Genomic DNA, 60,921 nt, shown 5'->3' with positions numbered 1-60,921 from the left:
CTAACAGGTGCTGGGAATATAGTTTTAAGAGGCAGAGCACCTTACAGAGGTTGGTCTGCACAGTTCATCTGCTGCCTCTCACTTGTCTCAGTATCTAGCATGAAATTCCACACATGCCTTTTATTTAGGAAAGAACACAAAAGTATGTTATCTTATTCCTCTGGAATTTTCCACAGTTATTTAGCATGTTAGTTTAAGCATAATTGGTGAGTGGGCTCTTGAAATTTATATCTTAGCAGCGCTTATTTACATCAGGCTTAAAGTAGTCCGTTTCAGCCGAGGTAGATGTGAAGCATTAGATTGCAAACGTACCTAATCCATCTCTCCTCCCCCACGACCAGAAATCCTGTGGTTAAAATAACACAGCCTCTATTCAGAGCACAAACTTAGAGCTGCTAGTGGGAGCAGGCTCGGGATTTAGACAACTCTCCGCAGATGAAGCTGTTGAAGGGTCTCTCCCGGTTTTGTTTCCCATCCTACTTCTGATCCATGCGAGGAAGGCAGGGGCTCTCCTGCGTGCGAGCAAGGTAAAGATCTTCTGCGTTCTGTGTGCGTCTGCATGTGTACATAAAGGAGCCTGTAAATGTGACTGTAAAAACGCAAATGTGACTGTAAAAATGTTGCTGCTTCTACAGCGAGAAGCGTTTGGGAAATGGCTTCACAATCTTTAACTGTTAATCTGCTCTGGAGGCTGCTCCCGTACAGCAGAGCAACGATGAAATGATAGTCTGGCACGGCGAGGCTAGCAGCAGCAATTCCCCGCCGCACGGTAGAGAGGCTGAACGTGTGGGAAAGGCAGCAAATAGCAGAACCGGGCACCGCTGTGGTCCGGCCAGCCTGCAGCACGGCAGGCGTGTTGCTGACCCCCAGGTGCAGCCCCTCTCAGGGGGCTCCACGCAGGAGGCAGCGCGGTGCCGGAGGTGGCAGCGGGTCTGGGAGCAGGGGATGCGCTGAGGCTCTTGTGGCAACGGCAGCGCGGGGTGCTCAGAAGTGTTGGGATGCGGCGTGCTGGATAATTGACTGCCTTTATTTGCTCTTACTGCTTTCCGTGTCCCAGGGGATGTAGGAAAGCATCTCCTTGAGCGAGGCAGGATGCTTTCTCACAGCGCTTCAGGGCGCACCTCCTGCCTGCCACAGCTGCCCTCCCCTGGTCCCCGCTGTCCCAAAGCCCTGCCAGCCTGGCAGCACGCACCCAACTCCTCTGCTGCTCTGGAGGGAGGAGGAGGAGGAGGAGGATGCTCTGCGTGCCAGGTCCCTCGCAGCGCTGAGCGGCCGTGCTGTGGGGAAGCTCCTGCCTGGCAGAGGTAACCTCGTCCCTCCAGCCAACGCCGCTGCTTTGTCCTGGAGGAGGAAATGTGGTTTTATCATCTGGGTGCCTGGCGTAGGGAGGGGGAAGCGAGGCTGCAAGGAACACAAACGCAGAGTTTTTCACGATAGCACATTGTGTACAGCACGCCGTGGCGGAGAGGCAGCTCGGAGGAGAGAGAATATGCACAGAACAAAGAAATGTGGTCAGGCAGCAACTATAAAATTTCCATATAGAAAGTCAAGCTGATGTCATTGCAACTTCCCAGAGCGGTGCCAAGAATCCTAAGCTCCATATCAAGATTCAGTGAAAATCCCCCGCATACTCACAATTTGTTCATGTGGAAAAATGAACTTTCATGGAAAATATGCATGGGAATCTGCCAGAGGAGTGTGTTGCTTTATTTCTTTTATTAATTTTGAGCATGTTAGTTCAGAGAGCAGTCCCATTTTAGCATCAGCTGCCCCCATCCAAGAGTCAGAAGCTCTCATGCAAATGCTGGAGGTGAGGGAAGCGTGGTTTTTTTGTACGACCAGTTGTCAGATGGGAAGAGCTGTTCGAGTAGGAAGGGGAGTGGGAAGGCTCAGTGGGATGACTGCGTTAAAGCTTTTTTTCCTAGTGACAAATCTGAATCGTGATAAGACACACCTGAATGGAACAGCGTCACCAGCTTTTCTAAGGCTGGATGTGTCAGGGGTGGGATTGCGTGTAACTCCTGTGATTAAGATTTCTCGTACACGCCTCGCTATAAGACCGCATTCACGGTCCCTTATAACTTTGCCAGACTCGAAGCATTTAGACTGAATTTTTCCAACTTGTTTGTCTGCCTCAGGCTAAGTTCTTTTCTGGAAAATTTCAGCCAAAGCTGTCCAGCTATTTCCAAGAATGAGCATAGGGGGAAAAGGTGTTGTTGTGCAACTGGAAAAAGCGGAAAGGAAGAAACAGGAGGGGGGACCTGGTGATCCTTTCTTTGGATAGTTCTTATCCCTCTGCGCTTTGGAGCAGAGATCTGAAATTTGGCAGAAGCTGAGCTTTCTGTCAGGACTGTGGGTTGTTTTAATTTTTTTTTTTTTTTTACTTTGTAAATCTCTTCCAATTTGGCCTCGTGATAGACTTTGGAGGGAAAAAATAGCAACTTATTAAGGACATGCTAGTGCTCAGTAGTCAAAATCTGCTGAGATTTCTTCCCGCGTGAGCGAGCCCAGCCCACTGTCCCAGCAGCTCCCGGCGCTGACCCCGATGCTCCCGGGCACCCAGCGGTGCTGCCAAGCTCCTGCTGCTCCTGCTGCCTGCCCACAGCTCTGCAGGGACGAGGGGCTGAAGCATCACTCAACCCTGGCAGGTACCAGAGCTCAGAAATGCTTGTGAAGCACCCAGAGCCCGTGGGAGATGTGCCGCTGTTGGGAAAATCAGTCCTCTGTACACAGAGGAGGACTTGGGTGGCAGTTAAAGCCTAGGACCACACAGCACTAAGGAAAAAACAAAATACCATACAACGTCTCAATCTGTGAAGACTGTCCACCCCGCCCCATGGGATAAAGCTGGGACCTCTAGCAAAATGCTGTGTGATCATCTAGTGAACAAGTGCCATAACACATGGCAAAAGGGAGCCCTAGTTCTGCAGGCTCTTTCCTCGTGGGTTTTTCAGTCTTAAAGTTATTCTTGCGGCCTATTTCTGTGTGTAATGCGTGTGCAGCACTTTCAGACAGATGGTGAAATGTCAGGGTTTCCATTTTGCCACTTGACATGATTCCCACAGCGAAAGGTAGAGAGCGGCAGTCTGCTCGCTTCCCTTCCCGCTGGAGCTGCAGGAAGTGGTGGCTCCTTTCACTTCTTTTAGGGCTATGAGCCATGGAGCACCCCGTACAGCCTCTTCTTTCACAAAGGCAGGCAGTGGTGCTTCATCATCTCCATCAGCTCCTTGGAGCCCCGTGCTCACATAAGGACTCCGATGTGCAAGGCGGTGTGGGTTTGGTCAAAGACCGGAGGAGCAGCCACAGCTCCTCGGGAGCTGGCAGCATAAGCAGAGACCAGAGCTGCCTACAGACCACTGCTGAGAGATGAGGGAGCACCAAGAAGCCACGAGACTACACCGGCTGCCGTGGCAGGCAGTGCTCGCTTTGTCGCAGATGTCACAACAAAGAGTTTTAAGCAAGTTTTTTTGCAGAAGAACTGAAATGGAGTTCAGGTGTGAACCCAAAACCTTCATCGCTTGTGACCTGCTCCAAACCCAGACCCCGCTCCTACCCCAGCTCTACTCACGGCTGGCAGCTGGCTTTATCCCCTCGTGCTCTTCCTACAGGTTTGGTTGAATTAAAGCAGTCTGTGGGACGGGACCAGCTCAACAGCCACAGCCCCGTGCCTTGGGACACGCTCTTTGCTGGAAATTAAAGTTCATGAAATTCATTCTGCAGCTCCTCAATGGACAAAGCGAGGCTTTTGTGTAATTCCTATTTCTCATATGTTTCCCAGTAATCATGAGTTATGAACTGTTCTGTCTCAGGAATTAATGCTATTTTCCAAACGATCTGCTTTGATCCGCTCTGCAGACTCCCGGAGCCTGCAGGTTGCGCGGGCCGGGTCTTCTGTCTGGAGCCACACCAGGTCTTGGGTTTCTGAAGGTGGTCGTATCACACCTTTGAGGACCCCAGATCCCATGGCTGCAGAGAGTCAGGCTCATCCCGGCCCTGTGCAAATCATACCCGACTCTGTATGGGGGCTGTGCCACGTCTTCGGGTGCAAGGATAAGGAAAGGATTTACCTTTTTCAAAAGAAACTAGCATAAGGTGAGGAAGATGAGCATTTCAGCCTCTTGCACTGGCAAAGACTATTTGGGAAACCCCTACCCAGATGTAAATTCAGGTCTCCCAGCCTAAACTAAGTGCCATAGATTCCCCTAAGTCCTTTTCTATCATTCACAATACCCTTGTGAATCCCATAGCCTAACTGTCTGTATGAAACCATGACATACACAAGTTCCTAATAACTTCAAGCTCTCTGAGGACGTTTTTTTAACTGCTTACAGCCTTTTAGCATGTCTTCACTTTCATTTAGATGCCTTGTCCCTCAGCGGTGAATTTCTCTCGTTTTCTCTTCTTTCCTGCTACTGCCGGTTGTTTGTTTGTGCCCTCGGCGTTTTCCACCTGCAGGGCAGGAGGCGCCTCCTTGCATCAAACCTCTGACAGCAGCGCTGAGTCTTGGCTGTGCTCAGCTCACCGCACGAGGTGACTCCAGCTCTGTAGCCACAGATAAAAATCTCCTCCGTGTTTCCATCCCTGAGCCTAACCAAATCGAGCAGCATTTTAAGGCGAACCCGTGTTGCAATTTGCAGCCTCCACCACCAAGGCTGTGTTTGTGTCTCTGCTGAAGACCTGCCAACGCCTGCCCGATGGGTCACGCCTGGCCCTGGCCATCCACAACCACCTTTGTCCTGTTGTCCTCGGGGACGTGCTCCTGCAGTGCTAAGCTCTGCTCTTACCTGGACTTACCCAGCCATGTCATCAGGCAAAATGCCCGAAGGGCTCGCAGAAGGCAACGCGTCCACTGCTGTGACTGCAAGGACTTGTACCCCTGCTGCACCCAGCACCAGGCAGAAACGGGGTTGTTGATAACCTATTGTGGAGAAATAGAACCAAAAGCGATTGCTTTCCTCGCCGCTGCTGCCTTTGTTCACAATGTCTTGCATTTGGCCTCTTTCACGTATGTAATCAAACATCGCTGCTTTCCACATGCTACAGCTCGCTGTGTTTAAATTCAGAGGAATCTCCCTTAAATATTTACTTAAACTATAACATCCCTTGAGCTCTTTATAGATTGCTGTACAAGATTGCCTTTTGTAAAAGACCCCAGATTTTTTTTTTTAATTTTAAAATTTCCTTGATCTGCTTCCCCACCTCACAGCCGCACCGAGGGCAGCACCGCCTACTGCTCAGAAAGCTGGTGCCTACTCCTTGGGGCTCACAGACCCCAACCTCAAACCCTGCCAAGGGCTCCCAGAGCCGCAGGGCAGGGTTTCAGCACACATTGTTTCTGTCCCAGGAACACATCAACCCCATAACTTCCAGGAATAGGCAGGAAAACTGCTTTGAAAGCCTCTCTTCCTACCATTGCACACGCACGGCAGCTGAGGCTGAAAGTGCCAGCATCTACAGCCAGTTCATTGTTTTCATATAAAATGTGGATAAAAAATGCAGGCGGTCGTTAGCAGCTGTGGATTAAATGCCTGATGTGCCCAGGTGGGTGCAGGGACCTGGGCTTGTAGGTGGTGTCCCCAGAAGTGCAACCCCACCTGCACCTGGGGACCTTGGGGACACGAAGTTGGGATGCCTGGGGACATGAAGGTGGGCTGCCTGACCCAACACCAGGAGCCGAGGTGAGCAGGGCTTTTGGTCTGGGGTGGAGTTTTTCAGAAAAGTGTTCTGCATTTTCTTTTTTTTTTTTCTTTTTTTTTTCTTTCTTTAAATTTCAGATTTGCTAGCCATGGAAAATGAACCTTTCAATAGCATTTAAATTATAACTTCAGATCCTGTGGTTCTGGGCATTTTCTGAGCAATAGACCTTCAAGACACATAAAACAGTCTCGGCTATTCAGCTGGAGGCCTCATATCTGCGAAGGACCCACTACTCACCATACAAAGATTTTGATATTATACATAAAAATAGAGGATTCACTTTGCTTCTATTTAATTTTAGCTAATGGTGCACATTCAGCAAAGTATTAGGTTATTTTCACATTATCTGTTAAAAAGTTTGCCTGAAATAATCAGTATCTACGTGGTGGAGAACTACAGTCCTTCTTCTGTGTTTCTAATTCCACAGTACTCCAGCATCTCGATGATTCATATACTGGCAAAATCTGCACAGCCAGTGTACGTTTGGGTAGGAATTGGATTACTCACCCACATAAGCAAGTGCAAAGGAGGTAATTCGTTATGCTGTTCCTCGGCTATAATTGAGCCTCGGCTTCCCATTCTGGGCTCTCTGTGGGTTTAGTCGGGGGAGCTATGCAGAGGAGAAGTACCACAGCCTTTCTGAATCATTTTTATTCTCATCCCGGTTCTTTATCATTAATTACATCAAGGCGCATTTCCATGGAGACCGAGAGCAGTGCCGTTAGCCCGCAGTCCCTCCGGTCCCCCTGGCACCTCCACTTGCTTTTGTAAGTGCAGTGCTCCTCCAGCAGGTCCCTGGGGAGGAAGAGGCAGGCTGCGTTTTGATCGAGATCCTCCTCGTACTGAGCGTCAATTTCAACAGGCTAAATAAAAAGACACGTCCTGTTAGAGAGTGAGCGCTATTGGTGAAGCTGGGGGATCAATTAGTCTTTCCTGGTGGCTGAGGATGATTGCAGAAACAGATTTGAACATCAGGATGGCACTGAGTATTACTTTCCTCCCATGGTGGATGCAGTACGTGGAAAGTCTGCCTCAGACATCCTTTTCCTTTTTTTTCAGTCTGAACTGGAAAGACCTCCTTGTACTTTCCTCTCCACCGCACGAGGCCATCCTCAGCAACATGGACGTAGTATCGCGGCTTAATAAATTCAAATCAATACTTCATTACTTTGCTCTGTTAAGATGAAGCACGTTTTTCCCCAAGTGGGTACAAAGGGCTTTTATCCAGCCCTTGCTCACATCTACCCAGTCACCTCGTGTTGGCGTCAGGGTCAATTCCCTCCTTTAATTTCCTCCCGAATTTATTCACAGCATCTGGCATAGACCTTTGACTGCGAATGTGTCTGAAAGAGTATTTCCAGAATAAAGTCCTTACATCTTTTTTAAAAAATTTCTTGCCTGTACTAGTCAATCTGAGCAGCCGCATGATAGCACGAAAGGGCTTTTTCTTCCTCTCCTTCCAGTGGTAGCTCTCACATAGCTCCTGCATTGCACATTGCTGCCCTGCTTTCCATTTCATGGGACCTCCTGGCAGTCATACCCTTGCCTTTGTACACGACCAGGTCAGGAAGTCAAATTACAGGTAATCTGAGGCACCTACGTGGCCTTGAAAATATTGTTTCAGAAATGTACAGGGCGCTTAATTCTGGAGACAAGTCATGATGATGGTTCAGAGCTGAAATGACTCGTTTCCAGCTTGAACTGAACCAAAACCTCTGATTTCCTCTTGGTCTGACATTAGTCTGTGACCTCCTTTTTGTGCTCTGGCGTCTCGTGGGAGCTGTAGCTATCTGCAATAGCTCTGGCTCACCCGCTGGGCTGCGTGCACCCACGAGTGGCAGCAATTGCACTCCTGTGGAGCTGGGAACACCCCTTGCACCAAAGAACGGGGTGCTCTCAGTCCTGCTTCACCCTGCACACCTGTAATGGGAGGTACTCACCCAGCGCAAGGTCTTTGAGGAAGCAGATTGGAGTAGAAATCCCATCACCTCCGGGAAGCCCTGGAGATCTCAAGCAGGACACTGAAAAATGAAAGGAAGATTGGTCACGATGGTGCTGGAGGGTTACGGAGATCGCAGGCATGGGGGGCAGAGGCAAGAGCGGAGCTGGGCACTGTGACCACCCTGCTGGGCACCTCTGCGAGGTCCCCGACTCTTGCATGGCCAAGGGCTGCACAAATTAATGTTGTTCTAGTTCGGCCATGCTCGTGTGGCTTTATGAGTGCTGAAAGCAGCGTGAGCCCGAATGATTAACTGTTGTTATTTATGAGGTATAATACTGCCCAGTCCCAGGGCTGAACTTTCCAAACCAAAGCCCAGTGTATACAACCGGCCCTGCCGCTCTCCAAACAGTGCCCAGCATCAATCACAGCGCTGTAAACTGTTTACACAGAGCTGCAGGCGTCATAACTTACTGAATAACTCTCTCGTCAGTCAGATAAGTAAATATTTCAAGAGACTGTGAACATCGTCACCAGCCCCGACTGCCCAGACCAGCTCCAGATGGACCCAGGTTAACAGGGGACCAGAACTGCCTCGCTTTGACGTCCCTGCTCCAAATCGGGTTGAGAAGGGATCTGAAAACAACCCCCCGAGGGAGGCTGATGCAGTTTTAAAGATGCTCAACTTTCTGTGGAGCTAACAAGGGGAGGAAACCATGGCAAGTACTTACAAGGAAACTATCTTTCTGACTTTGTAAGTTGGCATTTTGGGGAGCCAGAGGGTTCCCCTTCTTCTCCATGCCCTCCTCGCTTAGCCAGACAGATGAGGGGAGGCCAGCAAACGCCTGCAGCAGAAGGGACGGGCAGTCCTCTCCTCAGGCCATGTCTAGGGACCACCGTATCTGGTCTGTCACACTGGTTGGTGACGACGGATGGTGGCAGGGCCTCCACAAAGCCACCTTGCGTAGTCCCATGGGTGTGAGGAAGGGAAAGGTGTGAGGACGAAGGGCAGGTGCTGTGAGGACTGCTGATGCTGTGTCGCAGGGGGGCTGAGGGGGACAGTCCTCCCCCAGAACCCACCGAAGGCCATGCACAAAGTTCAGGATGGGCTGAAAACTTCGTAACTCATTGACTCGAGGTTAACCTGATGCTGAGCCATCGGCCAAGCTGCATGTTTGGTGTTTGCTCCTTAGGTTTTTGACCGGGACCTACTTCCATCCAATTCCTTTAGAAAGATTTTGATTCTTTCTCTCTTGAGAGATCAAGATATCTCTTCCGTACCTCCTGATTATGCTGGTGCCGAGGGGAAGTTTTCCTAAAAGTGTGTTTCCGTGCACGGTGTGTATTACTTATTTAGTGTCAGAGGCATGTGTGAGGCTGCCTGTGTTTACAAGAAGGCAGGGTTTTCATCCCAGGACTAAACCAAATGCTGCCAAGACAGCGCAGCACGGGCATAAATAAAAGATAGCTTGTGGAGACTGTCGGCAGTTCTCATCCCCTCAAATGTCTGCTCCGGTTTGTGCACCACCACACTGACTGCCTCTCCAACCTCGATATCCTCAGTGGTGGCTGGTATAGGAAAACAGGTAAAGTAAGAGTAATTCCTCACAAGTGGGTAGATGCAGAGGGGAAAAGGATGCAGAAGCAACATCGCCCTGGTGGTGCACGCCCCTGTGTGAAATGCAGTCAGTCCAGGTGATACGTTCGTGTCCTGCAAGCATGGAGAGGTTTCACCTGCTGTAGTAAAAGTTTTCTAATTCCTAGATAACCTTGGTTGAAAAGGACAGCACAGAGTGAAACATGCAGGGGATCTGCCAGAAATAAAGGTGTTATTTTTTAAAAGAGAGCTGGAAATGCTCCAGCTTTGGATCCAGCTCCAGCTCTAGCTTCCAGCTGTGGATACAAACCCACATGTATTTGGAAACCACCTGAGTGCCACCAGCATAGAGGAACATGTGTGTGTGCTGTGTGGGGAAGGGCAAAGGGAAGGGAAGGGAAGGGAAGGGAAGGGAAGGGAAGGGAAGGGAAGGGAAGGGAAGGGAAGGGAAGGGAAGGGAAGGGAAGGGAAGGGAAGGGAAGGGAAGGGAAGGGAAGGGAAGGGAAGGGAAGGGAAGGAAGGGAAGGGAAGGAAGGGAAGGGAAGGGAAGGGAAGGGAAGGGAAGGGAAGGGAAGGGAAGGGAAGGAAGGGAAGGGAAGGGAAGGGAAGGGAAGGGAGGAAGGGAAGGGAAGGGAAGGAAGGGAAGGGAAGGGAAGGGAAGGAAGGGAAGGGAAGGGAAGGGAAGGGAAGGGAAGGGAAGGGAAGGGAAGGGAAGGGAGAAGGGAAGGGAAGGGAAGGGAAGGGAAGGGAAGGGAAGGGAAGGGAAGGGAAGGGAAGGGAAGGGAAGGGAAGGGAAGGGAAGGGAGGGAAGGGAAGGGAAGGGAAGGGAAGGAAGGGAAGGGAAGGGAAGGGAAGGGAAGGGAAGGGAAGGGAAGGGAAGGGAAGGAAGGGGAAGGGAAGGGAAGGGAAGGGAAGGGAAGGGAAGGGAAGGGAAGGGAAGGGAAGGAAGGGAAGGGAAGGGAAGGGAAGGGAAGGGAAGGGAAGGGAAGGGAAGGGAAGGGAAGGGAAGGGAAGGGAAGGGAAGGGAAGGGAAGGGAAGGGAAGGGAAGGGAAGGGAAGGGAAGGAAGGGAGAGGGAAGGGAAGGGAAGGGAAGGGAAGGAAGGGAAGGGAAGGGAAGGGAAGGGAAGGGAAGGGAAGGGAAGGGAAGGGAAGGGAAGGGAAGGGAAGGGAAGGGAAGGGAAGGGAAGGGAAGGGAAGGAAGGGAGAAGGGAAGGAAGGAGAAGGGAAGGGAAGGGAGGAAGGGAAGGGAAGGGAAGGAAGGGAAGGGAAGGGAAGGGAAGGGAAGGGAAGGGAAGGGAAGGAAGGGAAGGGAAGGAAGGGAAGGGAAGGGAAGGGAAGGGAAGGGAAGGGAAGGAAGGGAAGGGAAGGAAGGGAAGGGAAGGGAAGGGAAGGGAAGGGAAGGAAGGGAAGGGAAGGGAAGGAAGGGAAGGGAAGGGAAGGGAAGGGAAGGGAAGGGAAGGGAAGGGAAGGGAAGGGAAGGAGAAGGGCAAGGCAAGGCAAGGCAAGCAAGGCAAGGCAAGGCAAGGCAAGCAAGGCAAGGCAAGGCAAGGCAAGGCAAGCAAGGCAAGGCAAGGCAAGGCAAGGCAAGGCAAGGCAAGGCAAGGCAAGGCAAGGCAAGGCAAGGCAAGGCAAGGCAAGGCAAGCAAGGCAAGGCAAGGCAAGGCAAGGCAAGGCAAAGGCAAGGCAAGGCAAGGCAAGGCAAGGCAAGGCAAGGCAAGGCAAGGCAAGGCAAGGCAAGGCAAGGCAAGGCAAGGCAAGGCAAGGCAAGCAAGGCAAGGCAAGGCAAGGCAAGGCAAGGCAAGGCAAGGCAAGGCAAGGCAAGGCAAGGCAAGGCAAAGGCAAGGCAAGGCAAGGCAAGGCAAGGCAAGGCAAGGCAAGCAAGGCAAGGCAAGGCAAGGCAAGGCAAGGCAAGGCAAGGCAAGGCAAGGCAAGGCAAGGCAAGGCAAGGCAAGGCAAGGCAAGGCAAGGCAAGGCAAGGCAAGCAGGCAAGGCAAGGCAAGCAAGGCAAGGCAAGGCAAGGCAAGGCAAGGCAAGCAAGGCAAGGCAAGGCAAGGCAAGGCAAGGCAAGGCAAGGCAAGGCAAGGCAAGGCAAGGCAAGGCAAGGCAAGGCAAGGCAAGGCAAGGCAAGGCAAGGCAAGGCAAGGCAAGGCAAGGCAAGGCAAGGCAAGGCAAGGCAAGGCAAGGCAAGGCAAGGCAAGGCAAGGCAAGGCAAGGCAAGGCAAGGCAAGGCAAGGCAAGGCAAGGCAAGGCAAGGCAAGGCAAGGCAAGGCAAGGCAAGGCAAGGCAAGGCAAGCAAGGCAAGGCAGAAGGCAAGGCAAGGCAAGGCAAGCAAGGCAAGGCAAGGCAAGGCAAGGCAAGGCAAGGCAAGGCAAGGCAAGGCAAGGCAAGGCAAGGCAAGGCAAGGCAAGGCAAGGCAAAGGCAAGGCAAGGCAAGGCAAGGGCAAGGCAAGGCAGGCAAGGCAAGGCAAGGCAAGGCAAGGCAAGGCAAGGCAAGGCAAGGCAAGGCAAGGCAAGGCAAGGCAAGGCAAGGCAAGGCAAGGCAAGGCAAGGCAAGGCAAGGCAAGGCAAGGCAAGGCAAGGCAAGGCAAGGCAAGGCAAGGCAAGGCAAGGCAAGGCAAGGCAAGGCAAGGCAAGGCAAGGCAAGGCAAGGCAAGGCAAGGCAAGGCAAGGCAAGGCAAGGCAAGGCAAGGCAAGGCAAGGCAAGGCAAGGCAAGGCAAGGCAAGGCAAGGCAAGGCAAGGCAAGGCAAGGCAAGGCAAGGCAAGGCAAGGGCAAGGCAAGGCAAGGCAAGGCAAGGCAAGGCAAGGCAAGGCAAGGCAAGGCAAGGCAAGGCAAGGCAAGGCAAGGCAAGGCAAGGCAAGGCAAGGCAAGGCAAGGCAAGGCAAGGCAAGGCAAGGCAAGGCAAGGCAAGGCAAGGCAAGGCAAGGCAAGGCAAGGCAAGGCAAGGCAAGGCAAGGCAAGGCAAGGCAAGGCAAGGCAAGGCAAGGCAAGGCAAGGCAAGGCAAGGCAAGGCAAGGCAAGGCAAGGCAAGGCAAGGCAAGGCAAGGCAAGGCAAGGCAAGGCAAGGCAAGGCAAGGCAAGGCAAGGCAAGGCAAGGCAAGGCAAGGCAAGGCAAGGCAAGGCAAGGCAAGGCAAGGCAAGGCAAGGCAAGGCAAGGCAAGGCAAGGCAAGGCAAGGCAAGGCAAGGCAAGGCAAGGCAAGGCAAGGCAAGGCAAGGCAAGGCAAGGCAAGGCAAGGCAAGGCAAGGCAAGGCAAGGCAAGGCAAGGCAAGGCAAGGCAAGGCAAGGCAAGGCAAGGCAAGGCAAGGCAAGGCAAGGCAAGGCAAGGCAAGGCAAGGCAAGGCAAGGCAAGGCAAGGCAAGGCAAGGCAAGGCAAGGAAAGGCAAGGAAAGGAAAGGCAAGGAAAGGCAAGGAAAGGCAAGGAAAGGCAAGGAAAGGCAAGGAAAGGAAAGGAAAGGAAAGGAAAGGAAAGGAAAGGAAAGGAAAGGAAAGGAAAGGAAAGGAAAGGAAAGGAAAGGAAAGGAAAGGAAAGGAAAGGAAAGGAAAGGAAAGGAAAGGAAAGGAAAGGAAAGGAAAGGAAAGGAAAGGAAAGGAAAGGAAAGGAAAGGAAAGGAAAGGAAGAGGTGATGATTTCTTCCGTCAACCACTGCCTGCTCCTGGGCACATACCCTGCTGGCCTCTAAGTAGCTGTAGCGCTGTTATCTGTGCTACCTGAGGCTTTTTTTGTAAGCAAAAGGTGCTCTGTATCTGTCTCTGTGTTCCTCTTGACCAGTCTCTAAAATGGGAACTTAAAGAATGCAAATGGGGGTAGATTTGCCCTTAACTAAGTGCTTTTCTTTTCTTATCTTCACTGGTACATGTCACTGTTTTTTCATCCATTAGTGATTTTTTTTTTCTCTTAACATCGTCTCTGATTTCTGTGTCATGAGGGGGAGTATTGTCAGATCTCATTCGCATGATGGGAGAGGCAGAAAATCCGTCCCATATATCATGTGCCCTTGGCTCCCAACACCACAAAGGATTTCTTCAAGCCCTGCTCATTATCTCCTTTTATACTTTAAAAGAGAAGCTAAAATGCTGGTGACAAATGGCCTCGTTTATCACATTTAATTGACTGACTGTTCTTTTAAGCCTCTGAAATACACACTTTGGGCCAAAGCACTGGAAAAAGAACATGCCATTTATCCTGGTCCGCTGCCAGGTCACATTAAAAAATGTTCAGGAGGTGTTTGCTCGACCAGTACATCGAGTGTGCTTGCTCCAGCAGCGTGTCTCCAGCTGTATGCTGTGCTGCTTTCTGGAAAGGAGGCTGAGCAACTGCTCCAAAAGTACTTTTTATCCTTTGCTAATAGCACTAACCATTTTACTAGAGACCTGTGGATGTGCAGCACAAGGTCTGCGCCCTCTGCAGAGGGTAGGACCTCCAGAAGCTCCACGAAGTGGAAACCTGGACATCGGGAGGTGGCCTGCTGTACCACTGCGGGGTTGCTTGTGTTTTTGATGGTAACAGAAATGAATTGCAGGCACCCAAAGGGAGGCCCCTTGCTCCTATCCCGTGCTTCCAGCCCCTTGTGAGCCTTGCCCTGCCACAGCAGAGCCCCTGCTACCGGCCTCCATTGGACTGAAGAGACGTACGGTGCCGTTTGGGAGGGACGATGGCACTCCTCTGCCCAGAGCTGGCACTGCCCCTGTCCTGGGACGCAGCTTGGCTTGGAGGGCCCGCACCTGCACAGGCTGAGTGTACACCTACCGTGTCATACTGTTAGGGGGAAAATAAAAATAATAAAAAAAAACTCCATTGTTGCAACACGTAAATAGAAATGCAACATGTGAGGCATCTCCCTCCCCTCTGTTCAGCTCCCTCTGTTAGTGTGTGACTTCACTGAGAGATTTTCTTACGGATAGGGATGCTGTTCCTCAAAAAAATGTGTGTAGGCGGGCAGGTAGGCTGAAGAAGGTGGTGTGGATTGGAGAAGAGGTGGCTGAGTAGTGAAATAACATTTATCATAACAGAGTGAGCAAAAGGAAAGCAAATAAATTGTTCTCTGTCAGTGCTGTAGGTAGCAGCCATGTGCTAAAATTTCAGTGGGGGTGTGTACTTCGTCTGGCCAGGAGGGAGTTGAGAAAGACTTAATACAGATTCAAGACAGATTTAAGAAATGTTCCGAACAGTAAGAGCAGAAAAACTCTGAAAGACTTCATCTCAGGAGGCTGTGGAGGTTCTGTCGGAGGCTTTCAGGGGCAGGCTCTCCACATGTCTGCAGGCAGTGCCCTAGGCACGGGGTGCGGGGATGGACTGAGGGCAGCCTGGGGGCCCTTCTGCGTGACACTTCCAGAGTACTGACCCCAGCAAGAGACTCCTCCGATAAAGCTCTTACAGAGAACATGACTCTGGTTCTGAAACCCCCACAAACCCCCCCCAAAAAGGGGGGTTCTCTGAAGCCCCCCCGAAAGATTTCAGGCTCAGCCGAGCCCTTCGCCAGCCGGCAGATGGAAACCTGTCGTCTCCTTTCCCCATCCCACCCTGCTGCCAAGGGGTGCCCCGAAGCCCCCGGCACCCCACAGCTGCTGTCCCCCATGGGGACCTCGGAGCCCGTCCCTCTGCATTCACCCCACGCTCACCAGACCTCGGGGGGACTCAGCATCGCGTCCAAGGGAGGAGATTGACACAAATCCCGCTGTCCCAATTAGCAGCCCGCCTAATCCCCGTGATGTCAACAGGGCTTTGCATGGCAGGATTTGGCCCACCGCCCTCCTGCGGGAACCGCAGAAGAGCTTTGGGTTTTATTCCCCCCTCCGTGGTAGGAGACAGCAAAATGCACTGCCGAGCTGTGTTCGTATCTGTGGGAAGATGCGACAGAAAAAGGTGTTTCTGGGGGAACACAGGGAAATCCCGCTGGGCTGCTCCTCTTTAACCCTAAAACATACGTATATGGGTTTGCCTACATTCGTGTGGATAAATATATTTTCACGTCCAACACACACAGTCTCTGGGGCTAGCACAAGGCACATGGGCGGCAGGGGGAGGAAGAGGGGGAGGCCAAGGGGGGGAAGCTGCCGTGGGACGCCGCGGCTCTCCGCTAACCCCCATTTCTTACTCTGCTGGAATGCAACCAGTGACTGTTCCTACTATTTAAGGAAAAAGGTTCCTATACAAAATCCTGTGGTTTTGAAGTGATCCTTTTATAGGCATAAAGAGATTTTTCCACATCCCTCTGTTTGATTTCTTTTTTCACTCGGACCTGGCTACTCACACAGATATTTACAGGATACCACACGCAGGAATCGTTCCTGCTCTTGGTGCTGGAGCTCAAATATCCCACCAGCTTACCACGAAAAGCCACAAAAAGCCAAGCAAACTGAAGTCGCTTTAGCCATAGGACAGTGCGACTGAGAGTTGAATTTGGTCCCGTACCCGTCCCGAGGGATTTGGAGCTGGAAATGCCTCATCACGGAGCTGAACGTGCTGTGTGCTCTGCAGCGGGCTCACCCTAATCACAGCTCTCCCTAATGAATTGTTTACGCTCGTGTTTCTCAACAACAGGGCACGTTAATGGAATTTGTAATTTCCTTGCTTTGGAATAAGATTAACTATATGTTAGCCTCGAGTTAACAGCAGGGGCTTTCAGGTTGTTTACCCTAAAAAGTAATTGGATGCAATGTGCAACGTGTGTCTGCTGCAGAGACCTCAACAGCCGTCCCGCCTTGCCCAGGGGCGTGCCCCGCTCCCAGAAGTGGGAAATGTGGCATCTGTGCTTGTTCGGGTTCGGGGAGGGGTGACCCCAGGCTTCCTGTGCCCCGGGCAGCGAGCACTGACAGGGACCAGGGGGCAATGTGGGGTGCTGGGGACTGTGAGCGCAGGTGCCCATGTGTGAAGGCTTGGGGGGGCTCAGGTGGGATGCATCCATCCAGCTGCTGCTGAGCCGCTTGGCCCAGCCAAACTGATGGGATGCGAGGGGGAAAAGCAAAGCTCAGGGACTTACAAACAAGTCCACGGCCACCTGAGATCTTCTCAAGTCACCCTGCAGGCACCGGCGTCCTTGGGGTTGTCCAGGCACAAGTGCTGAGCTGGGGGTCTGAAAACAGCATTGCACAGCTCGGCGCTTTATAAACACCAACACCATCTTTAATTTATTACTCCAGACTATACAGTCACATACAGTGCTGGAGGTAGCTTTTCCGCACGAAACTTACAAAAGAAGGGATTTACAGAGTCCCAGTAGCCGCTTGGTGCCAGATGTCTATTAGCTCATCACATACATATGCCGTGCAAGGATGCCGGCACCAACACTCCCCTACTGCCGAGACACGCCTGGTACCACCAGCTTGTGCTGACATCAGTAGCAACCTGCCCCAGCGTCTCCCCCACCGGCGCTAGGGGAAGTGGAGAGGACACATGTTCCAGATAGAAACACCGCCAGGGTCTGTTCCCACAGTGGCTTCAATTTATCTAATTTTACCTCAGATTTGATCTGAGTGGGAGGGATTCCTTCACAAGCTGTGTCCTGTCTGACAGCTTACACACTTCTAAAAAATGAAACTACGGGAGTAATAATAGGAGCAACGACAAAACTACTTCAAAGCAGCTGAGACTCCCAGAATGTGACAGAAAAACTTAACCTGCTACCTGGCTCCCCCTTGACAGATGAGGGATGTTCCTCATTCCTGCTTTAAGGTGGTGTACATCTCCAGCCTTAGAAGAACGACTCCTGATTTACTCATACACCGAGTGAGTGGCAAGTGCCGGAGCTGGATTTGGGGTCATTGGCACAGGTCTCAGTTCTCCAGGCTTTGAGCTCCCTCAGCTCATTGTTGAATCATCAGTCAAAGTCATCGTTTAAGTGTGCACAAAGCCCCCATGGAAAACTGTGTGATCCAGATACGCGTGCAGCTCATCTAGCATGAATGACTAAAGCCAGGCTAAAGATACATTGACAGAGCAGGGATGGAAAACTAAGTGATGCCCGCCTACAGAGGGACAAACTCGTAGCGCTCTCCCCAATTGTGGGTGGTCCATTGTGCACCATTCTACTCAACGAGAACATTAAACTCATACTTGCGAACCTAATTTGAAAAACCATTATCTAGACTTCACAATGGAAGCATTGTAACCTCCTCATTTGCACATACTGAGCCTCAGCCCCCAGTTCCTCTCCAGCACACAGAAGTCTCTTCAAAGTCCTGCGATCTGATTTGAAAAAAATGCTGTAGGCGTAAAGTTAGCGTGGAAGTACGCGGCCCACTGATGGCTCTGTTTTCATCCGCACAGAACACGAGGCCAGCGGATGATTTATTTTTATTGGCACTGCGGTCAGATAAGCTGCCCTTATGATGAATGAGAAAAGCACGGGTCGGCCTGAGCTGTCAGTCAGAAGGCAGAAAGACTGCAAAATGCAATTTAATTACGTACTCCTTGAGCATGCGCTGCTGGGTAGTGCCAGGGCCCCGCGCCTGCTGCTTCCCCCATTACTCTCAGAAATAGTGCTCCTGGTCAAGGAGGTCACTATTTGCCCTTGGACCGCTCTCGATCTTTGTAAATGCTGTGGCATGTCATGGGAGATTATGGCTATGTCACGACTGAAGCAAAAATGTCTGGCTTAAAATTAAGAACTGAATATCGGGGCTGAACATCAGGTGTGCTTCACCTCCTGCCTTCCCTGGGCAGTGGGGACAGCCTGCAATTTGCCATCTGCGACCACCTCAGAAAGGTTTCTGGACCTCGCTGTAACAAACCATTTTCCTCTGGTTGTTGTTCTCTTAGTTTTTACAAACCAAACTTGTTGCAATCACCCGGACTTTGGAATTAAGCAAACAAACTTTTGATGGATATTCTCACTCCTTCTGCGTTGCAGCCAATTTATCCTATGCTTTCCTTGAAGGAGACCTTGATTATCGCGTAAATTACATTTTTACCCTCTTCTTCTGAGATCTCAAGTGGGAAATGAATTTTTGGGGGGATTGAAGGTTGCTAGAGAACTCCAGCAAGTGAAAAGATCATGAATACAAATGGACGGCTTGGGAGGAACATCAAAGGATATTAACAGCACTGCAGAAATGCTCCAGAGCTTTAGAGCTCAGTGCTGTGGGTCTGTGTGCCTTCACAGCGTTGCTCGCACTGCTCGGATGGTAGTATCATGATTTGTACCACTTTCTGCCGAGGAGGAAACGAGGCAGCTGTCCCACAACTTCCAGGCCAGTAGCCAAGACCCCAGAGAAGAGCAGATTGCAGCTCCGTGTGGACGTGGACGTGCTCTGGGTGTGCTTCAAGCACCCACAGCAGGGAGCAGGGCTACTCAGACTTTTGTGACTTAAAGATGTTCTTCCTAAAACAACAGATTTTGTCATGGCTTTTTAAAAGTCACTTGTTGCAGGAAAACTCTGCTTTTAAGCAAGTATTTTCCAAATGATTTAAAAAATGACACCTGCAGTTTAAGTTTCTAATTTCTGAAGAGCAAAATATCCTGAGAAATTTGATTTTTTCCATTTCATCACAACTCAAAAAAAAAATAAATCACAGAGGGCTCTTTCTATTTGTTTTGTGGCTTTTGTTTGTTTGGGTTTTTTTGTTTGTTTTGTTTTTTCTTTTTTCTGTCCATCTGCAGCTGCCCGGGTGCCTCCTGCCAGCACACTGGGGCACCCGATGGGGACGCTGGGTGCGACCCCAGGCCTGGCGCTGTGTCCAGCAGCTATTCCAGTGCTCCTTCTCCTCCCTTTTTTCAGCTAGGTCTTAGCAGGGGTTTAAGTTTCCTTTTTGCCAGCAGCTGCACACACTCGGTACTTGCTGCTATTGGCACTGAAGATCAGAGAGGAGGGCAATGTGCTTTCTGTGATGAAATCTGGTTGGGAGCGGTAAAGATCTGAGGGCTCCCTCAGCCAGAAAATTGGATCCGGCTTACCTGAATGCCAGGTCATCTGGGCTGGAGTTAATAAATAGCTCGGGATGAAGGTGGACAAACAGAGGAGGAGCTGCTCTGTGCACATAGGAGCCTAGTTTGCTGCAGGGTCTGGCCCTTCATGTCGTCCTACGGCTCCTCCTGGGAGGGCTCACCTGGGCGAGCAGTGGCTGGTGCTGAGGACCCCAGCTCAGTGCATGTCCCAAACCTGTGGGGACTTCATGGCCTCGAGATGTCTCCTCTATCAGAACTGGGTGAAACTGGCTGTCAGATCCACACGTTATCACGGGCAGGGGAACAGACAGAATGGGTCAGGCTTTGGTGGCAGAAAATGCAGCTAGCACATCCCACTGGCTCTTCACAACTGTCACCCAGAAGGCCAGGTCCTGCTGGAACTGGGCTGCCAGGTGCTGGTGACACCAAAATGCATTCCCAGGGCCATCATACCTGCAGCCAGGTGCCTGGGTCCTGTCCCACACGTGCAGACATCTTGGTGCACCTACCCACGCTGGAAATGCTGGCCATGCCATCACACTGTCTTGTAAGTGAGGGTGGCTGGTGTCCCCGGGGTGTGCTGCCTGCACCACTGCCCGTGCAGAAACCCTACACACATAGCCAAAGTCTTTGGGATTTGTCCCTATAGAAATGCCTGGAGAGGTGGAAAAAGGAGGATTCTGTGAGGAAACCTTGGTGTATGGTAGCTCCAAATATGCCAAACTGCTCCAGGAGAGAAGTCCCCACTCAGGTGTTATGCCCTGTCCCCAGGAGCATCCCGCAAGCTCTCTTTTCTCTGGGCCATGGGTAGTGTGCTGCAATTTCAGGGTTTGCACAAACAAACACCAATCCCAGAGTTTCTTTCCAATGCCTCAGGTTGTTTCTGCAAGACTGCACAGTCACGGTTGTGTCCATGCACGTGTCCAAGATATCTTGGTTTGGAAAAGGGGTCAGGGACAAAGACAAAAAACGCAGGAAACACACCAAAAACGTGATTCATGGTTGCCATGGCTGTAATCCTGCCTGGTAACCCTGCGCTGCCACATCTGAATGAAAAGAGAACGGGTGAAGTGAATGGGTCTGCCATGGACCCTGCCACCCTGCCCTCCACCTCTCTCTTTTTGGGTGCAGGCAGCCACAGAATCACAGCATCACAAAACAGGCAAGGTGGGAAGGGACTTGCAGAGGTCATCTTGGGACTCCAGTCACCAGCCATCACCTTGTTTGTCCATCTTCTTCCCGACCAAGATGAGATTGTTCCCTTCGGCTGACAGAGGCTGAAAAATACGGCTTAGATCTGATTTTCTACCACCGCAGTTAGATTTTCTGTACTGTACAGGGGAAACAATGAAAGGTGAAATCCCTGTAGGGAAGGATTTGTGAAATTCTGCAGGAAATTGGTATTACAGATAATTGTTTCCTGCTGAGGGGATCTAACAGAACTTTGCAGAAAAGCTGCCCTTTTCAGCAATATCCACTGCAGTGTACCCAGGCACAAAAGTCTGTCTCTAGCACAAATGTGCTTCACTGCACATTTTCCTGCTGCACCTGAAATCTAATATTGGTTAATTCCACCGGGATTTCCTTCATAAGAGACAACATAGTGTAAATGGTAAACCTGTGAAATTGCAGATGAGGTGAAATGTTGGGTGCCTCGCCCTCTGGAGCACCAAGACTTTGATTCTTAATGGCAGCTATTGAGCCTTGCCTTTTGAAGATGTGCAGGGAAAATTTATTAACTATCAGCAAAACCTCTCCTAAGTAGGCTTGTACCATTAGAAGGCACCAGTTTTGTTCCGCTAAGGATAAAAAAGACACTTATAAGCAGCAGCATTCTTGTATCTGGTTCCCAGTATTTTTAGAATAGGTCCTTTTTTTTGGTCCCTATTGAAGGTACTTTGTTAAAATAAGCCAGCATTATCAGAATAACAGATACAGCAGTTGATGTGATACTGGGTTTTGCCATTATATACAGTTATGGATACATGTCCAGGAGAACTGATTTTTTTTTTTTTTAAGTCTAGACGCCTTTGGTAAGCTACTCTGAGCTGCAGTCATGCTAACAGTGGATGGGGGAATAAGCCTTCAGACAATCTTTCCTCTTCATGCTCCTGCTAAACTTACCAAAGTAGACAGACGGCACTTTCTGGATCAGAAACTCCTGTCCATCGATCATAGCCCTCTTATTCAGCTGCTGCCAACAGCTTTAGGCTTGAAGCAACAGAGACTTTGAACTAGATAAAAGGAAACTTCTGCTTACAATTATTACAATCAGAACAAAACCAAGAGAGCTGTGACTGTTTTATTAATATGTGTGCTTTGCTGTTCCCAACCTTTGCAAAATCCGTGTATATGGTTCTCCAAGAATATTACTACTTGGACCTAGTTCATATGGATTGCAAAGGATAAAGACATTCCTGAAAGCTCACTTGCCAGCTCCGCCGCTCTGCCAGCAGCAGTAATTTGAGAAGGAATGATGGTCCCTTTGAAATATGGACTGCAGTGTGACTGGAGTACTGGGCCCAGCTAGATACACGTGCATGGACAGACCTACAGACAACCCGTTTTCCTCATCTTCACCCTTCTGCTGCTGTGCAGCGCTCCTGCTGAGGGCACTGGAAGCAGAGAAGACATCAATTCTGATCTTTGAAATCGTTTCAGAAACATCGTTTCATCGTTTCAGCCACCGCATTGGGCTGTCCTGACAGTAGCAAGAGGAGCAAGGACTGGAGCAGAAGCTCAGATCTCCCATTTTCTTTTTATGTCTCAGTCATAGCTTTATGAAGAATTAGAGCATTTTTGCAGGACTCAAGCGTGCTGACAGTATCCGGTTTAACATGATAAACCTTGCTTGCCATCCCAAATTTACGAGCTATCAGATCAGCTCGTCTGCTAGGTTGTTACAGCCCCTCCCTTACATCATCAGGAGTGAATGTGTTATATCGATTATGCCTTTTACAGTCCAACGTGGGTTTAAGTAAACTGCGTTAACTGAAGGGCTTAATGAGAAAAACAGCTTCTGCATGTAGAGCCCTACCTGAGACAGATCTGAAATGCGCAAGTGTCTGTTACACAGACCCTAACTGCTTTATCAGATGAGAGGAGAAACCTGGCAAAGCTTAATGATCTCGCAGCAAAAGACATGAACGAGGCTGAGAGGTTTCTGTCAGATCACCCAAACAGATACTCGGGCTGCAGGACGGCGTGCTGCCATCCCAGCTAATGAGTTCCCAGCACAAGCACCTCGGCTCTCCATTTCTCCAGAGAGTTTCCTGAAAGGTAATTGACTTTTTGTGAGCAGAATGAATAAACCGTAGCAGAATAGCAGCTACGGTCTCTTGTGCTCCCTGTCAGTCACTGGACTTCAATAACCAGATTTGTTACTATTTTGAGCTCTGTCTTGAGGAAAGAGGCACATGGACAGACATACTCTGCAACGTAGTGTAAGAGTTGGTTAATGGGGGAATTTTATACCTTGTTAGGAATGACTTTAAGCTGTTCTTGTGTAGCTTTATTGATGGGTTGTGGTACAAGTGGCTTTGAGCCTGGCATCCCATGACCCATCCAGCTTCCATGCACACTGGGCTGCAGAGTCCAACTTCTCCTACCATGCCCTCAGCAGAGGGCAACGTAAGAAGGACTTCTATTTGGATCCCGCACAGGGAGTTGGAGGTACAGGGAGTTGGAGGTTGGTTTGGATACCGACAGGGAAGAGCAACACCAGCCAAGGTTTGAGCAAAAGCAGCTTGGACTCAGAGCCCAGGGCACAGCCACAGAGCATCAGAGAGCCCCTGAAGGTGGCCACCTTCCCCTGGGGGGCTGGAGAGCGGAGAGGCAGGAGGCAGGCTGTGGTGGCCAAGCCCTGCTAAGATGGCAGCACCTACAGCCACCCCCTTGCAGAAGTCCAGGTTTTTAAAGGAGTTCTGGGAAGGGGCGTACAAAAGGGAGAACCTAAGTCCTTAGGCAGCTGTGAATTGCTGTCTTGGATTTAGGCACCTAAGTGCTTTTTTGGACCTCATCCCAAACACTTCATTGAGTGAGCGTTGCTTTAGCTTTAACAACAGCCCGGTCAGGGGATAAGCAGCAACACAAACACTCCAAGCTGCTCTTCTAACGCATCCTAGGTTGCGAACAAATGATCGGTGCAGAAACAGCTGCACTGAGTTACGGTGTCATTGCCCCAAGCCGTTTCCTTCACCGCTTCTACAAGGAAACACCCCTCAGCAGTGCTTTCCTCACTGCCTTCGCTGCAACACCATCGGCCCGGGGCGCTCCAGAAAGCTCCCGCTGGCTTTGTGTTGAAACTGGTGAGCAGCTCCCACCACCCGTGCCTCCGACCCTGTCGGGGAGGAAGATGGCTCCCGGCAGGTCGAGGAGGACAGCAGTGTAAAGTAGCATTGTTTCTGTAGTGATTGTTTGCCTCCTTCCTTAAATATAGAGAGGTCGCTTGTAAGGAGCTGAGCTCTGGGACTCGCTCTTACGCCTCCCTCCTGAGGCGTGTCAACTGCTTACAGGGTTTGTGGTGCTGCTCATGACCACAGAGTTCACATTAAGTGGAAAGAGAACAGAGAATCTTCTGGTAAAGAGGGGAAATAAATGGCAAAGCTTACCTTCTGTCACCCGGGACACGTGTACGTTGACTTTGGAGGACACACGGTCACAGGTGCGCGCTGCCTGCAGGGCACAACAAAAGACAGAGCAGAAGTAAGACGACTCATTTCCATTTCAATTTTCTCCTTGTAGTGGATGCAATTCAGCTTTGCCCGGTGCTGTCTGCCCGGCTATAGCTGCATGTGCCTGGCAGTGTTTAGTCTCGTTTCAGACAGTTCGTTCAGAGGCTGACTGGCTGCTTTTCTCCCAGAGCCTGCTGCGGACAAACAAGGCTCTCAAAAACAGTCTGAACGAAGGGTCTCCTTCCAGATTCAGGTCTTTTTAATACTTCAGAGGTGAAGTGGGGTCTTGTGAGGTCCCCGCTGTCTGGGAAGGGGGACATGGGACCCCCCAGAGTGGGGACTTGTCTGTGGGGACGACCGGGTTCGGACAGGCCGGCAGTGTGATTAAAGGGTGTGTGGTATAAATGGACCACAGCTCCCCAGCCTTTGCACGGCCTGCCTCCTGATGAGAGGGTGCGGGACACTTCTGTGCTGCACTGCGACCTGCCAAAATATAGGGGCTGAAGCTTGAGCCCGTGGAAGACAGGATGTGATAAATTAAGGCTTCCGTGGTGGTTGTTTCTGATCTGAAATAGAGAAAATACAGTGTAAGAATAGGTGTAATTTCCACTGATGAGTCTAAAAGCCCTCTGGTGATTCAGACAGGCTGCATAAGTTGTACAGGAGGCAGTCTCAAGCCGAAACAACCTAGTAAAATGCACACGGATGCCTATTGATTAATCTGAATGAGGCTTTGCCCAATTAAAGTTTTTTATTATTTTGGTGCTTGGTTCCATTTTCCCGCTGGTGTTGGACAGACGGAGGGAAATGGAGGAGTTCGGCTTAGCAAGAAAAGCATTTAGCATGAGAGCTTGGACTTCCCCACCTTCCAAACAAGACTTATTTGTAATATCCGTATCAGCTTCCACAAGACTGCTTAAGAAATTAATAGACTTCAAAGACTTCCATGCTAAAATACAGCCCCTACACACCTGCAACCCTTCATGGTGCAGGCGTATGTTCTGTTGGTGCTGTGATCCTTTGCACAGTTGTTGTAATTTAACAGGTTATCAAGCAAAATTGTGTTTCCATGATGTTGCTCAGAAGGTTCTGGGCATGAGGACTTTCCTTGAAGAAGTGTCTCCTCTCCAGTCCCTCCAGAAGCACTGCAAGTGGACACCAGTTAGGAAAGGGGGATGAGAGCAGTATTTGAGTAAGTGCAAACTCTCCTGAAAAAACAATACAAGAGTGAGTAAGAGTTAGCTGCAAGAACAAACTATACAAGCACAAGGCAAGTTTATTACTGTGGGTCTAAAGACCCCACTCACATCTAAACCTGTACACCGGTGGGAGTGAGGGGGAAGGAAAGCAGCTTGTCGAGCATGCCTCTGTGCCACAGGGATGCTTTATGCAGCTATATTTTTCTATTTTGGACCCACGCTTGACGCAGAGGTGGGCCTGTGCTGCCCCCACAGATAACAGCACGCTCCTGAGGTGATTTCACAGCTTCAAGGCAGGCACTTTGAAAAGATTTTTCTATTAAGAATGGATTTGAGCCCTAATCCCTTGACCCCGCCGGCACATCAGCATGACAGGTCCCTGCTCCTGATAACAAACCTCTGCGGTGCCCCTGCCTGCTCCCCTCACGGAGAGCTGCGTGGGGCGGCAGCGCTGCCCTGGCCGCCCTCCAGAGCCCGGGGATCTGTGTAATCTCCCGTGTCAAGATGTGTTTGGATACAGAAAGCCACACCATCCTGGTGTATATCAGCTAGATAACCGGAGCGGCCTGCCCCAGGGAGACAGATTCCTTGTGCTCTGTCCAAAACCCGTCCCTCCGCGGCCTTTCTGGTGGCTCTTCAACCCCGAGCGACACTCGTGCCTTCAGGGGGCTGTTCTTTGGGAGATAAACATAGCTCTTCTGGTTCCAAAATTACAAGCCATTCTCACATTTTTTCTCTTTAACAGACTGTAATTTCAGCTTTTTGGGTGAGGCTTTTTGTGGGAACGGCCTGGCATGAAGGGGTCTTGCAAACTCTTGTTGAACTCTGTGAGTAGTCCCATTACGGGCAGCCCTGCCTCATGCTCCCGCCCCTGCCACCACGCCGAGCTTCTTCTACAGAAAAATAATAAAATAAAATAAAATAAAATAAAATAAAATAAAATAAAATAAAATAAAATAAAATAAAATAAAATAAAATAAAATAAAATAAAATAAAATAAAATAAAATAAAATAAAATAAAATAAAATAATAAAATGTTTTCTGCCCTTGATATCTCATAAAATGAGCTCATGTAGATGCATGGCAGGGAGGCAGTATTTCAGAAAGGACAGTGTTGCCCTTTGAAATAAACGATTTAAAATTTAATGCTGCCACAGCTGAAGGCTGGAATTGGTGAGCTGAAGTTAAATAGCTATTATTTAAATCCTTATGGAACTAATAGGAACTCTGCCGCAGAGCATTTATAACAAGAGCCGTTTTATTGTGTGCTGTGGTTTGGTATTAAAAAGCACTATTTCCGTGATGTTCCCCCGTTCCCCAGTGTGAACCTGTGGTCCTTGGGGAAGGGCTTACTGCAGAGCGCAACCCCTCCAGACTCTACTGCTTGATATTTACTGCTGCAACCATGGGTTCTTTTGTTGCCTGTATATGTTTTTCATTTGCTCCTCATGAACCCCAGGGCTTCAGTTGCATCTTAGAGCAGTGATTGCCACAGCCTAACTGCATGCAGCAGAAATAAGTACAAATCCCTACATCAGTACCGGGTTTGCCATCTTCCAGCTAACTGTTTATATGTGTATGTTCAGCAAAGGGAGGAGACATTCCCAAACTACCTGTCCTGTTTCTACATTACTTTGCAGGCTTTTATCACCCCACCTCGTGTGTGTCCCTTCCATCAGGTGCCCCACTACTTCGGCCTCCGCTCTCCCAGACAAAGAGCTGCTCAGCACACACACTGTGTGCTCGTGAGTTAAATTATTTGTGCTGCTAAGAACATGTTTGCAGCTGTTCTGAAGATGAAGTGGCTTTTTTTTTTCAAAGTAGGTTTGTAATTAGCTTCATGAAAAAGTCAAAGGATCTTCAGCCGATGCCTGTGGGCAACCTGAATTTGCTCTCAGCCTTCACCGTGATGCCAGTAGGTCACTACCTGACCTCCCCACAGTGAATCTGCAGTCACAGTTTGACAGTGCTGTGGTGCAAAACTCTGCGAGAGGACAGGGTGCACCCAACTGCTTGACCAGACCAGCACTGCATATCAGGTGTGACACCAGGGGCTGCTGAGTGTTGGCTGGGAGCAGCCAAGCACCCCTAATGACAGTGAAGCGGGCATTTAGATCATCAAGATCTTGTGGTAATATATGAGATCCAACCAGAGTCCCTTCTTCTTTTACCTTATTTGAAGTATGCTTTCATGAGATTTTTCCACAGTGGTGTTAGTGGGGTCACAGCCCTTGCTAACCCCTGCTTTTTGACTAGAGAAATAAAGCTAAAACCTCACCTGTGCTTGGAAAAAGACCGCTTCTCTGTTGTATACACCTCAAATGTCTGTTCTCAGCCACGACCTCACTTGCCATCGTCTGCAAGACTTCACTCCCTAATGAGTGACACGTGGATCATTAGCAGAAACGATGATGTGGCCATCACAGCCCTTGGCCTTCATACCTAGGCTTGTGGACATCAGCAGAGATGCAGTAATGTCTCTAGTGTACTGTTTGTATACCCTTGTACTTAAGGCATCAAATCCCTATTACTTCCATTGACCTAATGCAGATCAGCCTTCTGTAGGGCAGTGGGCATCCAAATTCTAAACTAGGAAAAGTAGGCCAGATCCAGCACCAATATTCTTTGCTATCGTCCAAGTATTCCCCTTCTATCCACCCCTGCCTTCTCCTGCCCCTTCTCCATCCCCAGTCCCAACACCTTCCCGGGAGGCCTGCTGGAGCTCCCAGTCCTTCTTGAGAGCTTTCCAGCTGAACGACTGTACAGATATTTTAGCCAGAAAACTCTTCTGAAAAATTAGGCCTAACAGTTCTGTTCCCCGTCTGGGTGATGGGAGCAATTCCTGTTAGAACTTCCCACCTCTCCGGGGTGTTGTGATGAGAAACTCATTAATATTTCCTGAGCACCCTGAGCCAACTCCTTGAATGAAAGAGCTGCAAGGATTGTTTTAACAATACTTAGCACTTCAAAAGTTTTAAAAACACTACCTAATTTTCCCAAATGTAAAACAGCTAAAATTTGAAGGGTAATTTGCGTGCCACACCTCTTAACCTCTTCAGCAGCCTCCTCAATGTTCAGGTGTCTTCACACACAGTGTGTGTGTACGGTTCCTCCGGGTTAACTACTCTTTTATTTCTAGTTTTTTATCCATTTTTTTTGTCCCTCCATCATACATTCAGGTGTGATACAGATGCTCACTTAGTCCTTATATCTAAAGGAAAATACAATCAGTGCACTGACCCACTACTCTCTGGCAGCCTATGTAGCGGTGTGTCGGTGACTGCCTCGTACCTATTTCCAAAAAAAAACAGTGTCCAAGAGCCAGCAATTGCCTGAGTTACACAGCCACAGCTCAGACAGCAAAGACTGACCAAGGCAAAGACACTTCTCCCACTGCACCCCCCCTCAAAGCCAGAGCCAGTTGTGAGACCTCCCTGCTGTCCCCACGCTCTGTCCGTCTGCTGACGAGTTATCGCAGCCTCTGGTCCGACACCTTGTGCACAAACCAGCTGGTGTGTATTACATCGTCCTCGCAGAGCAGTCACCACCCGGTATCGTGAACTATTTCCCTGTGTTCCATACACACCCATCCCGTCCGCTTCTCTGGGGCACTTAGGAAGCGGTAAAGTAGTTAAGGAATTGAATCCCCAAATATCAGGTCAAAATACAGCTAAAGAAGTACGGAGGACAAACCAAAACATCTCCTCTCCATGGCAATGCTTAGTGTTTCCCTTGATGTAGCTATAAAATATCTGAAGCTCCTCTGTTCCAAACTGAAGAGGTGCCAATTCTATAAACAGGTGATTACTGGCGGGAGGAGTAATGTGACATGTTTTCTTGCAAAAGTGTAATATCTGTTTTGTTTATGAATAGCATCTGTTCTAAGAAAGTTTCATATATCATGGCCGTAACATGCCATATAGGACGGACAAGAGGAAAACATAAGCACGGTTTTAATAGCACATCTGTGGCTAGTTAGTTATGGTAAACTTCAGGTATGTGGTGATTTCAGCGTGTGTTCCTAAATACATCCCCAGCAACTGGATCTAAGACAAGTGCTGTTACTGCATTTCAGGGAATAATTAATGTACCCAGTCACTTAAAAGCACACCAAAATTTGATGGAATCTGGTTGACCTCAAGGTAAAAAACACTGACACAAGATCACCTAAAGATACAAGGCTGAAAGCTTGCACCAAGCTAGGTAGGGATGGCAGGACAGCTCTGGCCCTGAGCAGCAGTGCTGATGATGGGAGACAAAACACAGAAGAGTCCTGGTGAGGGAGGCTTTCAGGCCAGAGCGAATTATAAAGGCATAAAGCAGCAGTAACTTGCACCGGGCAGGCCAGAACTTCCCATTCACTCATCACACAGCAACGGCCAGCAGCAGTGCTGGGGCTGAGGAGCTGGCCGGTGTGCAGCATGCGCCGTGTTTTTCCTTTTCCCCTCCCTGCACGTTAACTCGTCTGCATTTCCCCCATCTGGCCTGCCTCTCCCGTGTTTGTGCGTTCCTGCTTTCCATGATTTCTCCCTATAACGGCCACTAACTCAAACTCGAGGCCAGAGCTTTGCTTTGCTGTGCATGCTTGCAAATGGCTTTTGACTCGTGGTTTCTTCACCCTTGTTGCCCGCTGCGAGCCATGCGGAGCACCCAAAGTGGCAATAACGGCTCTGTCCTCTCCGGTCTCATTGTGTCACTGATTTTCGCCCACCTCAGGAGCCCTCAGTGGCCGAGCCCTGTGCCAGATGCTTCAGGGCTCTTTTCTCTTCTGCAGACCCCATTCGTATGTTTCTCTCGCAGCCACATTTAGTTCTTACAGCTGTTTTAGGTTGGGAGTGCCAAACAGAAGATGGTCAAACTGTGGTCCCCTTCTCCAGAAAGAGCCAGGAGAGGGACATCTCCGCAGGACCATGGGCTTTGCAGGGGAGCAATGCTCCACTGGCCATGCACATTTACTGCGATCACACACACACACACAAAAAAAAAAAAAGGCAGAATTGCTTTCCTCCTCTGCTTTTCCTCATCTTTGCCTTTCTCCAAGCATCCTTGCCCTTCTCCACCTGCGTGAGACCATGACCCCACCAATCTGGGCACTGAGCTGGGGCAAAACCAGAAGCTCCATCTGCCCCAAGAGCCTGCTCGCTAGCAGGCTGAGGGCAAGATGCAGGAGGGGCGAAAAAAAGTCCCCAAAAGCCACACTGCTGTGGAGGGGCAGAGCCCAGCGCAGCGCTCAGAGCTTCCCAGCCGCAGTCCCGTGTCTTCGTGCCGTACACCAGTCCTCTGCTCAGCCCCCCTTGCGTGGGATTTGGGGCTGCAGCTGTTCACAATCGCTAATTGTGAGTCCAGCCTGAGAGAATGCCCAGATCATCTTGAAAACGATGTGATTTGCTTTCTGGTGTCAGACCGCAGAGCTACGTCCAGGTTGTGTTTTCAGGCTTTTCTCTGTAACAGGAGAGCCAGAAGCACAGGTGGCTGTTCTCTTTGTTTTAGGAGGAAAGCTGTTTCTCATTTCAAGGCCTTTTGACTTTAAGGAAACCTTCGGAGAGTGCAGGACTCCTAACAAATTTGCAGAAATGCCTTCATTCAAGGGCTGCACCTCCCTTTGCAGCCCACCACGTACCCTCAGAAGAGGTGTAACAAAAATACCCTCAAACACAGAAATGCAACCAGTACCCGGCTTTGGGGTGTGCTGCCTTGTGTGCTTTTATCGCGCTCTCTGCAGGCAGTGAACTCCCGAGGGCAAGGACCTGACCCTTCCCTTCATGTTGACATTGTTCAGAACATGACACAGGCTTCCTCCTCTGGAGGGGCTGCTCCAGCTGGTGCCCCCCCACCATCTCCCAGTGCCGCAGCAGCTCCTGGCCTTGCTCTGTGTCCTAATCCCCAACAGGGAAGTTTGGGCTCGGGAAGGAGGGATGTCAACAGGACCATCTCCTACAGCCAAGCAAACAGCCCCGAGGTGCAGCCATGCAGATGAGGAAATCATCCTGGATTTTTATTTATTTTTTCATACAAGACAGTAGAGACAGGTATTAAAAAAACACCTCCCAATTTGCCTGTCAGAGTCAAGATATTTAAATAATAAACCTTAACTAGTGCCAGCAAGGCCTCTTTGACGGAAACCTGTGCTACCATCACGCCCACAAGAAGCTGTGCTCTGACAAAACCCAATCTTTCTGCTCATTTACTGTTAGCCACAAGGCTTTGCTGTGGGCAAAATACAGGGCTACCTGACCAGCAAAGCTGCGGGAGCTGCACAGGTACCCTGCAGGGCTGGGGTGTGAGGTGCTGCACGGGGTCCTGCTGGAGGTCCCCCTGCCACCAGTGGTGCTGCCCGTGGGGGACACTTCATGTGCCAGAGGTTGCAAGCAAAGCCTCGCTGCTGGAAGGCAAAAGGAAATGCCTGAAGAAAAGCAGGGCAATGATGATTACATCGAAAGCAGGGCACCAGGAACCTGCACCTGGTTCTGGGCTCTCCTGCCCAGCTCTTGGAGTCATCACTCAACTTCCAGCCCTTGCTTTCCCACTCTTAGCCAGAGCACGTATTGAATAGGGCTCTGTTTGTGAACATGTGTAAAGTGCTTTGATGGCCTAGGGTAAAAGTCAATTAAGACATGGCGAGCAGTTGGCGGGCCCAAGCAATTGCTGAAGTAAATGATTCACAAACATGCCCTTTCCAGAGCGTCATTAAACTGAAGCAGATTTTCAAATGATTCACCTGTTTCTTGAGGCTGAATAAATGACGGGGAGTGGAGAGGTGGGGAAGCAGGCAACCAATAATGCTTCAAAAAAGCTCCCAAATGTCACAGTGAAAACCGTGGCAAGGACGAGCCCTTTGGGCACGTGGTCTGCCCAGGCCAGCAGATGCGGCAGCTGAGGAAGGATGCACTCTGGTCCCTCTCCCTCGGCTGGACTCTTTCTGCAGATCATCCCCATGCAGGTAAAGTTGATATTTTCCATCATCAGCCCCACATGGGAGCGTGCTCCCAGCAGGGCTCCGGGGTCAGGCCCTTCTGCGTTACCTTCCTGGAGTGTTGCACCGCCGTTGGACGTGTCCCCAACTCAGCTTCGCAGCGAAGCGCCCAGTGAGCAGGCTTGTGATGGCGGGCTGCGATCATAGAATCACAGAACCGTCAAATCAATAAGGTTGGAAAAGGCCTCCAAGATCATCTGGTCCAACCATCCCCCTACCACCAATATCACCCGCTAAGCCATGTCCCTAAGCACCACGTCCAACCTTTCCTTAAACAACCCCAGGGACGGTGACTCCACCACCTCCCTGGGCAACCTGTTCCAATGCCTGACTGCCCTTTTTGAGAAGAAATGTCTCCTCATTTCCAACCTGAACCTCCCCTGGTGCAACTTGAGGCCATTCCCTCTAGTCCTGTCACTAGTTATCTGCGAGAAGAGGCCGACCCCCAGCCCCCCACACCTTCCTTTCAGGCAGTTGTAGAGAGCAATGTGGTCTCCCCTGAGTCTTCTCTTCCCCAGATTAAACAACCCCAGTTCCCTCAGCCACTCCTCACAGGACTTGTGTCCCAGGCCCTTCAGCAGCTTCGTAGCCCTTCTCTGGACACGCTCCAGGGCCTCGATGTCCTTCTTGTAGTGAGGGGCCCACAGCTGAACACAGCACTCGAGGTGCGGCCTCACCAGAGCAGAGTACAGGGGAACAATCACCTCCCTGGTCCTGCTGGCTGCGCTATTCCTGACACAAGCCAGGATGCCGTTGGCCTTCTTGGCCACCTGGGCACACTGCCGGCTCATGTTCAGGCGAGCATCGACCAGCACCCCCAGATCCCTTTCCTCTGCGCAGCTTTCCAGCCACTCTGCCCCAAGCCTGTAAGGTTAAACATGGCAGGGACCTCAAAGATCACCTCACTGCCCCGGGCAGGGTTGCCACCCGCTAGCTCAGTTTGTCCAAGCCCCCATTTTCCTTGAATTATACCCGAAGAGAGGGGGCAGGACGGGAGCTTCCAAGCGAGCCCCAGACGCCCTGGGGGGGCGGGCGAGCCCCGGGGGCCTCCCGCGGCCGCTCCGCCCCGCTCCTCCCGTCCCATCCCCGTCCGTCCCAGTCCGTCCCATCCCATCCCGGCCCGTCCCGGCCCGTCCCGCCCCATCCCGCCCCGCCGCGGGTGGCGGGCCCCGCAGGCTCGGCGCCTCCCGGCTGCCGCGGAGCGCGGCGGCCCCGCCGCCACCCGAGCGAGGGCCGCCGGCGGAGCGGTGAGTGCCGGCCGGGCCGGGGGCAGCGGCGCGGGCCGGGGGGGCTCGGGGACGAGCTGGAGGAGGCGGTGGGGTCGCCGCACCCCCGCCCTGCACCTGCTGGGACCCCTCGGTGAGGGGAGGGGGGGGTCCGCCGGCAGCCCCCCAGTCCCCCGGGGAGCTCGGGGGGTGCCGCGGCTGGAGCAGCCCGCGGGGGTCCCCGGGGTGCTGGGTGGCAGCAGGGGGTGGCAGCGGGGTGGGAAGCACCAGCAGGCTCCCCCGTGGGGGTCTGTGCTCACTGCCGTGTCTGCCCGGCAGTCGGGGGGGGTCTGGTGGTTTGTTTCCCTTTTCCTCGTTGTTTCAAAGCGCTTGCTGTTACAGAGGGGATCTGCGCCGTTATGTCCCTTGGTAATTGGCTCCCAATTACAAATTACGGCCTCGCTCGGCCCCCGGGTCTGTGCCAGCGGACTCCTGCATCTATTAAAGATTTATTTTTTTTTTCCTGTTTTGTCAAGAGTTGAGAATAATAGCTTTTTTTGTGCCGTGGACCCTGCATGTTGAGTTACCCCAGCCCGTGTCTTTAAGTGAAAATAGGATCTAACCGAGCGCTCAGGCTGATCCACACAGGCAAGACGTTAAATCTTGGCCGGTGACAATGAGAACTGTGTCCTGCCGAAAAGCATTCAGCTGTGCTTCATCCCGTGAGCGGGAGCGTTTTCTTTTCATTGCTTTAAAAGTTCTGGTTCTGCCCAGGAAGGCTGTTGCTGCTCATGGGGAGCAGGCACGTGGAAAACAGCAACCTTCCAGCTTCAGACCGAAAACGATCGGGTTGATGACAGAGAAGGGCTGTGCAGTTAAGGGATGCAGCCGCTGCGAGAGCCTCAGTTTGTCCCAGCGCTTCCAGTTTCTAATCGCCGAGGCTAGACCTGTCCTACCCTGTCATGTTCTTGCAGTTCTACCGCGCGCCAAGGTCCGTGGAGGAAAAAGTGTGGTCCTGCCAGCGATCCCCTTTGCTGAGGATGCCGAGGGCAGCGTGAGTAGGGAGGGGACCAAGGCAGGTTGCTGCCCCGGGCGGCTCCTACCCCTGGAGGCAGGATGCTCCCTAGGGTGTCCCACCGGGCACAGCGTGCTGCAAAATGCCAGCTCAGGCTGTTGTTTCAAAGGTTGGGCCCCATTTCTGCATCCCCCCTTCTGGTGGTGGTGTTCATGCTTTCTCCTTGCTGCAGCGTGTGTTCGCCAGCTCTTGGAAAATACTGACCGTGCAGAGCCTGCCTGGCTGTGTGTGTCAAGTGGCACGTTACAGTGGTATATTGTTCTTTCGACGCATAATTTCACTGGCCTCTTGTGACCTAAAAAGCACACAGAAAATAAACAAGGGCATATTGTTCAGTGGGAAGGATGCAGAAAATCTTCTGCCCTTAGCCGCCCGGTTAGGAAAAGGTTACTTTTAAGTGTTGCTCCTGATTGCCAGAGAAATGACATGGCACATGTGAGCTTGGTTTTTGCCAAGCAGACTTTATTTGGGAGGTGATGCATTTCTGAACTTCTCGGTCACCTTGGAACTAGTTACGAGTGCAGAGCAAAGTCCTGTCCAGATCTTCTAATTAATTTGGCCAAAGGCCATCCTAATTAACCTTGAGGGAGTTCAGGGGTGGGAGAGCTTGGTATGAAACAATTGTTCTCTTGTAATTTGCTTTTCACAATGTGTCGACCCAAACAAGAGCTGCATCTCTAAAATCCTCTGGGTCTCTCACTGAAGCCATTACACCAGTTTATTTGTTTTTTAACAGATGTTGTTTTTCACTGCTTGAGTGGAAAGGGTTATCTCACTTTCTGCAACCTTGTTATTGTGCTTTGTTTTAAGAGCCAGTGGACTGGGGCTTGCTGGGGAAGCTTACTCACCGGTTCCAGTGACAAAGGAAGGGGCTGGTCAGCCTTCCAGTGGTCTTGATGTGGTCGTTAAGGTCTCTCTGTGAACTGATGGCATCTTTTCACATCTACGCAGAGATAACCCGCAGTTTTTTTGGTATTGGCAGTGCCTGCAGAGAACAGAAATGGGCAGCAGACTCTTTGTCGCCCAAGTGTATTGCAGTTGGGATATTAATAGAAGTCGTCAGCCATAACTTGGACCATCTCAAATGGTGGGGCAAGGGAAGGGAAAATTTACCAGCCATTTCTGAAACTTTAGGATAGTTCCTCTTCCCTCATCACGCTGCTTGCTGCTGGCCTTTTTGGTCCCTGGGGCTCCTCTGTGCTCAGGAGCTGTGCCGCCTTTCACCCCTCTGTACGTACCCTACTGGTGCGCAGGAGAGGTGCCTGTCTTACTTTTTTCTACACTAATGCTCTCAAGTGCTACTTTGGCTTTTATTTTCTGGTAGTGCAAGGGGTCGGGGGGAAATCCTGCTGAGACTACAAGGCAGGACACACAGACGCAAGAAAGGAAGATCAAAGACGTCTATAATACAGGAAGAAGCAGAGGGTCAATCCAGAAGAGAGGGCACTCGATTATACATACAAGGGTAATATAAAAGGGATAACAGCACAGGAGAGGATGGTAATGTCTGAAAATGAGTAAACAAACAGACGTGTAAGGCTACGCTGAGAATTTATTTACCCCAGCAGACACAATCCTTATCTCTTTGAAAGAGGAGAAGACCATGCCAAGCTCGGAGGGCCTCCGCTCCCAGCCGCATTTGTGAGCGGGAGAAAGTGTTTGTTTACGGATCGCTCCTCCATGAGCCCTGGCCTGATGGGCCGGCCCGTCCTGCTGTGATTAGTAGGATGCTAATGTGCGTAATCCTTTTGATCACGAAGCCCAGGCTCTATAAGTCATGTCACCGTCACCTCAAAGAAATTCAGCCTGGTGATGGATCCCTTATTAGAAATTTGTACTTTTAAATATTTAATAGTTATTATTGACATCCTTTTGTTTTGTTTTGTTTATACAAATGAGAGTGTTTCTGTTAAAAAAACAATTACAAAAAAAAAAAAAGCTCACTCATGCAGTCTTAGTGTGGGTGTTGCTTATTAGCACTTTGCCCACAGGTATTTGAGGTGAGATGATTAGCCCTTAGCATCCTGATTTTAAGATGTGAACAACAAATGTGATTGCATTTGCTTTGTTCCACCACAACCCCGATGGATCTCTCCGTACAGAAGAGTCATAACAGCATGGAAACATTCGTCTGGGTTCTAAACAATATTCTCTATAGCTCCTTTTGGGGAGGGAAAGAGTTAGCTAATTACGCTTTGTTTAATAAATGTACTATTTTGTTCCCTTCTTGCGACAAACAAAAGCTGTCATTTGGGGAAATATACCATATGCTGCCAATTGGTCTAAGAACTCGTTATATCTGCCGTGCGGAGTAGCAGCGTGCGCTCTTTAACAATTGCTCCTTCTCTGAAGAAAATCTGGACGGATTTCAGTGCAGCAATGTGCTGCTCTGTCGTCGGTGGGAGCGAGCCGTTGACATTTTGAAAACCAGCTAACACGAGCAGTGGTGTCTGTGCATGCCTGGACGTTTCCTCTCCCTGTTTATGCCTTTATTTCTCTTCGGATGCTCCAGAGCCTCAGCAAATGAATGCTCAGTCAGCGCCGGGTTAGGCTACAGCAAAGTTAAAAATCAACACTATTTCAGATACAACCTCCCGGCCACGCACCATCAGACACGTATTTCATCATTATGTGAACCCGATACTCGAACACCCACAGCACTTAAAAAAAATAAATCTAGCTCTGTGCCATTTTTTCTTGGCAAATCCAAGAAGGCAAGCCTTGAAACCTGACCTGAAACCCAGCAGAGGGGGAGAGCAGCAGTCACTCGTTACGGCCTCCCCCAGCGGAGGAGGCGCTCGGTGCTCTCTCTCATGCCCTGGTGGGTTTGCTGATGCATCTGTGCCAGCGAGATAAAAGACAGGAATAACTACCTTCTTACAGATAGATAAACTCCTTCTTTAACACTCACTCCTCTCCTCCTCCCCACTTCCTAATTTTATTGGAGCCACGTCGGATCATTCATTTATTCTCTGGCTCAGCTCCTTGGTGATTTCAGTGAGGACTTCTTCCTCAAAGACTGCAGTGAGGACTTGAGCTATAATTTTCCCTTTCTGTGAACCTCTGTATTACAGAAAAAAAATTTGAACCCTCCTGCCCATAGGTAATGAGGATTAAACACAAAATTCACAGATTTCTTTTTCATTTCTGTGAGACGAATGAGAGACACACACCTGGGAAGGCACGTGGAGCCGCCATAACACTGAATTATCTGCCAGCAGTGACTCTGTCACGTCTTCACGTGTGGTCAGCAGAGCTGATTATGCATTTAGCACGAGTGGCTTTGAAACCCTTGGTGTGGTGTTGGCTGTAGTGGGAACTGCCTTGAAGCTCAGCCGGCTGTGTGTCCAGATCTGATCCCAGTCCTCTGGTTGGGACCCGTCCTGGTGCCTCCGCTCGGGTCATCTGCTGCCTCTTCCGTGCGCAGGCTCCTTCAGCGTGTGGTGTTTCTTGTGCCTTGTGCTCGTTTTGGGACTTTACCTCCCAAAGAGCCGCGTGCTGGTCCTCCTCACCTGCATGTGGCTCCTGGTGGAGTGGCGTTGTTCGTGTGAGTGTAGGCCCCTAGGAGAGAATGGAGGCCAGCAAACTGCAGCTGAGGAATCAAGTGGGAAACAAGTAATACATCGTCTGGTCAAATATTCAAAATTACAGGTATGGGGCATTTCAACAAAGCAATACCTTTGGGGCTGGGGGGAGGTGGAGGAATGTCAAACTGTTAAGTTTCTGTCCCAAATCCCTTGTGTCTAGCTCAGGATCTGCTTTGTTTCCACTGTTCCTGATAGACGTCCATTTAGCCTGTTCCTGAAAACCATTGTCGGAGATTTGTAGCTTCCCAGGGTAAGCAATGTTTGACTATCCTCGTGGTTAGACCGTCTCTCCTAATGTCTAACCTAAGCCCTCCTGTGCTGCCTGCTGAGACAATCACTTCAGGTTCCTACATCAGCAGGGAGCAGGACAAGATTATCGCTGCCTGCTAGCAGCCTGACATATCTGAAACTTGTTATCATGTCTCATTCTCTCACCCCAATCCCTCCTCCCTTTTCCTCCGGCTAAACAAGGCCGCTTCTTGCAGCCTTGTCTCGAGGGGTCACACTCCGTAAACCTTTTGTCGCTCCTGCGAGCGGCTGGCAGGGAGCAGCTGGAGGCAGGGCCCAAAACTGGGTGCAGGGCTGGGCGCGGAAGGAGCAGGACAGCCTGACGTGAGATGCTCCTCCTGGGGTATCTCCAAACGTGCTCACCTCTGGGTGCCAAGTCCTGCACTATTCTTGATGCCTTTTCTCTGTGTGGCTCCAGGCCCCGAGACCCTTCTGCTGTACCGCTCCATTTTGTACTGACGCATCTTCCTTCTTCAGCGTGGTGCTTTGCACCTGCCTGTATTGAATCTCAGTCATTTGCTTCAGATTGGTTCTCTAATTTATTAAGATTTTATTCTAATTGTAATCCCTGAAAATGCTCGTAGCACTCCCTACTGATTTGTAATTGTAATCTTTATTCTAATTTACAAGTTATTAATGGAAATACTGAATAGAGCAAAACCCCCGGCAGAGCCCTTGTGTGTCTTTTCAGGTTGACATTTAATTTACTCGCTATTCCTTGAGTGCAGATTTGGAACATTTGTATATCCACCTACGATAATATATTATACATAAATCGTATTCACCTGTTTTGCATATAAAACTGTCACATACATCCATCAAAAGTTTTCCTCCTTCCAATGTGCAACTTCTGTATTTTCCCCCTAGTCGCTACGCTACCGACTCTGTCGAAGAAGAAAATTACATTGATTAGACTTAATTTGCTCTTGACAAGTCTGTGTTTTCTGTTTTCTTGTGACTTTATCATGTGGGAGTGGATGCAGCTGCAGGGTTGCAGGGAGCTGGAAATTGCGCTGCTCCTGCGGGGCCGCACACTCGTCCCCTCTCCCTCCTGCTCCGTGATAAATCAACACCTACCAGAAGGATTTACAAGTGGGTTGAATAATCTGAGTTGATACCGCAGCCAGGCTGTTTGGTCTGTGATACCTCAGATCTGTCTCTTTCCCCGTTTTGTTTGAAGTTAGATAATGTTTGCCCTTCGCCCATCCTCTGAGAGTTTTTAGGAGGTATTTGCTAATGGCTTGGAGGCTGCTTTGGCTACATCCCTGCTCCCTCCTTACTCCGCGCCTACGCTTAATTAGGGCCCGCTCAGCTGAATGCATCCGACTTACACTAATGTCCCCTAACCTCTTTGCTCTGTGTCCTGGCCTAGCTTTGCATCAACTATCCAATACCTGATCGTAGTGAACCTTACTGTTTCAGACTTTTTAATGGCATGAATTTCTTCTTCACCATCTGAACGTGTGTCTGCCACCAAGCGAACGTGGTGCAGCACCCGTGGTTCTGGGCGGAGGGCAGGGGCTCGGCACGCCAGGTACGGCTGCAGAGCAGCCTGCCCTTTGCAGCCCCATCCGCCTCCAAAAGGGTGAAACAATCAAGGTAAACGTCTCACTGAGTGTGTGTGGTTTTGATAAGCTGTCTCGTATGCACACATGCAAAAACAGAGTGAGAAAACAGGAGAGATTACAATGGACAAAGACTTAGATATTCTCCTGGGATGTAGCTCAGGGTTATATTTAGTCTGAGCTAGTAGTACCATCTAGTATTGTAACTTCAACTACAAGAACCTGTTCTCCATTGCTATAGTCTGTCAGGCTTTTATCGCTTGATCTGAGACTTTCAGGTTGTGTGTCTCTCTCAGGCTAAATGTATTCTAATAGCGTCAGCCAAACCAATTCAACCATTTCCAAGAAAAACTAGGGAGAGGAGGAAGGAGAGGAGGAATGTTGTTTTGCCCACATTAAAAAAGGGAAAGAAAAGAAACCTTCCAGCCTCTTGGTTGAGAGCTGCGGTGCCATCACGCTCAGGAACAGGATCTATGGTTACAAGGCTCGGAGACGTCAGCGTGTGTTCCCGGCAGACCTGTCTCTGATTCCAGCCGCTCCGTTTTCCCAAGGTTTTTTCTTCGCATCCATCAGCATCTCACAGCTTTTGGTGCAGGGGCAGTGCTGGTGCCCTCGTTGCTCCCATGGATGTGTGAGCAGAGTGTGCCTGCGTAGCCCCAGCTTTGCCCAGGGAAACTTTTCCTCGGTTTCCCAAGGAACTGGGAATGAAGGCGCCGGTGTGCAGAGAGGTAAGAAACTAATGGGGTGGGAGGGAGATGCAGGCTGCCTGTACGAAAGTGTTGGTACTGGATTAGGTGGACAGAGGGATGGAATTAGGCAAATGACTGCAACTAGCTTCTTGGGTCACCCCATGTCTTCATTGTGTGGGCACTTGGCTTGCCACTCATGGCACGACTTGCAGACCCCTGGGCTCTTGCAGCAGTTGCTTTCAACATAACCTTGTTCAGTTCTAACACTGTGCTTCAGAAAAATCTGGTTGCAGACACTTCAGACTAGGCTCCTAGAACAGAGAGGGCTGTTTTCACTTTAGTCTGTCTGCATAAATACTTCTGTCTGGCACGTGTCTGATATAAAATGAGAATAATGTCACTGTGCGCTCTCACAGAAGTGAGTGAAGATAAGCTAGCTTAACGTGTGACCCGTCTAGATAATACACTTTGTAATTCAGGTGCCTGTTAGTAACTCCGTCTTCAGAGCGGTGTCTGGATAGCTGCTGTAGATAAAGCCTGTGACGACTAGCATCACCTGCCCCCTGCATCACGAGAGGCAGGAGTCCCGCAGACTTCAGTAGCCTGAAGGCACGTAATCACAGACTGCAGCAAGTCGTCCGTCCGTGCTGGGTGCCTCGCTTCTGGCGATACGTGATGGTTGCGTGCTTCGTTTTGCAATGTGAATAATGCTCCTTTGTTACTTCCCTTTCTGTCAAGTTGTACAGAACTGCTTGCAAAATGTTATAAATAGTTACGCAGAGGTGGGCAGGGGGAGTTGTGTGCAAGAAGGACTTCCACTTGGGTCGTGTTTGAACAGTTTGAGGGTTGCCACCTTCCACTTTAAGTAACAGAGGGAGGGAGAGGTGTAGCAGAGGGCAGCCAGCTCGGTGCCAGTTCCCTGTCACTCCTGGCATCCCGCTGAGCTGCGTGGGTGCTCCCCCAGGATCAGCACCAAGCGAAGGAGCACGCCGGGAGCCTGCCCTGAATGCTGTACAGAGGACCTAGTGGCACACGAGCCCTTTTGGAGCCCAGGGGTAAGAGCTGCAGTTGCCACTGCTGCAGGTGTTGACACTGGGCCATCACTGCCAGCAGTGGTGGTGGTGGCACGCCCAAAAATAGGGCTGGGGAACCCCTGCCACTCAGCAAACCTGCAGAGAGAGGCAGAGCACCAGCAGAAATCAGTGCGATTCCCCGACCAGGAGCGGGCTGTGAGAGCAGCGCAGAGGAAACGCTAGCACCAGATTTCTTCAGGGACTTTCAGGAGACTTTGGGGCTTTTCTGCAGAGCAGTAATGGGATCCGTGCTCTCGGACAGACCGTCCCTGCGACAAGGTGCTCCGACGGCCTTTCTCCTATTGTATCCAGCTCCCGGGGCTGCGGGTCCCCATTGGCCCCATTGTGTTCGTGCACGTGGGGGCCACGCAGATTTCCGCAGCTCAGCCCGCGCTCGCTCCTCTCCATCTGACAGCGCCGTGGAGAAGTTTCCAGAGAAAAGCTTGGCCCCTGTTTTCAGCTTAATGCGGAGCTGTACCGGCTGACGGGGACAAGTCGGAAACCCTGGCAAGATAGCAGGCATCCTCAGGAAGCAAACCCTATCAGAAAAGCACTGATGTCATTGGCAAACAAAACAAATGAGCGCTGGAAAAACAAACTGTTTTGCAGCGTTGTTGATCTTGCCTCAAATTAGAAGCTCTGCACAGCCTTTACTCTTTGGCCCAGTCTCACAGATTATTTACAGGACGGCACCGCAGCCATGGTTTTGCTACTCCCGCCAGTCTGATCCCTTTGATTTTAGTTTTTTAGATTTATTTATCTAAGGGAGGGTGGGAAGAGCGTCCCAGCGCTGCGACCAGTTTTGGAAAGCTGGCTGGTGTCCCTGCAGGCGTCGGGTGCTGACATGGTTGATGTCCTGCGGGCTTTGCTCCTCCCAGCTGCTCCTCACCAAAAAGGGGACCAGAGCGAGCCCCACGGCTGGGGGTTCCTTGTCCCCTTGCCTTTGCCTCCCCGATGGCCCCGTGGCTGCAGCAGGAGGCAGAGAGGGGGTTAAGCCGTGCTCCAGCCTGACAATAATAGCAGGAAAAGCGCATTTCTTCCTTGCACCTGCGAGCGCTCCGATGGGCTTTCTGCCGTCTCTGGTAGTCACATTGGATCTTTCTCTTGTTAGAGGCTGAACAGCTCTAGCAGCCAGCTGTTCCCCTTGCTCTGCTCCTACCTGGCTCCTTGCACGGTCCAGGGCGGGGGGGCGGATGGAAAATCAGCTTTTTAGGTCAGCACTCAAAAATAAACCACAAAGCCTTCCCTTGCCTCCAGCAGGGAAGGGTCCTGCTCCTCCCTGCTTTCTGCCTGGTTGCTGGCTCGGGTACTCAGAGCCCTCACTGGGAATTTGGAGTCCTGTCCTAGCAAGGGAGACTCCTAAAATATTTTCGGCACAGAGCTTTATTTCTCTGTTTTTAAAGGGTGTGTAGTGTTACTTGCGTGGAAAGGGAAGAGATTCATTAAGCTCCAGAGACAAACCGGTTTAAATGCTAAGCAGGCTCTCAGGCTGCAAAGCCACTTTTGCAGCCTTGCAGGTTACCAGCGAAATCGTGGCTCTGCATTTACAACGTGCATGTTTTTCTGCCTTAAAAAACTGCTTTTCTACACCGTGGGCTGCCCTGGGGCCAGGGCAGTGCAGGGGCTCCCTATGTGCCTGGAGCCACGCACTGGGCTGGCCCCAGCGGCCGCAGGGCATCCAGCAGACAGGGCGTGAGCAAAAAGTGGATGGGGATAAAGCTGGAGAGCTGCGAGGTGGCTGCAGTATGTGGAGCACTACGCCACAGAAACTGGTTTAGGTACTGAGGCAACCCGTCGGCTTCTGTGGGTAGGTAGCCTGAGAGGTTTAGCACCACTAAATGCGCAGCAGCCATCTCGGTAGTTGCTCCATCCAAAGTAAATTATTGTTAACAGCAGTGAAGAGGGTTCTCCCTTACCTCGTGCCCAAGAGGAGCATTAGAGCCCTGTGTGTAAAATAGACTTGCTTTTCCTGATGTTTGCAGAGACGATCTCCTTTTGAGCAGCTGCTAACGCAGGGCTCCTGTCCCTCAGGTAGACGTGCTGCTATGAAGGACACGCACCACTCACCGGGCATGTCAGATGAAGTCCTTATGCAGCAAAAATCATCTTGAGTGGTTTATGTTTTACGTAACAAGTCTATTTCTGCGTTTCACTTCTCATTTATGCACCTTTCTTTTTTCTGGTAACGCAGTTCAGGCACAGAGGAGTATCTCCAGGTCAGTTCCTTGCTGTGCACAACCTACAGAAGAGATGATTGTCTTCCAGCCATTTTAAAACTAGGGAAGAACGGGTATTCTGTAATTGCCATAACAAGCTGCGAGGGGGGCACAGACAATAGAGATTGTTTCCAGCCAGCTAATTCAGTTTACTGAAGCTCCGCTGGAGTCGGTGAAGAATTGAGGACAGTCACCGGAGAGAAAAATCTGGACTGTCCTGTGTGTTGGGAATCATCGAGACATGACAGACACAGGCATCTCAGGTTGATTTCAGTCGTTTTTCACAGGGAAAGCGTGCTGTAAAAATAGAGCATGCTTGAGACCTTAGGCTTCGTGTTATTCTAGTTGAGAATTACTGGTTTCCAACAGGTCAACCTAGGCCAAAAAGAAAATAATCTGTAAAAAAGACTGTTTAACTAAGGTATTGCATGACATTACCTGGGTTTCTCATGTGGTTGCATAATGAATTTTTGTTCTCATGCATACATTGTCCTTCATGTGAACATTTTTTCTTAATTGGAATATGCAGAGCTGCTGGGAGAGGCAGGTTGCCTTGTAACCCGTCCCCTCCTCCCAGAATACAGAGCACACGAGAGGAAAGCTGTTTTTTAAGCAGACGCCTGAGTCAAACGGTGGGTTTACCTCTGCTGCAAGGATTTGGGCGAAATCTGAAAGCTGCAATCAGCGCTGAATTCGTCGGCGGGATGGACTGAGTCAGCAGCACGGCATCTGCTCCATGGCTGAGCACGTGTAGGGGCGTTGTAGGGGAAGGTCAGCACGGGACCCAGCAGCATCTGCCTGCACTTCAGCTGATGTGCTTTATTGTAAGGGTGGAAGGCTGAGGCCGAGGGATGAAACCCTTCGCTTCAGCAGCCCACCAGCTGATGAAGGAGGCCTTCCCGTGTTTAAAGCAGTCTTCTGTTTGTTTGATTTTTTTTTTTTCCAGTGATGGGTCCTGCTGGAAAGAGCTTTCTGATGGCGCAGCTGTGAGTGAAACCAGCACAATATGTTCAGTGTCGAGGACCTCCTGATTTCTCATGGATACAAATTGTCTAAAAACCCCCCTGCTTCATACCAGAACAGATACGATGGATACCGGCGTGAAACCGCGGGGAACAGGTCTGCTCAGAGACCGCTGAATGGGTTCGAAGCAGACTTGAGAGCTTACGGCAAGAAGCCTTTGGTGAAAACCAACTCGAGCAGCACCGAGAGCAGCCATGGGAGCCAAGGGAGGCGCGCGGGTCCTGGTTACCACCATGACCTTCAGGGTTTGTCCACTTTTCATACTTCAGAAGGGGGGTAAGTTTCAGCATCATGCCATGGCTTTGCTTTCTCTTCCTTTGGGTTCTGGGTGGATAACTGAGCATGTCCCTAACCCGTGACACCATCTTCCTGTGATCCTTTCCTGCTAGTGACCATTTCCACGCGCCGCAGGTCCACACGAAGCAGTGGCACATCTGCTCGCCTCCTGCTCGGGGAGGCCTCTGAGGATATTGGGGTGGTGGGAAGTGGCCAGCTGAGGGGAAATACCATTTACTCATATGGTCTGTCACAGAAAGGCCTTGCTGAGGGGCTCAGGAAAGCTCAGTCCAAGCGCAATAAAAATAAAAAGAGAGGCAAAAGCTCTTCCTTTTGTAAGTGAGTTGTTTTAAAAAAAACGAGCCCAGCTTCTTCTGCCACATACAAGCCCTGGTTTTTGTGGTGGGTTCAGCCGCGTGCAGCCCTCGGCGGCTGTTCCTCCACGCACAGGGCGCTTTCTGGTTTTCCTAAGGCTGCTCTCGCGGAGTAAACACGCGAAGATGCCTGTGTGTTTCTTTTTAAAGCAGCTCAAAGCCAGTGGAAGCTCTTGTCATCACTCCATAAAACGTGCTTGCACAACCGCGGGTTGCTCACCGCGGAGTACGTGCACGGCGGGGCTGGGGCAGGCCGGGCAGGAAGAGCTGTGTGTATACAGCGCGGCTCGGGCATTGTTTCGTGGCTATTTGAGTGCTCCCTATGAACAAAGGAAAGGGGCGAGAGCAGGACTGGAAGCCAGCCCAGCTGTGACAGTGGTGGTTCGTGAGGAAAAGCCCCTTCCTCTTGCAGAACAGGCTTGAAACTGAAAGCGGGACGCAACGCTCCAGCCTTGGAATCCCGTCCTTCTACAGAGACCCTCAGTAGCATGCGGCAAAGGCATGTGTCCCCTGGCTGCCGGGCCTGTCTGCTCGTCCCCTTCATCTCCCTTCCCCTTGCAAGGTTGCTTGCCTGGAGCAGGGATGGCTCCTAGCTGCCTGCCGGAGTAAGGGCAGGAAGGATGGGAGCGCTGGGAGCTGCACGTCCCGGCTGGGGAAGGCCCCCGGGTGCAACCGTCCCCTCTGCAGCAGGCAGGAAAGGACACGGGTTTACAGGTAGTAAGGAGGATCCTCCTTGGTGTGCTGGGAGCTGGACGGCAATAAAGCGAGGAAAGAATTAAAAAGAACGAAAGGGAAAACGGCTTTGAGTCAGGGAAAGAGGGGATGTCGAGGAAGGTGGCACTTGGTCTTGGAGCAGAGTTCACGATGTGGTGAAAAACTGGTGTGAGGGAGATACGGCTGTGCAAGGCTGGCAGCGACCACAGCGCTTGCTGCTCCTACACCAGGTAAGGTAGAACATGCTTCAGTGCCAGGTGATGTTGGCTGCCTTCCTGCCTCCCTCTGCCCCAGGTGAGGCTGCCACAGTGGGGGCTCGCTCCTCTGACCCTCGTCAGAGGTGTGGCAGAGGTGACTGCGACTGCCAGGGACGGCTAAATACAAAAACGGAGCTCTCTGGTAGGTTGCGTGTCTCCTTGTAACCCCTCAAAAAGCAAGGGGTGGAACCCATCAGTCTGTAGCATGGTTAAATGTTATATCCTGGTTTTAAAAAGCTGCTTTATTTTTCCACATAAAATGGGGAACGTGGCCCTGGAGATGACTTTGTCACACTTCAACAAAAATAGAAATCTTATTGTTACAGCAAACTCTAACTGCCAGTGAGCCTACGGGGAGCTCTTACAAGGCTCTCACAGCTACGAACGAGGGGGAACCTTTGTAGCAGCTGTCCCTTTCTTGCCATCCCTGGGTGTGCAAGAAAGGTTTTAAAACAGAAGAGACTCAGACATACAGACACTGCTCTTTGGGCTTGGCGGGCTCCCCGCAACCACCTCCTGATTTTGCCTTCCCAGCGTGGCAGAGGGTGGCACAGCGGCAGGAGAGGGCCAAAAGCGGCAGCACGTCTCCCAGCTGCCTTCTCTGACCTTCACCTGCTCCACGGCAGCTCAGGGCACGGATTCCCTTACCCAGGGAATCACCAACTCACGCTCAGAGTGCTGGGTGTAGATGAGCTGCTGAGCCTCCAAACACCCCAGAAGTAAGTGATGTTGTCCACCTTGTTCGTGAGGTCAGGAGATGATGCTATTGTCAGCAGAACATTGGGATTGTTCTGCTCTTCCGCTGATGTGCTCTGCTCCACCCTGTTGTTCTTCAGGCAGGTTATGGGGGAGCAGGTGGTGGGACTACTGTCCCCACTGTTCTTGCTTAACCGAGCATCAGGAGGCCATGAGGGAAAGGTTTGGAAGAGGCTGCGAGGCAAAGAAAATGAGGAAGCTGCCCCTATGGGTAGAGACGAGAAGGTTCGCAGAACTCCTGCTCCTCATCTGAGCGTGGGGGAGATGCACTTCGCTTCATTATTTGTGTGGGAGGAACTATGTTGGTAGCTAGCGAATTTAGAGATAAGTAGATAGCATCATTAATGAGATCACCTGCTGCAAAAATTAGACAACTGTACTGGTGTTATAATGTGGATGAGAGTATGTGAGGATAGGCTCCCAAAATAGAACAGAAGTTGCCAGTGTCCAGAACAGAGCTCTGATTTTTTTACCCCTTGCTGCCAAATCCTGGAAATAAGTTCTTTACAGTGCCTCGCTGCTGGGCACAAAGTCTGCCCTGGTGCGTATATCTCCTGCACCCTGAGCAGCTGGGTGCCTAATGCCTTCTGTTTACCCACTAGGAGCCAAAAACAGGGAGAGAAACTGCCATGCTGTTGCTAGACGGCCCTACAACAGCCTCATCCTGCAGGGTTTTGACTTCATAGCCTGTGCCATTGCTCCTTTACTTCTGGTGGGTCCTGCTCTGGCATCTGGGCAGCTCCGACCTGCTGCTGTGAGAGCACTAGCTGGGTGAGATGCGGTCGTGCAGCCAGCACAGGGTGGACTGATGGCCTCCTTTCTTGCCAAGGCCTAAGATTCATAGAGAGCTAGCAATAGCTGATGCTTTGAAAATGATTTATTAGATTAATTTTGTATAGATTCAGTTCAAAGCACTTTATGACAGCAGTCATGGTATCTGTTAGAAGCAGGCCTTTTAGAAAAAGCTCACAACGTTTAAAGCTTCCTCTTGGTCCCATGGGACCCCTCTGTCCCTGGCTGCCACCTGAGAGCCAGCTGTGAAGCTCCCGCAAGCCGCTGTGTCCAGAAGCACGTTTCTTCACGCACCAGCGCGGTTGCAGCCCGGAGCAAGGCAGACCTGTGCACTGGGAGCAGCACTGTTGGAGATTAGCTGCTGGTAAGAGGTACCGTGAGATCTCTTCGTTGATGATGTCCTGGATGCAAAGACCACAGCACGACTGGCATTCTCCATCCAGACGTGTAGCACTGCTGCGGCTGCAGTGAAGCGTTTTGAACTTGAGGCGACTTCGGGATGCTTCCCCTTTCCACCGCTTCATTAGATCACCCAGCAGTGCCATAGATCCTCTCCACCCTCAGGAGCAGAGGAGTCCTCAGGCTGTGCTAGGCTGGAGGTCCATCAGGAGGCTGTGGAGCATCCCCTTGCCCTGCGCAGTGCAGTGCCATCCTCTCCAGAAGCTTACGGGGCCCAGGAAGCAGCAGGCTGTGTGTAATCATCTCCAGCTCTTGGATCAGGCACCAGAGAGAATGAGGTTCTCTGCCTCATGAATGAATATGCCATAGAAAAGATCAGGTGTAAAATGCCCTAAATACCACCTTTTAAATGTCTTTTCTGCACTCATGTTGCAGTGGTGGTCACATGGTGGTTTGTATCATGCTCAGAAATTTATTACGGAGCCTAGCTATTAATCTTTTCATCTTTAAAAACAAATTTAATCTTTCAACTAGCTTTAATAAACGGAGGAACATCCTTTCTGTAACTGAAGCTGTCCTGACTTAGAGCAAATTTGCTTTAATGAATATCTGAGCTTGGGTTTTGTTTATCTTTAAAAAAGCAAACTAACCCAAACTGTTCTTTTAGTGGTTTCCTAGGAAAGAGTTGAGTAATGCTTCCTTCCCTATTCCCAATTTCCTATTAAATCCTTTAAACAGGCAGCCCACTTCATTCCTGTAGTGTTAGCTGCAGTTGTTGCAAATTGCAGCATTATTGTCCACCATACCGCCTTCCCCCAGGGTTTTCATATTTAGGTTGATAAGAATTTGCTTTCACTTTATATTTAATGTTTCATTTTGTTTTGTTTCTTGTTTATTTGTTTGTTTTTAATGCTGAATTAACCTTTGCAAGAGTTGTGATAGATTCACCATCTCCGGAAATTTAAAGATCAAGATTTTAGATGCTTTTCTAGAAGACCTGCTACCACTGAAGCAGAAACCGTTTCAGGGAATTCCGTTGGCCTGCACTGAACAGGATGTCAAGCCAAATAATCGTAACAGTCTCTTCTGATCTCAGAATCTATGACTCTCTACTTTCTGGGATTTTTTTATAGTCCCTTTAATGATGAATGGTGAAATCACACCAGGTATTTTGTGTTCCTAGCAGATCTGACAGAACAGAAAGAGCAATCTGCCCGTCCCCTCGTGATAATCTCAGAAGAAGGCAGCTTTTGTTCAGTTGCATGTTTTTACATGCTGAAATGCATAGAAATGTTTGTTGTTATTGCGATCAACTTTCCAGTATAGGAGGTGTCCTGTTATATCTCATTGATTAATTAAGACATTTATTACTTCGTGGGGTTCAGCAACTGAACTGCGCTTTGTGCTTCAGAAGCAAAACACTTTGCTCAGCTGTTAAGTCTTAACTCAGTCGAGTTAATGTGAACAAGATGCTCCTTATCCCAGCTTAGTTTTAAACTTCTGTAGTCAGAGGATGAAGTTAATATATGTAAAAGGACATTACTGTGGATCTGGATGATGTAATTCTCATTCTGAATTTTAAATTATATTATCTTTTCACAAACTACTACTCAAATAGGGTAGTAGATCTCGCTTTTAGTAGAAAAATGAGCTAGATGATACTGTTTATATACCTTGAGGTCGAGGGAAGAGGAAAAAATTCTTGGGTTCTATCTACATCCTTGTCCTATTTATGTCAATTTTGATTTTTCATCCTAGTCGTATGCTGATGGCAGCTATGTAGTGCAATAGCAGTTACACTGTTGGACACCTTAGGTACAAGAATAGCAGAACATGGTTCAAGTAGAAGATTAATTATTTATATGAAAGGATACCAATTTTGTTCAGCAGTAATATACAAAATAGTTTACGGTTGTTCAGAGCACATGCAGGAACTGTTCTGTTCATGTAAACCTGTGTTCTGAATTTCTAATCTGCAATAAAATGTGTGATGTGTTTCATATTTCAGTTATGGATTGTTGAAAGTCATCCCTCTTTTATTAAAAGAAAAAAAGAAAAAAAATTATACATTTTGGTGTGTTTTAGGTTTAAATATTGGTTCCACCTTACTCAGAGCTGTGCTAATACATCACCATTGTTGTGGCATGTATCATTTCATCCAAAGCCCTTTAAAGAGATTTGTTCCCTCAGAAAGATGAACAAGAATCAATGCAGGAAATGACATGTTTAATTTCAGCTCTTGTACTAGGATGCAAATCACGCTTCTTACAGAATATATCTTAAGAAATAGCCCTCTACCTGTTCCCCCTATCCTCTACTTTTTAGTTTTAGATTCCTATTAAACTCGCCTCTCCCAGTAGTCCCTTTAAAGTTTATGGACTTTGGTGTAACAGAGGGCAGAAATAAATTAAAGGTAATTATTTCTGTCTGCCAATTGAGGGGGGCTGTACATGTTTGCAGAGCGTGTAACTGTGTGCATTCATGTCTCTTTCTAACAGCTTTGCACAGCTAACAACGTGCCAGCAGAGCATCAGTTCCTTCGCCATTCCTTTGCTCATGCTAACGACTGACTTAAATCCTCTCACTAAAATCATGAAGTGTTGTGGTTGCGAGTGATTACGGAAACCCCATTGGCATAACTCAGCGTTCGACCTCCTAACGGGATAACCCATGAGGGAAAGAAGGGGCAGCCGTGGAAATTGCCTGTGACACTGCCTTTCTTTTTCAGGGCTTATGACAGGCCTCAACTAGCGTGGTCTTCCCAGCCCAAGGCTGACAAGGATCTGGCCTACTGGCGGCGGCGAGGACAAGACTTCAGCGTGCTGCTGGGCTACTCCCAGAAAGGAGGCGCGGAAATGCAGGGGCTGGCGGCAGCCCACGGGGTGCCCCGGCACCCCAAGGACGCTCAGCTGAAGGCAGGGCTCGGCGCGGAGTACGTCAGGAGAGGCGGCCTGCCAGAGAACTGCGAGGCGCCCGGCGACTGCACATGGCAAAGTTTGAGGGTGGAAAGCTGGAACCAGCCAAAAAAGGTAGGAAGGCAAATGTCGGACGGTGACAGGGAGAAACTGCTCCAAGAGCTGTATTCGCTGACCCTGCGAGATGACGTGCTGAGTGCCCACAACAAGGGGAAATCGCAGTCCTTGCCCAGAGTCCTGTCGCCGGAGAGCATGAGATGTGTGGAAATGCCCTCCCTGACCAACAGCAACAACTCCCTCAGCGTAAGTAAGGCCCCCTCCTATCCCCCAAGCAGGCCGGCTGTGGAATCGGCCAAACACCACGAAACGGGGGGCCATTTCCTGCCCCTGGTGAAACCCAAGTATGGGAGACCTCTGATGCCTCCATCCTATGAACTGCAGCGACAGAGCAGGGCACCTGCCGAAACCGGTGGCTTTCAGGACCACTACCAGAAGGACGAACCCGTTCCCTACTTAGCCAAAGCACACGAGCCAAGGCAAGATGCTTGCGTTCAAGACTCTGGTTTGGAGCCCCCGGTCTATGTACCTCCCCCGTCTTACAAATCCCCCTCCCACCAAGCCGTGACTCCACATTCCCCCAGTGAAGTGCCTACCAATGCCACGCATGCCAGCAGCAGCCAGCAGGACGCTGCGGAGCGGGTTGTCGCCTGCCAACGACCGCCTGCGAATAGTGTTGAAACGGGGGCCGACCCCTGCAAAGACAACCATCTTCCTCACGGGAAGCAGAGCCATCCGAGACGCCCCGCTGACTACCTGCGTTCTGTTCAGTATATTCCCTTTGACGATCCTCGGATACGGCACATTAAAATTGCACCACCCGAAGGTCTGCAGGACAACACGAAATACAGTGAAAATGCACGTAGTCCCAGTTCTGGTACTTCGCAAGAGAGAGACCTCGAAGTGCAGTACAACAGTGCCTTTTTGGATGCATCACCCTCACCTGGTTCTGTAAAGGGAGAAAGAAATTCTGACAGCTCCACTCACAGCGGCAGATGGTTGGCACCATCCATCCGAGATCAGGAAAATTGTGCCTTGCTGGACCAAAGAGACAGTTGTAGCACAACTAATCACAGCCCCCGTAACGAAGCCAGCACAGAGTACACAAAAGGCAAACTTTCTCTAAGAAATTCACATATGGACAGCACCTGTGAGACCGTTACAAAAGTGAAAAAGTTTGAACCTGGAACTGGGATGCAGAGCAAAAAGAGTTCAAAGAAAAAAATGAATGAAACTATATTTTGTTTGGTCTCCATCCCAGTTAAATCAGAATCAAATCTGCCAGATACAGATAGGAACAACAACATAACCCAGAGCCCTGATAAGAATGGGTTTGATAACAATGGGGCTTTGCAAGAACAAAGTCTCTTAAGTATGTCTTCAACGGACTTGGAGTTACAAGCGCTTACAGGAAGCATGACCAATAAAAATGAGTTACAAAAACAAGAGCTGTGGAGACCAGAAGAGTTCAAACAAATGAATGACCTCAGATTTATTCAGCCTGCAAAACACAGAGAGCTCAAATACTCTGGCTCCTGGCCAGGTGATCAGTACAAAGACCAGCAGACACAGACCAGTTTTGCCGAAGAACCTAAGAGCCCACAGATTTGCCATGGTACAAAGCCTGGGCAGCCCAATAGTACCAAACTGCTGTCTCCAAAGCAACTCGGATGTACAGCATCCACGACGGGGTCAAAACAGACAGGGTCGCCTTCTGACGAGAGAGGCTTCAGGCAGAGCGCTTACGGCATGAAGGGTCAGACGTACCTCAGCCAGTCCAGCAACAGCGCGTTTTCCAGGACTGCCACCTCCGTCCTGCAGGCCTCCTCGCCAAAGGGCCACCAGAGCCAGCCCGTGCCTGCCCAGGAGAGGGAAAACGGCCTTCTTCCCAGGGGCGATGTGGTTAAGGGAGAAGCGGGCGCTCCCTGCAACAGTAAAGAGCTGTTTGGGCAGTTCCTTCTGAAGCCCGTAAGTCGCCGTCCCTGGGATGCAATAAGCGAGCTAGAGAGTTTTAACAAGGAGCTGCAAGGGCAGGAGGAGAGCACGAGCAGTGAAGAAGACTTGGAAAGTGCTTCTCCGCAGGCACATGCCCTTCCGCAGAGAAGGGCGTCCAGAAATGAGAACCAGGAGCCAAAACGTGGTGGGAGGTTGGAAACGGTTGTGCCAGAGGTGCCTGTGTTTAAGTCAGGAAGAGTTAAAAGTAAGTCTGAAAGTTGGAGCGTGGGGACCGAGCATGGTGGCGAGCCCGGCTGCGTTGGCTCTCAACGCTCTTCGCAGCCAGGAGGGAGCAGTGAAGGAGTCAGGCCAGCAGATGGAAGCCTGATAACAGAAATGAGGGCAGAGGAAGCCAAGAACAGAGCAAACAAACAGCCCGTTCGCGCGGGACCTATCAAGAGATTCTTGTCCAGCAGCCCAAGCAGTTCCTATCATGGTAATCCTTTCAATAATCCTGTTTTACAGGAGATGAGCGAAGACCAAAATTACTTAGACTTTGTTAAGCTCAGCAAAGGGGCAGCTCCTCAAAATGATCCAGTATTAGAGAGAGGCTCAGTGGTACGCTTGTCCTTAACTAAGAGGAACCACGGGCGCTCTGAGCCAGATTTGAGGTCTGTGGGACTTGATGTAGCCCCAGGACCTGGTGCTAACAATTCTGATCACTCTTCAAATGCAAATGCAGTGGAAATCCCTGTGAATGAGTCCTTGCAGGCAAGAGCTGCAAGAATTTTAGGCATAGAGATAGCAGTGGAGTCTCTGCTTCCAGATGACCACGTTGGGCCCCATCCAGGCGCGAGCCCCGCAAATGGTGCCCAGGACCTCGAGTCATCAACGGAGAGCACAGTAAGTGGCAAAGAAGGAAAAAAAGATGATTCTTACGAAGGCAGGCGTAAGTGTGGCTGGACAGAGAGCGCTCTCTTTGTTGGAGAGAGGAACCGATCGTTATACCTTGATGAATGCCAGGCCACTCACCGTGAAGGCAGCACTAAAACGTTGGTAAAGGAGCAAGCGTTTGAACAACCTGCGAGTCCCAGCCAAGGTGAAGACCTAAACTCGGTGCCCAAATCAGCCGTGTATCAGCATTCAGAAAAGAGAGTGAGAAGTACCTCAAAGGTGATTGAGACGCTCCAAGGCAAGCTCACGTCTCCCCCGAGCCGGACTGCCATGGACCGCTTGGTGCGCATGAAAGAAGTTGACTCCGTGTCCCGGATGAGACGTCTGAGCATTAAAAGTGCAGACTCGGGAGAGGAGGTGGACGAGGAGAAGCTGTCGAGGGCACAAGAGGAGAGAGGAAGCAAAGTGGCAAACTCAGGAGCTGTGTCCAAGCGTGTTATCTCCCTCAGCGAAAACGGATATTTAGCTGGAATGGACAAGAAGAAGATGGACAGAGATTTTTCTTTAGGTAAGACCCTATTCTTGGAGATCCAAGTGGGTACTGTTTCCTTATGTAACGGGCACCATCACTTTGCCTATGCCCACGTAATGACGCTCAAATAGTAACAGGCTGTAGGTGGTACTATCCCCATCTGGTTGTCACCCCCTGTGCTCTCCTTGTGGAAGAGGTAACGAGGGATCCTATTTTAGGACAAGTTACTGTAAAGCTAACTTGTGACACTGAAACTCATTCACAGAGACTGGAGCGTTCCCTGCGGTCTGCTCTCTGTCTAATTGTTTCAGGGAACTGCCAGCTTCAAACAGCGGAGTTCAAAGACAGTCACTCTTGTGCCAGTGCTTGGGAACACGTGGTGATTTAGTCGTAGCCTCTCCTTGAATACGCATTTTTTCCCTCTCTGATACTTAAGTAGACACATACTATATCAGAGTTCAAGAGAAACTAAAAATAAAAATCTGATGTTCTTCCATGAAGCCTCTGGGAAAAGGCTACATTAAGGGGCCTGGAAAATTCTCTCTCTCTCATGAATATTTTCCAGATCATATGTTGAGAATAACTGTTACTCCCAGGTCAAATGGAAAGTTGTCTTTTTCAGTGAACACCTTTTTTTTTTTTTTTTTGGTGTTCCTCATCTCTCAAGAGCACATAAACTTGTGTAGTCCATATGCATCCCCAAAGCAACATGAGCTGTTCTCTCTCCAAAACAGTTTTCATATGGCATCGCATTGAGCAACTGAAAAATCACTCGTTGCCATTGGTCTGCATAAAAGGATAAATGTCCCAGGCCACCTGTCTGCTACACGAAATGAATTGGAGTGAGCAAATGTATGGTGCAAAAATTGTTCAATTACTATTAATCTCCTCCTCCCTTTTTCCGTCCTGTCTGCAACAGCTGACATTCTGCCTTGAAATTTGCACAGGTTGTTCATTAAACCCCATCGATGTAAATCTGTTCACAGTTTTCCAGTACAGAGGGACTGAAACTAAACTGAGCGTACTTCAAAGTGGAAGTATTTCTTTCTTTCTGCCAAAAAAAAAAAATATGTTTTTATGAGTTCTGAGCATTGACTCCTGCAGTCTTGCAGCCTTTTCCTGTGTCTTTATCCCACAGCTCTGCATCTCTTTCTGCTCTGAACTGTATTCTCTAGACCCGATTTTCCAAGTGGGTTAATTCAGCTTCCTCGTACCCATCAGGTCAAGTACGCCCCACACGCCTCTCCTGTGCCTTCCTCCCTTGGGGTTTCTGCCGGAGTGAAGAAAATAACTGTTGTGGTGACATGACTTCAGGGATGTATCAAAACAGATTGTGTGTGTTTTACTGCAGCCTTGTACTCGGAGTTATTCTGCAGTAAATTAGGTCTAATTTTATCCTCCTTGCTGACAATGCCAGGCTTGTATGCTGCAGTGTGTTCCCAATGCGGCAGTTCCCTCTGTTGCAGCTGCAACAGCCTTCCCTGCCTCTGGCCAGCGTGGATGGCCCTACCTGCTGCACCCACCCCGTGCTGCAGGATACCACGTGGGGTGGGAAGCCATCCCATCCACAGAGACCCTGGTTTCCTGAGAGCCACGAGATACTCGTCTTACCTTAGTGAGGCAGGACTGAAGATTTCTGTGTAGAAGGGCCTGATGTTTGTCATGTCTGTTAACTCCCGCTCCATCTTCCAAGCTAGCTCGCTGGTACCAGTGACAGCCAAAATGGGAACTAAGCCTGGAAAAGCATTGTATTCGTTGCTTTCAAGGAGTTTGGAGTGAGATAGGGTGATGTTAGTCTTATAATTGCAGGCTGGGCCCACCTTAGAGGCTACAGGCCTTAGAAGAAGCAGGCTTTCACATGTATAATGCAGCCGGGCAGCTGAACAGTCATCTTGGTGTAAGAGCTCTCCTGAAACTCAGTGCAAGAAGCTGATCTTACTGTGCCTTAGAAAAACATCTCCAAATGTTCCCAAATGCACTGGATGTCTTTTCTCCTTTGCTGTTTGAAGACTGCTTCTGTGAGTCTAATCATCTGGCTTCGTTTCTGTAGAGAGTATTTCAAGTTAGCTTAACCAAATGTCGAATAAATGTTTGTGCATCAGTGCAGGAATTCCAATATTTGCCCCTCAGATACAGTCTGAGGCAGCCAAGAGTCTTCCTGGCAGTCTGGGCCTTTTGTGTCCTTGGTTTAGATGCTGAAGATCTGGGTGAGCTATCAGGGAATAAACTGGGCCCTGCAGAAATTCCACGTCTTGTGGCCTGGTTTCTTCTCCCCCAAACAGGGAGCACCTCCAAGTTGTGGTGAGCTCTCACAGTGTGAATGTGCGTGAAAATCAGGCCGTGGAGGCCTTAGGAAAATCAGATTTCTGAAATGTGAATCCATTTTTATTCTTAGGTCAACCTCATGCAGAGTAGTTGAGAATTTGTGTATGTTCTTGTGGGTTAGGTGGGAAAAAACATTTGCAACTGAAAAAGTATCGCTGCTTTGGAGACATCTTCTCACACCATCAGTGCTTTAAGCTCAGAAAGATGCAGCATTTTCCTGGAGGGCACTAGCTCTCGTACACTATTTTCCCCTTGAGTTTTTTTCCATTCATGTGGTGTCTGTCCTTGAAGTCTGGAAATACCAGAAGAGGCTGAATAGTGATAAGCAGTTTGGAAAACATAGGTACTGCTGGCACAGGCTCCTGTCTTAGCTGGCCTAGCAATTTGAGGAGAGTAGGCAAGAAAAACAATACCCAGAAGTTCCTTCTTAGCCAGTCGCCCCTTGGTATGGGTCTGGATGCTGCAGATGGACACTTGCACATAGAAGTAGAAATCTCCCTCTGAGGATTTTTATGCCTGTTTGAATGAAGACATTCACTCACATCAACATAAGAGTCTCCGGGGTGAATGTTTTACTCCTGAAGTGTGATATTAATGTGTGCAACTCTTTTCACGCTCAACTGTTTAAATGCAAGTGCTATGGGAGCACGGCCTGCGGGAGGGACTTTCAAGGTTAGCACAGACACCCGATTACATAAACGCAGCGGGTGGCAGCTCCAGTTTGTCCAGACCCTGTGTGCATCGAGACTCCTCCGCAGGTAGCCCTGCTTCCTCCGCTCCGTGGCTGCACCTAGGGTAAGTCAGACGTCTGCAGGGCAGGCACATCTCGCAAGGAGAAGCCCCTTGGTTGCTATCCTCTCCAAAATCACAAGGATGCAGGAGAGGGCTCATGTCTGCTCAGTGCACGGCCATCATCTGGATAAACCCAATAAAAAAGTCTGATGGAAGAGCATCCTTGGGGATTCAGAGAAGAAATGCAAAGTGAGGTCTGTCCTGTGACCTGACAAGAGGTAGGCTAAAAATGAAGAGCAGTGTTAGTAAGCCAGTTCTCACTTCAGTGAGTAACGTTCAAACCATGAGCTGCGGTTGTGCAGACTGAAGCAGGTCGGTCTGACCGCAGGGATGTAACAGCAGGGCTTTCTGGTATGCCACTGAATGAATCTTGGGCTGGGGACCTACAATCAAATGAAAAGACCCCGATAACTGAGCTGTATCACTTCTAGCAGATTCAACACCCTGCTAGGAAGCTTGCAGCATTTCCCTGTCCTCAGTGTTCAATACAAGGGGGGCAAATCTTATGTCTTTCCCTCTCAAAGCATCCAAAAAACAGATGTAATCATTTAGCAGTCAATGAGCTTGCTCCTACCTACCCAAGGCTTCCCAAGTTTTATCTTGATGCATTTGATCTGAGTTGCTCGCAGGTTACACCGGTGTAAGTACAGAATTTGGGTCAGGAATGTAGGATGGATCTTTAGGGCTATCAGCCCAGTTTTAGCTTCCTTTTTTATATAAAAATCAGGAAAAAGATGATGTATTTCCATGGCTTGCTGCATCTATCAGTGTTAAATAAGTTTCACAGTACCTTATTGATGGTGTTTTCTTGTCTTTTTCAGACACATATGACCCCACCAAAGTTGAAAAGGTGTGAGATGAACGGAGAGGAGAATAGAGATTCCTGCTCTACTAAGAATGTTTCACTGATTTTTTTTTTTTTGCTGGGTGCTTTTTGTTTGTTTTTGTTCTTTGATGCTTGGAAATTGCCTCCATTCGTGGTGTTCATGGTGTACTGATAATGCCTTTACCACCGCCACTAGGAATTAGCTATTTGTATCTGAAACTGTTGCGGAGACCGCAGAAAAGTCTGACTTCTGCATTGGGACCATCTGGCTTTGTAGCATTAAGACTTAATGCCTACAGTTGGCAAAGCGTTTTTATCTGAACAGCATTTCAGTCTTCAGCAGGGATGATGAAGTGCATAAAGTGAGGCTTTTGCGCTTTCTCTTTGGTGTAAATGTAAATGTGGGAGATTAGTGAAATGATTTTGAAAAGAATGTGAATTTATAAGCTAAACTTCTAAGTCTCTATAGTCTAAACTTTGTTTAACTTAAGGGATTTTTGGCCATAAGTAGAAAGTGCTGCTGCGCAAAGTGGGGGAAGGAATGTGAAACAATGGTAGCGAAGGCTGATTGTGAAATTATTTCTGACTTCCAGAGTTTGAATTTACTCGGATTAAATACTTACTTGCCACCTAGAGAGAAGAAAAGCAAAAACCCCAAAGCTTCTAAAAGATGAAGACTTTTGTAGTACAATGTACAGAACGTGTAATTATAGTAGCTGGCAACTAGTGTTTCAGACCAATGCAAAGTATACCACTGGCTGTTTTGCACTCAGTATTACCTATTTTTGTTTTGCTGTTTAGAAATTCTTTATATGAAAGAATAGTAGCTGGTTTAAAATAGCCCATTTTAACAAAGTAACTATATTTCTTGTTACAGAATACTATCTATTTTTCTACGATGTAAACAATTGCTAACAAGTGGCAAGTATAAAGAAGTATTATTATTATTATTATTATATTTTAAGAAGACTTATCCGTCTGAGTGAAGGTGACCCAAGCAGATTTCACCTGTGTATCTTAATGCACACACCGTATTGCCACATATCCAGTAGTGCTCCCTTATTTCGTTCGGAAAAGAGCCATCTATGTATGTATGTATGTACTACAGGGTTAATTTCTGTTTTTTTCCCCACTCAACCCTTGGATCGCTCTTCTTGGAGCAACTTTCTGAAGTGCAGCTGAGAACCGTCTGGGCTGGTGTTGCTGCCATAACATTCCAGTGACTGTGATTACCAAAAAAAAATGGGTTTGGATCTTCGTCCCGGTGCCCTTGAGCAGCTCAGATGAAATACCTGGTTTCTTTCTTTCACTTAACTTCTTTTTGCACATTGTGGTTTTGGATTGGGCCAGTGTATGAAAGTAAATAAACCCGGGTTCAGTTCTCCCCTGCAGCTAACTGATGGTGCTGGGGAGGAGTTTAGATGTCTTCTTTGAGGCATTTAAATACATGGCTTTAAGTGTATTTTATCTGCACACACAAATGCATGACCTACAGAGTTTATAATAAAGCCTATGCATTCTGCTCTTTGATACTGAATTAGCCTGCATAGGATCTGTGTCTTTAAAGCCTTTATGTCCACTCCTGTGCATTTTTTGTAAGTACCTGTTCGCTAACATTCTTCAGATGACTTGTTCATGTACATCACTGGTCTATTCTACTATCCTTTTTTTGTTTTTGGTTTTGTAGCATAATTTTATTTTCTAAATCTGATTTCTTGAAATATTTTTTCCTAAGTCTGTAATTTGGAAAGAACACTCATCCTGTGTTTTGGCAGAAAGAATTTCTTGTCTGTAACACGATTCTGTTACATATGGACTATTTAAAGCTTGTTTGAAAAGAAACTGTGGTGTATAATTTATTTTATTAACTCTTGTGCATGCTGTCTAGCAATGCTTGTTGACAAACTGTTCCTACCATCCTTATTATACTCACCTTTGTTTTAAAATAATCATCTATCTCCATCTAGCACATCTGGGGGCTGGTAAAAGGCTGCAAAACATGTTTCCTGCTAATTCTGTCCATAAAGAGCTACTTCCTAAAAAGAATTGCTTCAGTTCTTACCATCCCACTTACTAGCAAAGCTGAGATGCCTGGCAATAACTTGAAGGATTTAATTTACCATGGGTTTCTGGAGAACTGTCAATTGTCACGTATCACTGGTCCTGCTACCTTCAGTTCATGTCTGTGTGGAACATGAGGTTTTTGTGCATTTTTTTTTCCTTCTGATGGGGAGGGGTTAATTGATTCTTCAGTGTCTGTTTCATCACTCATGTCAAGTAATTACTTTTCCAAAACATGTAAACAGCCAAGACCTTAAAAAAAAAGAAAAAAAAAAGCAATAGGAAGAATTGGTTTTACTGGCCAACAATAAGAAATTAAAACCTAAAACAT

General features: G+C 49.5%; 2 protein-coding genes across 10 annotated transcripts; one reads left to right on the top strand and one right to left on the bottom strand.

Annotated features, from left to right (window-relative positions):
- Nucleotides 1-359: 359 nt before the first annotated feature.
- Nucleotides 360-60,371, top strand: JCAD (junctional cadherin 5 associated). 8 transcript variants are annotated; one of them, XM_080583269.1, is made up of 5 exons: nt 360-527; nt 44,609-44,648; nt 44,741-44,961; nt 50,982-54,622; nt 58,525-60,371. In XM_080583269.1, exons 1-5 carry the CDS (start codon nt 490-492, stop codon nt 58,557-58,559), a joined length of 3,975 nt encoding a protein of 1,324 aa, XP_080439395.1. In that variant the 5' UTR covers nt 360-489; the 3' UTR covers nt 58,560-60,371. The 8 variants fall into 8 exon arrangements, with proteins under 8 accessions (XP_080439395.1, XP_080439392.1, XP_080439397.1 ...); XM_080583271.1 differs by lacking the exon at nt 360-527 and adding an exon at nt 33,092-33,211 and having other exon boundaries at nt 44,741-44,930; XM_080583264.1 differs by lacking the exon at nt 360-527 and adding an exon at nt 34,195-34,223.
- On the bottom strand, nt 4,645-32,975 carry LOC308191170 (uncharacterized protein). 2 transcript variants are annotated; one of them, XM_080583366.1, is made up of 5 exons: nt 32,518-32,975; nt 32,014-32,099; nt 23,730-23,793; nt 14,855-15,073; nt 4,645-7,866 (listed from the first exon to the last, which is right to left on the bottom strand). In XM_080583366.1, the coding sequence occupies exons 1-4, from the start codon at nt 32,753-32,755 to the stop codon at nt 14,871-14,873; spliced, it is 591 nt and encodes a 196-aa protein (XP_080439492.1). In that variant the 5' UTR covers nt 32,756-32,975; the 3' UTR covers nt 4,645-7,866; nt 14,855-14,870. The 2 variants fall into 2 exon arrangements, 1 of the variants encoding a protein (XP_080439492.1); XR_013947749.1 differs by lacking the exons at nt 4,645-7,866; nt 14,855-15,073 and having other exon boundaries at nt 16,885-32,099; nt 32,866-32,949.
- Nucleotides 60,372-60,921: the final 550 nt, after the last annotated feature.

Source organism: Anser brachyrhynchus (genome assembly GCF_964034855.1).
Source record: "Anser brachyrhynchus genome assembly, chromosome: 2".
In the NCBI taxonomy this organism is placed as follows: domain Eukaryota; kingdom Metazoa; phylum Chordata; class Aves; order Anseriformes; family Anatidae; genus Anser; species Anser brachyrhynchus.
The sequence above is the reverse complement of the archived record's forward strand: the minus strand, read 5'-3'. Positions and strand labels throughout refer to the sequence as shown.

Coding starts and splice junctions, on each gene's coding strand:
- LOC308191170 (XM_080583366.1), bottom strand. CDS start 32,755: ATGAGCCGGCAGTGTGCCCAGGTGGCCAAGAAGGCCAACGGCATCCTG. Junction 32,100..32,517: donor GGGCCTGGGACACAAGTCCT/GTGAGGAGTGGC, acceptor CTATGATCGCAG/CCCGCCATCACAAGCCTGCT. Junction 23,794..32,013: donor CGGTGCAACACTCCAGGAAG/GTAACGCAGAAG, acceptor TGTGCCCTGCAG/GCAGCGCGCACCTGTGACCG.
- JCAD (XM_080583266.1), top strand. CDS start 44,669: ATGTTCAGTGTCGAGGACCTCCTGATTTCTCATGGATACAAATTGTCT. Junction 44,962..50,981: donor TTTCATACTTCAGAAGGGGG/GTAAGTTTCAGC, acceptor TTTCTTTTTCAG/GGCTTATGACAGGCCTCAAC.